At 36.4% G+C, this 72,089-nt stretch overlaps 2 protein-coding genes, 2 long non-coding RNA genes and 2 other non-coding genes across 7 annotated transcripts; all 6 read right to left on the reverse strand.

Annotated features, from left to right (window-relative positions):
• Window positions 1–22,520: 22,520 nt before the first annotated feature.
• On the reverse strand, window positions 22,521–27,539 carry LOC146141478 (P-selectin-like). Its single transcript, XM_083390046.1, has 6 exons — window positions 27,389–27,539; window positions 26,460–26,639; window positions 25,276–25,452; window positions 24,904–25,080; window positions 24,553–24,765; window positions 22,521–22,959 (listed from the first exon to the last, which is right to left on the reverse strand). Exons 1-6 carry the CDS (start codon window positions 27,537–27,539, stop codon window positions 22,877–22,879), a joined length of 981 nt encoding a protein of 326 aa, XP_083246172.1. The 3' UTR covers window positions 22,521–22,876.
• Window positions 27,540–27,879: 340 nt separating this feature from the next.
• Trnaa-ggc (transfer RNA alanine (anticodon GGC)) lies at window positions 27,880–27,954 on the reverse strand. Its single transcript has one exon. It is a non-coding gene; the product is annotated as a tRNA-Ala (tRNA).
• Window positions 27,955–33,828: 5,874 nt separating this feature from the next.
• Window positions 33,829–35,123, reverse strand: LOC146141480 (uncharacterized). 2 transcript variants are annotated; one of them, XR_014498737.1, is made up of 3 exons: window positions 34,986–35,123; window positions 34,637–34,813; window positions 33,829–34,033 (listed from the first exon to the last, which is right to left on the reverse strand). It is a non-coding gene; the product is annotated as an uncharacterized LOC146141480 (long non-coding RNA). The 2 variants fall into 2 exon arrangements; XR_014498736.1 differs by lacking the exon at window positions 33,829–34,033 and adding an exon at window positions 34,179–34,349.
• Window positions 35,124–35,173: 50 nt separating this feature from the next.
• LOC146141481 (uncharacterized) lies at window positions 35,174–36,574 on the reverse strand. The gene is made up of 4 exons (XR_014498716.1): window positions 36,541–36,574; window positions 36,372–36,450; window positions 36,076–36,240; window positions 35,174–35,235 (listed from the first exon to the last, which is right to left on the reverse strand). It is a non-coding gene; the product is annotated as an uncharacterized LOC146141481 (long non-coding RNA).
• A 6,653-nt stretch (window positions 36,575–43,227) lies between these two features.
• LOC146141482 (uncharacterized) lies at window positions 43,228–50,330 on the reverse strand. Its single transcript, XM_083389998.1, has 9 exons — window positions 50,238–50,330; window positions 50,072–50,153; window positions 47,240–47,413; window positions 46,345–46,530; window positions 45,984–46,163; window positions 45,314–45,496; window positions 44,653–44,829; window positions 44,272–44,478; window positions 43,228–43,880 (listed from the first exon to the last, which is right to left on the reverse strand). Exons 2-9 carry the CDS (start codon window positions 50,124–50,126, stop codon window positions 43,798–43,800), a joined length of 1,245 nt encoding a protein of 414 aa, XP_083246124.1. The 5' UTR covers window positions 50,127–50,153; window positions 50,238–50,330; the 3' UTR covers window positions 43,228–43,797.
• Window positions 50,331–58,312: 7,982 nt separating this feature from the next.
• On the reverse strand, window positions 58,313–58,387 carry Trnaa-ggc (transfer RNA alanine (anticodon GGC)). The gene has a single exon. It is a non-coding gene; the product is annotated as a tRNA-Ala (tRNA).
• Between the last annotated feature and the right edge of the window lie 13,702 nt (window positions 58,388–72,089).

Consider the following 72,089-nt stretch of genomic DNA (forward strand, 5'->3'; position numbering starts at 1 on the left):
TGCCCAAAACCTTTATCTGGAATCTTAGTTTAAATACAAGAACATGCCGAACAGATGCTACTTTCTTAGCTGTATTGTGAATTACGATTTTTGTCTTTATTTAGTGAATATTGGGATCGTAATGGTTTAAGACGTAATAAGAATAGCAAAGCCCATACTGAAGTAGTAAGCTATTTGTGGAGGTTTCGAATAGATCCTATGATAATAACTGGGGACGTAGTTAGACGTAGAATAAACAGCAAAGCCCATACAGAAGTAGTGTAGAAGTTTTGAAAAACTCTTTATTCATTTTCAACATACTCACTAAGAAAGTTTCAATTTTTTTTTACACGTCAAAGCGATGCTGATTGATTTATTTGTGGAAATTGTCAAATTATTACCAGGTGAAAAAGAAAAATAGCCTAGTAAAAAATAAACCTACGATCTACTATATTGATATACTTTTCTTCGACCCAACAACGATCTACAATTTTTATCTGACTGTATTAAAACAACTTACCAACACATGTGGGGAGATCAGCCGACCAGTTGTTGGATTCTGTTCCGTCGCATGTCAAGACAGCTGTTCCTGATATTTCATATCCAGTGTTGCAAGAAAATGTATGAGCTACGTTGTAAGCTGTTGCCCCAGTTGTTCCGACTCCGTTTGTAATAGTGGTTGCCGCACAGGTTATAGCTGAAAATAAATATAGGATCCATTGTGCAAGAGAGACTATTACCTTCATACTCGCCAACTGTTGCTGCACGCGAACAGATTGGCGACACTGTTTTTCACGCCACCGCTTGGATACATTTTTCCACCCAAGACGTGGCACGGAAAAGCATGCCGGATGCGGCGCAAGCGGCGGCTGTTCGAAATAGAAAATAGATTGAACACACCCAAGCTAATCAAAGTTGCTGAATAGTTTGCCAGTGTTTGTTTTTTAACCTTCCCCTTCTGCTAACGGCTTCCTTTTTAGTAACCAAATATATTTCACTGAACAAAATATAAAAACAATAATATTTAACGGTCAAGATCGTGTTACAAATGTACGAAAACTTGTATGAAAATGAACGATGTACATAAATGCCCGTGCTTCCAGAATTATAATTCTTTTATAATCAAATTAACATATGTATTCTGAGGACTCACTACCATTTTTATATAATTGCAGAATTCACAAACTTTCCAGAATTGCAAGTTGAATGGCATTATGATAGTGTTTATAGTATTTGACCAATATTTGACCTATTTGACGAGTATTTGACCGGTCAATTGACCGGATTTTATTTGACTGGTCAAATGTCCACCCCTACATTAAAGTAAATAGCCGTGTTTTTATTTCTAGCTTTTTCGAATGTAGCAATTCCTATTCTGATATGATAAAGGAGCTCAAAAATTAATTATAACTCAAAATTTAAAAGTTTAAATCTCGTATGCGTTGAAAAGCTGTGAGGCTTAAAGAGCCAGAAATATTTCTTAAAAGCAGTTTACGATTAAAGTGAGAACGTATAATTTGCACCAATCAACTGCAAACAAAAGCTTTAAAACTGATTTTTTTCTGTTTAGGTCACTTAAATTGTTCGCTTTTGTTTTTAAAGACCAACCTGAGTTTTTCTAAAATATTGCGCAACGTTCATATTATTTAAAAATAAAATAAACTGATGTAGCATTTAGCCTACTTTGACGTCACTATACACGTGACCGTTGTTCACTGACGCGTGACCTAACGCCGAATTGTGCGTTTTCAACGTTCGTTTATCGTTGCGTTTCTGAGATTTGTGAATATACTCGACGGGCAACTTCTACTGAGTGAAGTTTCTTTGTCTAGAGGGTACAAGAAGTTAAGGACAGGTATTCTAGCGGCCTGCTCCTTTGGAGTCGGATTAAGAACTTGTAAGAGACTAGGCAGCCGTCGGCTCTCGTCTTCAGAGCCAGCAGCCTTCTTACCCCTAACTAAACACCCCCGATTCGCCACAACTGATGTCAGGTGTTGTTACACGTTAAACGCAAATTTTTGTTTTTTGCCACTTTTTAGTCGCAGCTAAGGCGTCCAAGCCAAAAACAATTAACAAAATTAAAAAAAAACTATTGTCAGCTTTTAATTGACGTTATGTTAAAATGTGATTAAAAAAAGTGTTTCTTTAGTTATATTCAACGACATTTCAACTGTGTTATATATACGCGAGCTTCCAGAAGTAACCACCCTGTCCAACAAGTTTATCGCATTAGGCTCAGCTTCGTTTTTGCATTGTACAGTTGTTTATTTCTGATTTGGACAAATGTATTGAACAGTATTTGCTGTCTATCTAAAAACACAAAGAAAACAAAGAGCCAAATAATAACTAGCAATCTATATAAATTGACGTACTAAGCAAGTAGTGGGGATTGTGGCAGAATGTGGCCGCGGGCCACATTGCCATATAACACCAGAAGGTGTTTGCGGGCCGCTCAAAATCTCGGGTTCGGCCCGCGGGCCGTATGTTGCCCGCCCCTGCTGCAGAGTCTAAGCCTGGCTCGGGACTCGACAAAATTGCACAGTTGGCTGTAGTGTCTGAGTTGGACTCGGACTCGGGTTTGTCGTTTATGTTTTCAATATTTACCTGTGCAAGTCACTGAGGCTGGTGTCAGGGTGGATCCGGAGCACGACAATGAGGAAGCAGATGCATCGAACCCGGCTGTGCACGAGAAAGCTGTTGACGAACCGTCAGGGAGGGGAGAAGATACGACATAAGTTCCTTCGTCCACAGCCGCAAGATCACATTGAGCTGCAAACAAATCCGCAAAATGTCAAATTGATACATGACATCAGAGCAGGACTACGACTTATATCGCTTTACACAAACATAGATCACTTTCGATTAAGTTTCAGACTGAAACTGTTTTGAATAAGCTTCACCTTCAGCGCGATAAGCGACTGCGAGCAGACAAAGTGCGAACAACTGGAAGTTCATTCTGATTGGAAAATGGCGTTAGCTCTGTAATTGTTGAAAATGAAGTTTAAATTCTAATAAGAATAACCAATAAAATTAAATGTAATAATTAAAATGCATTTCCAACGAGCTTACCTTTTCGAAATCAAACAGATGTTTCTGGCTGAAGGTTCTTCAGAAGTGAAGTTACAGCAAAGGCGAATCCATTTATAAGATTGGGGAACAAAAAAACAACGTTCGATTTCAACAGAAACAACTTTACTTAAAGAGAGGCACGGTGAAGTTTTATAAGCAGAAGACTGAATGCACGTCGTGATTGGGATATCAAATTGCAGGGTGCGCTGTTCCATTAGGTTTGACGATGTTGCAACATTTCTTCAAGCTAGTAATTTGTTCCTCAAGCAACGACGACTATATACACTTTACACATTGCCAGCCTTTTGTATTTTAAATACAAAAAACGAACTCCGGCAGTAGTTTCGCTTACCGACGCCAGGTGTTAGTTAAAATGTTGTTGTGGCCTGATTCTAACCATTTAGGTCGTATTCCGAAGTGTGTATTCCGATGTTAATGTTGTTCTTTTTCGGTTTTATAGCGGGAGTCCATACAGGATTACTAAAGTTGACTCTATTGTCTGGTTAATAGTAGATCTACTATAAAAAAATTTTAGGTTTCAAATAATATTAATATTTTAACGAGTTTAAGAGTTATTTGTTTTTTTTTATCGTTTTTAATTGTTTTAAATCTCTCTTAAAAATAATGGCAGTTATATACTAACTTAGAAAAAATAATAAAAATATACGTTTATATAGTAAAAGTTGAGAAAAAATATAGTTTGAAGGGCATGCAGTAAAACTGTTTTTAAAAATCAAGCTATTTTTTAAAGCTTTACAAGCATCACAAACAGTAAATCCAATATGTCCACTATTTAGTCTCTTTTAAATGGTTGCAACACGTTATGCGTACAAAAGTATAGAAGGATATTGAATGCAGTATAGACGCCGCAGCAAAACTGGAAGGCTGGTCGGCTATAGTAGAAAACATAAAAATATTATTTGTCTAATTCTAAATAGTGTAATCAAGTGGCATTATGGTGTCCATATATATTGAGGAAAACCTGAGCCACTTTTTCATCTTACAACTGTAACTTTTGCGTTTGTAGACCGTTGTGATCAATAATAATTGGACAAATGATGCCCAACAGCTTTAGGTTTAATGGGTTGACATTTTAAATGGTTTACATTGAAAGTCTTTAACTGAGAACCTGATAAGTAATGGTCTTTGAAATGGCCCAAGAGACCGTCACAGTCGGGTCGGTTGAACCACGAAGGGACCCTTGAGACACGTTATTTTGACGCTAATTTTTCTTGAAAAACAAAGTCAAACAGCACATTGCTTTAAAATCGTATATTTAAAAAACGAAAAACAGCATTTTAAATACCAGTATTTTCATTTGAAAGCAGCATCGGTATTACGACTTCAGAAATAGACACACAAGAATTATCCTCAATTGAGGACTCAACAAATCCGTTTTTATTATCCTTACTTTAGATAAAAATTTGTGATATCCGTGCACATTTGTCGTTAACAAATGAACCTACACTGGTAAAAAATTTTACAGTAAAAAACACTGGCAGCAGTTTTTACGGACCCTAACGTATTTTTTACATCAGTTTACCGTAAATGTTTTTACTGTTTTATTCAGTAAAATAACAGGTGAAAGCACTGTACATTTACTGGATTTAATCAGTTAATATTTACGTGTTTTTTACCTGTTACTATTTACGGTAAAAACCCTAGTTAATTTACGTAAGCCACTGGCAGCAGTTTTTACGATTCAAACCTATTTTTATTATACTGCGCAATAGACAGTAAAAGTCATACACCGTGAAAGTTGTACACAGTAACAAATGCGAAATACACAACACAACTGTCCACATAATGCTGCTGTGGTTACACAGTTTGATCACTTGTCTTGCATCTTGCGACCCAAAGTTAAAACTTTAGGATGTACTGCCATGGTTCTTCTCTTTTTACTTTCACCTTTTGTTTCCGGTATGTTGATTTAAGTATCTGAAAAAGATTAGATGCCTATCAATCGAAGCAAAGATTTTTCTGAGTTTTTTAGAAAAAAATCGTTTTACCTAGGTAGTGTTTTTTATTTTTTTTGACCTGGAGAACACCCTTTTCGAACTTTTTTAACATACCTTTGAATGAAATCCGTTTTAATTGCCTTTGGAGGATACTCCATATTAAAAGTGCAAAAAAGAAATCAGCCCATGAGGCAATGTAGACCTTTTCCACTGTAACTTTATACTGTTTGGTAGCAGCTGATGTATCCCCTGAAAACAGATACAATTGTCATACTTAAAAAAAAAAAACAGATAAAAAACTCTAAACTATTGGTGAGCTATTATCTAAAACAACATATTTTTGCAGCAAAAAGTACAAAACCTCTAGTGGTTTGCAAAATTCGTTAATGGTGACAATTAATTCACAGTACAAAAAAACCTTTAATCATCTATTAAAATATATATATTACAGTGTGCTTACCTACCAATGATTATAATGCATGGATTCAAGAAGCTGCGATCACCCTTTAAATACAAAAACAGGCAGCTCTTATGTTTATTTTTTTAATTTTTTACAGTGGGCTTTAAATATGGTACTGTTCTCATCCTTTTTGTCTTTGTGGTCACACTATGTCTTAATGATCATTTTAATTATATAAGCAAGCAGGCTAAAAAGGACAATAATTGGCACAAAAAACACCCCCTTATATTAAATAATAAGTTGTCTGGCCACTGTATGGTCATCTTTGCTCTATTTTGGGTCTGTGTAAACCTCTTTAAACAAGGGTCACATTGGCATGGGGGGAAAATGTTAAGAGAGTCAATTGTTAAAAAATATTGTTCCATGGAGTCTTTAAACAAACTTATGTATTATATATTAAAACTTATGTATTATATATTAAACTGTGACCCATTTTAGTTGTTTTTTTTTTGGCAAAGTTTGTTGCACACAATTAACCTTTTTTGAAAATAATTGTGTGTGGATGGACAGAATTACTTGGTTGGCCACACACTGTACAACCAATAAATCAAGTGTACTGTGGGTAATGTCAATAACACAATTTTGAGATTGGTATTTTTTCAGCATTCTGTCTGTCATGTATTTTCTATTGTTAAATCTTGCACGACAACAATCATACATAATTATTTTAGTCCTCACCTCATTTGAAAAAGCGTCCAGTATATTGGTGAATTGGTGTTTTGATGACATCGAGATAAGTGCGAAGAAAATGAAGAAAGGACTGTATATTGCTTGGTACAGTTTTGCATAGGACAGCGAATTTTATATCCTTTTCGAAGATGCTGCTTTAAGTGCTGAATAACTTGTTTCATTGAACCAAACTTTGCTTTACAAATTTCTAATGAACATTTAAAACTACCAATATCTGACATTTTTATATAAGACTGCATATTGAAAAAACAAACAGCATTAACATATTAGTACTATAGTAAATATCCTATTGTAATTTGAACTTAAATACTTACATTGTACTCTTTCAGTTCTAATTACTTAACCCAATACCTTGCTGTCAACACAAACCACCATGTTATGAATGTCTGTTGGTCAGCGGCGTACTTATGTCACAGCCACACCTACCTTATGTTGAATGGCAGTCATAATGTAATTAGTAGATATAAATGTTAACTTTATTTTCATACGATAACAGCGCTATTAAATTAGACGCAATTAAGCCTTTCCTAAACAAATGTAAAAACGGTCGCAGTCGCAGTTGACACCCTCTAAGTCGCACAAATCGTTAAGAGAAAAGAAAAAAATGATTTCGAGGCTTGTGATTGGTTGCCTGTCGAAATCGAGAAAAACATGCTCGATTAACGGGTAATATTAACGTAAATTGTGCTAACGGTTGAGAACCGTAAATAAATACGGCGATTTTTAAGTAAAATTTACGATTTTTTTTTAGAGTGTACATAATAATTCACACTTATATTTTTAAATTACACACAGCTGCACAACTATCAATTTTTGCAGTGGGAGAAACTGCTGATATTCTTAACTTTGCCTCAAGGCAGCGTGGTCCAACTTCTTTTCATCGCTGGCCAAAAACAATTTTTTTTTATCTTACGGGCCAATGTTTTTAAATAGCGATTCTTAGGCTTATTGCTGGCAAACTACACATAGTCTATGGCAGTGGTTTTTAACCTTTTTTCAGCGGCACCTTCTTTGGTAATTTTCCAATGCCTTTCGCTCCCCCTACGGAAAGCAATTCGAAATTTTCAATTAAATATCACTTATAGACAATTTGAAAATACTAAAGCGTGTTGATGGTCGTGCAAAGCACGAAAATTTTTTAGTTTAATTGGCGCTAAACTGTAAACTCAGGAGGCTTTTCACATTGACCACACAACAAATTGCTCGTGCTTGACACAATGATTTAAACAGTACGTTATCTTGTTTCAAAAGATCAGCAGGTTAAGAACCAATGGCCTATGGAATATATACTAACTTTATGAAATGTACACCTTTGTTCAGCCACGGTAGTTATGAAATCACAAAGGATCATTTACGAAGTTTTTTTAGTTAATTACAATAACAAAAATTGAAGTGATATTGCTAGATTGAAGCAAAGCTAACTATCAGTTCGCGGGCCAAAAAAACGAAGCTGGCGGGCCAACTTTGGCCCGCGGGCCTGCAGTTGGACCACACTGCCTTAAGGTATCCTGTCAGACTTGTGTTTCTAAAAGGCATTGAAGTAGGAAAATATAGCCTTTAAACACATTTTGTCATCCAAGAGGGTTAGATTTTAATCTTGTCTGAAACTGCAAACTAAAAACCAGGCTTTTGAAATTCAACTTTCAGAATTAGACACTTAAAAAAAACTTATTGTGCAAAAAGTTGTTAGTTGTAAGAGGTTCCTTGTCAATGTTTGTAAATGCTTCAAAAAGAAATTAATGGGTAAAACTCATTGTCAGACCAATAAATAAACTGAAAAGCTAAATTTATTCAAACAGCCATTTGGAACAAATTACTATGGTAATAATACACGTCATAATTCCCTATTGTAACATTATCTTATTCGTTTAGGCTTGTGTTTTTAACCTATATTCAAATTATATATACTTGGGCCAACAGAATAAGCTTCTGGTAAAAATCCTAATGATTTAAATTTATTATAGCATCGTCGATGGCGAGCAGCATAAAACCTGCTGAAAAGGTTCCACATCGTTTTTCGGGGCTCTTTCGTACTTTTCGTACGTAAAAAACAGAAAAATAAATAAATAAAAGGTACCGTCTACAAATTATGCTCATTAGAATCATCATTTGGGTTAAGGTGCTAAGTAGCGTTTGTGTTTGGGTGGATCAAGAAATATTGTGTAAAATAAATATAATAATGCTTGGCCCACACACTATCAAACGCTAAACCTAACCCCAATATTGTGCGTAAGGCAGAATTTCTACCTTTTTTTTATAAATATTTTTTTTTGCTTTTTTGACGTACCAAATTGAAGGTGCTCCCGTTTTTCTGCAATATTTTTTCCTATATACCTTTGTATTATGTTATTTCAGCTGTCAGATATTAAGTAAAGTATGGACCAGTTAAAGATCCCTGTTTTGCATTGTCTCATCAGTCCCGCACCACCAATGTTGACTGGTTTAACAAAAAAAGAAACGTTTATAAAACTTTAAGTTTGTAAAATACTGGCTAATCTGTAAAAGAACTGGGCGCTGGTCTAGAATCTTACCACATTTCTTGGTAGCAAAAGGTATAGTAACGATTTGTTTTGTTGAAGTTGAAATTCCACAGGACACAGTAAAGCGGGTTATATTTTTGCACAAGTTCAAAGCATTCTTTCTATAAATTTACACACGGGGGTTGTATTGCAAGTGGCGACAACTGGCATTTTTATCGCAGGTTAATGATCGTTAGCTTAATGCTTGACTTTAAATTTATGTAGTTGCACTTGTGCTACGTTTACCCCAATGATGAAACATCGCCAGAAAGAGCCATCCCTCTTCTTTACAGCGAGAGAACAAATAACCCCCTATATGCATGGTGCGACGCCTAGCGGATCTCTTTACGTACCCTATATTATAAAATCCTTGAAACTGATATATGCATGATGCGCCGTCTAGCGGAACTTTAAGCGTACCCTATATTATAAAATATTTGCGAATAGGTAAAAACTCCGGTCGAGTCTTACGGTAGCCTTACTCTATTGCAAAAATGTAAGTATGATTGTTTAGTGCATTATCCCTTCTTTATTGAGTCGGTCGTTTTTAAAAACGACTTGATTACAACACTGTCATAAGGTGATAATTTAACGCCCTTGTTTCTGGCTGGAGCGATGACAAAACAACGCGGGCGTATCGCTTCTTTTTTGTGTGTTTATTCGCATCCTACAAGTTGAACAAAGAATAAGATAAAATAAAAAGAGCATAAAACGTTAGCAAGACGTAATAAAAATCTAATATACGAGTAAACAATTGGAAACAACCTAAATATGCAAATTGTTGTGTATATGAACGTTTCAATCTCAAATATCGTTTGTTTTTCATGCCATTAAGAAAGGAAAACAGTTGAAGTGTGCTGCAAGTCTGTCATCCTAAATGGGAACTTTCTTCGCGATAACATCCCAAACCTGATGAACAGTGTTATGGGAATTTTGCAGAAGGAGTAGAGCTTTTGCTTCACCGGTTTCCATAGGCGGGCTGCGTCACACGCTTCACACAGTCGGTAAATTCGGTCGCAGCCGTCACGTTGTTGTGTCTGTCTCGCGCGTCGTCCTTTTGAAGCGAGACGTAACCTAAGCACAGAGCGTGACTCGGCAGAGTTCCGGTCGGCGAAAGAAGGGACAAGGGAAAAAAAGGAAAAAGGGAAATAGGCGGGCCAGCAATTGAGTGTTGTTGTAGTTTTCTTCAATTAGATTAGAATTAGCATTAACGAATTCTTTTAAAAACGATTCTAACTGTTATGCTACTATTAATTATTTACAATCAATTTAATTTAAATCGAAATTGGTTGTAAAAAGAATGTAACCGTACAAAAATATACGTGTCCCATTTTTTATGTCTTTTAGCATATCATTTGCTTTTCAGACTGTAAAAATTACATAAGTCGTTCCACCCAGATTCTTCATTAAGATCTTTGTTTTGACTGATAGACTAAAAATACCGTTTGACAAAGTAGCATTTTTGGTAAAATCCGAATTGATTAAAACTAGAATTGAAGCGCACAAGCAATTCATAAACTAGATTAGAATTTCACACAAGCAATTCACTAATAATTAGATCCGCATTTTGCTTTAATTAACGAGAAGTATCTAGTTGTCGTGCTCTTATCACAAAAATACTCAACAATTTTAACATCCAAATTTCATTTGGTTCAAAGGTAATTCGGATTTGTTTGAAACTATTTACTTCAGTAGAGCCCTTTAATTTGGCAATCTGTGTGGAGAGTTTCATCTTGGTGTTTGCCTATTTGCTTAACTGAAAAGGCCGTTGGACAAAAGTAGCATTTTTAAAGTCCGAATTAGATTAGAACTAGAATTAGAGCACAAAAGCAATTCGCAAACTAGATTAGAATTTCACACTAGCATTTTACTAATAATAAAATCCGCATTTCGCTCTAATTAATTCAATTATAAATCAGAATCTAGTTGACCAAGTTTTCTTTTACTCTTTTTTGTCTAACTAAAAGAAAATAAAGAAAGTTAAGTGTAAAGTAAAGGGTAACAAGCCTCTTTGCGTCTCTACCTATTGCGTCATGCCCTTTTTTCGAGCAAAGCGTAACCACAGCATAGTGGCGCAACGTCGCGAAAAAAGGGGCCTAGGGAAAATAAAGAAAAAGGCGGTCCAGTCTAGTGGGATGGCGATTTGGCGAGTACACTTTATACACTGCCATGCTTTGTATTTTACAAACGATAAACAATCAGTAACTTCAAGTCCTGAATTACGCCAGGTATATTGGGAATTGTATTTGTCCGATATGCTTCGACATTTTTTTTGAAAAACCAAACAAATTCGTTTTAAACGTGTTTTGTGTATTTTAAACAAACACACTGATCTAATATTATGGAAAATGTCTTTTTTTGTCGAATGACCACAACAAAACCAACTGACTGAAACAATAAGTGCAACAATATAGATATTTAGGCAAACTAATAAAAAGTAGCATTTATGCGTAAATTCGACTTTTCTTTCAAAATTCTTTTCATTTTGCAATGATCAGTTTTTGATTCACGAAGAAGAATTCAGCTAACGCCATTTTTCAAAGACAAAAATTTAAAATTTATAATAAAAAAATCTACGTTTCTACAACACACGGTGTCAGTCTAAAGAGCCTTGATGAAAGCGAACGCGGAGAGAAGCATCGCCATCAGTGCAGTGTGCAGGTGGAACAAGCTAGCACTGCCGGCTGCGAAACAAGTCGATAGAAATTGGTTGGCAAATATCACATCATACAAAGTTCTCAGTGATTACAAAAAAACACGCACTTCTTAAATTTAAAATCACTTTTATTTATAAAGTAAATTGCCTTTACATCGCAGGCTGGCAGTCAACCATATTTCATGCCCCTAAATTTTAAATTTCAAGTTACCTGTAGTAGTGGTGGCAGTGGTGCTGCTTGCAACGCATGTGGGGGTAGCCATGTTGTAGTTGTTGGCCAGAGTTCCGTCGCATTTGATGGTCGCAGTAGTGGACGACAGTGTGTAGCCGCTATTGCAAGTCACAGTGACCTCTATGTTATAAGCGACAGTGCCGGTCGGAGCCACTGCGCCATTGGTCACAGTCAATGCCGAGCAGGTAATTGCTGGTTGAACAAATAAAAAAGATTTTAAAAAATCATAAAAACAAAAAAAACAAAAAACACAATATTTTTCGCGCAAGCATTTTTGTAAAGTCCCATAATTGTCTAAATTTTCTTGGTTGTTTCATTTCCACCAACAATCAATTGGCAGCGTATCCAATTTTTATGTTTTTATCACATTTATCTATTTGTAAAAATGATGGATAACATTTCGGTATTTCGGAGAGAAAAGTGGGCCATTAAAAATCTGTAGAGGGTTACTTTGTGACCCGCGGGTCAGTGGTTCGCCATCCCTGTTCTAAAGCGATTAAAAAATTAAAATGTTATCCGTCCGTTAGACTTAGCAACTACAAGTAATTCCTTGTTAAATTTAAAACTAAATGTTTTACCAGTGCATGTCACTGCGGTCGGGTTCCAGGTGTTTGTGGTCGTGCAAAGTGACGAGTTGGTAGATCCCGCCTTATACCCGGAGTTGCATGTGATTGCCACTGCGCCGGTGTAGCCAGCAGTGGGCATAGTTGGGAAAGTTCCTTGGGTGAGAGTCGGTGAAGCGGCGCATGTGGCGGCTGAAAGGTGGAGCACAAAACCGATTTCGAGGTTACGAAGTAATTGATTAAATTATATGTGCGTTAATAAAGCAAAAAACAAAGTGAAAGAAAATCTTCTCGCAACGATGAAATCATTTTCTCTTGGTTTTATATATTATTTTATTTTTATTTAGCGGGCTTCGGCCTGTTAAAAATGGGTTTTGGCCTAGTACAAAAGACCAACTACGATCCCATTATTTTAATTTATTATTGTGCGACCAAACAACGATTTACAATTTTTATCTGACTGTATTAAAACAACTTACGTTCACATGTTGGCAGAGCAGCCGACCAGTTGTTGGTTTCTGTTCCGTCGCATGTCAAGACTGCTGTTCCAGAAATAATAAATCCAGCGTTGCAAGTGAAGGTATGTTGTCCGTTGTAAGCTGTAACCTCACTTGTTCCGACTCCGTTGGTTATTGAGGTTGCCGCACAGGTTAAGGCTAAAAATACGTTACATAGGCTATATCCCAGAAGCGTGCAATATACCGCCCGCGAGCCACAGCACGACCCGCGAGACCTATTTACGTGGCCCGCACAGACTACGTCAAGTAGCCCATTGTTTTTTTTTTAATTTTTAATTGTTTAAGAAGTTATTTGTAACGGAATTTTGGCATTTATCAATTTGTATTACGTCACACTGTCCGAACCTCCATTATTGCGTCATAGTGTGCATTGTAGTAAAACTGCCTTGTTTTGCTGGCAAAAAAGAAAGGTTGATTATTAAAGGTGGAAATTCAAGCAAGATGTAGTTTGCCTGCTTTGTTATATCAGTAATAAAAGAGAATAATTTATAAGGGACACCATAGTTAAAAACACTCTACTAATTATGATAGCGTTGTAGGTCAATTACGGGTTCATAAAATGCTGCAATTGAAAAAGTCTTTGAGCAAACAACAAGAGGTATTCATTGTTATAAGAAAGACGTTGAGCTTGTTACAAAACTGGGCTATAAGTTATCGAAAGCAATTGCCGAAAAAGGAAAGCCTGTTCAAGACAAAATTCAGGAATCAGCTCACAGATGAGCACTTGTTAAGTGAACTTCGAGTTGGCACTTTTGCCAAAACTAACAAGATCTCTGGTGAGAGAAGATATCACACATCTCATTAATCGCTTAATGATTAACTTGATTCTACGCAGTTTTCCAATAAAAATTTGTTTAAAAAAATATATCTGTTGTTCGATTGTCCGGCCCGCACCACCATCATAGTTATACATTATAGCCCGCTGCGATAAACAGTTGCACGCCCCTGCTATATCCCCATTGTTTTCATAATAAAATATATCTCCATTGTGCGCGAGAATATCAATTTCTTATTACCCATCTGTTGCTAAGCACGTGGGACGAAAAGTGAACGTTTGCCGGATTGAAAATCAAAACAATATTTTAAATGCTGAAAGTAATATTTACCTGTGCACGTCAGATAGTTTGGATTCCAGGTGTTTGCTGAGGTGCAAAGCGAAGATGAAGCGGCACCAGTAGCTAGTTCATATCCAGGGTTGCACGTGATTGACACTGTGCCGGTGTAGCCAGTAGTGGGCATAGTTGGGAAAGTTCCTTGGGTGAGGGTCGGTGCAGCGGCGCAAGTGGCTGTTTGAAACAATAAAATATAAGACACATGAGAGTATGTGTTGTGATGCGGATTTCCTTGACGGCTGACACTGTTTACGAGTGTTGCCGACAGTAAAAACTAACACGACTGCAATTGATCCTAATTTGTGAAACAGTGGCTTGATTTTTATAATTCAAAGCCCGCTTTAATAAGCTCAACATCATATCGGCTGGTGTTTTTATTGAAACAAATTTTCAGCTATACGGGCGGACTTCCCTTTTTGCAATGTTATTAAACGAAATTCGACCACATCAAAATTAATTTAAAAAACTTTAATTTTAATAGCTGTGCGTTGTAGTTTGGGTTTTTTTTTCTCACGGATGTGGCAATTTCCATTCTAATATAATAAAGAAGCTCAAAAATTAACTAACTTGTAGTTTCATATTGTTTAAAGAATAAAAAACGCACCATTCACATTATTTAAGAATAAAATTAACTGATTTCAGTTGCTCCCACACGTCAAACAACAATTTGCCACTGTTAGTCGCAGGTAAGGAAGGCGCCTCGTCGTTGAAATTTTCACTGTGCTATTTGCGACTAAGGAGGATTTTGCTATTTGCGACTAAGGAGGATAACAGCCTTATCAAGAAGAGTTGGGATGCGGAATCGAAGCCAGGCTCGGAAATAGTTACTCGAGCAAGCCATAAGTTTTCAACCACCATCTACCTCAATACAAATGGTTTATTACTGTCGTTTATGTTTTTCATTATTTACCTGTGCAAGTCACTGAGGCTGGTGTCAGGGTGGTTCCAGTGCACGTCAGCGACAAAGCAGATGCAACATACCCGGCTGTGCAGGATAAAATTGTTGTCGCACCGTCTGCGAGGGGACTAGAATCAGCATACGTTCCATGGTCCACAGCCGCAAGATTACATTGAGCTGCAAACAAATCCGCAAACTGTTAAATTGTTACATGATATCTGAGCAGGACTATGACATAATTCACTTTCGGTTAAGTTTCAGGCTGAGCGTAGAATAAGTATAGGATACTTAAATTGGCTGCAACAATTGTGCTTAGAGTAAACTGTTTTGAATAAGCCTCACCTTGAGCGCGGTAGGCCACTGCAAGCAGACAAAATGCCAACAACTGGAAGTTCATTCTAATTGGAAAATAGAGTTTCCTCTGTAATTGTTAAATACGAAGTTTAAATTCTAATAAGAATAATCAATAAAATAAATGTACTAATTAAAATGCAACTCCAACGAGCTTAGCTTTTCGAAATCAAAGAGATGTTTCTGTATGACGGTTCTTCAGAAGTGAAGTTGCAGCACTGGAGAATCGACTTATAAGATTGGGGAACAAAAAAAAACGTTCGATTTCAACAGAAACAACTTTACTTAAAGAGAGACACGGTGAAGTTATATAAGCAGAAGACTGAATGCTCGTCGTGATTAGGATATCAAATTGCGAGCTGCTCTATTCAATTAAGTTTGATGATGTTGCAACATTTCGTCAATCTATTATATTGTTCCTCAAGCAACGGCGACTATATACACTTTACACATTGGCGCGTTTTTGTATTTGAAAAACAAAATACGAACTTCTGCAGTAACTTCCCTTCTCAAGTGACGCCAGGCAGGCTTGGAATTGTGCTTTTTCGATAAGTCTTCTTTAGTTTTCAGAAAACAAAACAAAATTGTTTGAAATGCATTGCGAGTAAACAAGTATATAAGATGGAATAAAAATCAAAACACACAATATTGATAAAGGGTAAATGTTTGGATTTTTTAAGACTGCCTTTTCAGAAATGTTTATTTTGGTATTTGTTGAATGGCCGCAATAAAAAGCAACAGTCTACAATGAAAAGTGCAAAACTATGGATATTTAAGCAAATCAATGAATAGTAGCATTTATATATGTATGTCTTAAAAATTAAGTTCTCAAATTGACAAGAAATATAGAGAGGACACACAATAAGACCGACAAAACTACAATTTTTAAAGGTTTCAAATAATATTAATATTTTAGCGCTATTTGTTTTTTATCGCTTTTAATTGTTTTAAATCTCTCTTAAAAATAAGGCCAGTTATACAATAACTTAGAAATAAAATAAAAATTTACGTATATATAGTAAAAGTTGATAAAAATTATAGTTTAAGGGGCATGCAGAGAAACTGTTTTTGAAAATCAAGCTATTTTTTAAAGCTTTACAAGCATCACAAACAGTAAATCCAATATGTCCACTATTTAGTCTCTTTTAAATGGTTGCAACACGAAATGTGTACAAAAGTATAGAAGGATATTAAATGCAGTATAGACGCCGCAGCAAAACTGGAAGGTTGGTCGGCTATAGTAGAAAACATAAATATTTGTAAATAACCGTTTATGTCTAATTCTAAATAGTGTATTCAAGTGGCATTATGGTGTCCTTATGTAGTGGGGAAAACCTGAGCCACTTTTTCTCTTACAACCGAAACTTTTGCGTTTGTAGACCGTTATGGCCAATACTAATTGGACAAATAATGCCCAACAGTTTTAGGTTTAATGGGTTGAAGTTTTAAATGGTTACATTGAAACCCTTTCAACTAAGAACTTGAGCAGTCTGGGTGTTTAAAATAGCTCAAGGGACCCTCATAGAGACAACGTTATTTTGAGAACACGGTATTTAAACGTTCATTTTTCTCAAAAAACAAAGTCAAACAGCACATTGCTTTAAATATTTTACTTAATAGACGAAAAAACAACATTCCAAGAACAATACAAGTTTCGTAAACGGATATATTTTACAGCAGCAGATGTGGTGGGGCTGTACCCAAACCTACCAAGAGCAACCGTCAAGAAAGCTGTTTCTGATAAGATCGGGGAACAAAAAAACACCGTTTGATTTCAACAGAAACAACTTTACTTAAAGAGAAGCACGGTGAAGTTTTATAAGCAGAAGACTGAATGCACGTCGTGATTGGGATATCAAATTGCAAGCTGCGCTGTTCAATTAGGTTTGAAGATGTTGCAACATTTCGTCAATCTATTATATTGTTCCTCAAGCAACGGCGACTATATACACTTTACACGTTATTTTAAAAACAAAATACGAAGGTCCCGTGACTTAAAATAAAGTCACTAGCTAATGCTAGCGATGGAATCGGTTAAAACAAAAGGCTTTCATTCACGTCCTGAATTACGCCAGTCATATTGAGAATTGTATTTTCCGATATGCTTTGACATGTTTTAACAAAACAAAAATCACTTCAAATGTTAATTGTGTATTTTCAAACAAGCAAGCACACTGTATTGGATATAAGTATAGCACACGATAATTAACAACGGTAAACGTTTAGACTGATTTTATCAGAAATGGTTTTGGCTAGATGATAAATGGCCGCAATAAAACACAGTAGTCTGAAATAATAAGTGCAAAACTATAGATGTTTAAGCAAAACAATGAAAAGCAGCATTTATGCGTAAATTCGACTTTTCTTTCAAAAACTTTTCATTTTGCAATGATGAGTTTTTGATTCATGAAGAAGAATTCAGCTAACGCCGTTTTTCAAAGACAAAATGTGAACTTTTAAAATGAAAATCTACGTTTCTACAACACACGATGTCAGTCTAAAGAGCTTTGATGGAAGCGAACGCGGAGAGAAGCATCGCCATCAGTGCAGTGTGCAGGTGGAACAAGCTAGCGCTGCCGCCTGGAAAATAAGTCAAATTTTAAAGTCAAATATCACACAAAGCTTTTAAATGTTACAAAGTAAATGCACTGTAAGGTTCATGTTATAAAAACTGTATAGAATTCGGTGAGTAAAGCACGATTTTCAAATCGTTACCAATCACTATTATTTATAAAGAAAATGCTTTTGCATAGCGTGGTTTTCAGTCGACCATTTGTCATGAGTAGGGCAATTATTTATGACATATAAAATAAATAATTTTCACCTAAACAATTGAAATTTTGACAAATTTTGACCTGAAAATATATGTTTGTGACAAAATGTTGGCCTATTAGAAATACATTGATTTAAACAAGATTTTGTACTGCTGTAGTTTCTTGGCGTCTTTAACCACACATTTGAGATGCTTACTGATTGGTGGTTCACAAATTAAATATTTTTTTAAGATTGTGCACAACTCTTTAAAGACACTAATTATTTAAAAAAAATGATGTATAAAAAGTTGTAAAAAATACTTCCTGAAAATGCAAAAACCTAGTTATCGAAATGGGAAATGGGATAATTGCAAATCAAAAGCGACAAAAAATGACAGCAATAGGCCTACTGTTTAACACAGAGGTGGGCAATTATTTTTAGCCGCGGGCCGCATGAGACACCGAAAATGTTGTGGCGGGCCGGGTAAAAAAAAAAAAATTGAAATGCACGTAATATGACGTCATACTCTGTCGTATAAAACTAACAAGCTAACGAACTTCTTATTACGTTTGTAGTGCGAAAATGTGCAGTTTAAGTCGAATTTGAAAAAAAAAATGCTTTTAAAAGCTTCAAATTGCCCATGTGTTACTTGCGGCACAACGGCCATATTGTAAAGACGATATAAATCAGATGAAACACACAACATGATTAACTAAATTAGGTTTAGAAAATGTGAATCGGTATGTTTCAAAGTTCAGAAACGGTCGGTATTTTGTTCATATTTTAAAGACAACACTTTCGACGCGCAAAAAATATATTAATATTAGGCTAAGTTTGCTAAATTTTCGTTGGAAAGAGGGCTGCGGCTTCTATTTCTATGTAAATTTGCCATAAAATCGCGTAAAAGACACGAGAAAGCGCGAAAATGTTTCCGTTTTAGTTTTTAAAACGGGCTAAAAATCGAATTGGCGATGTCATGACCATATCAGTCCCTAAAAAGAGTGTTTACGATACAACTAAACATGCAAAAAAAAATCCTAGCCTATGTATTTTAAGGAAAATAAGCTGCGGGCCGGATGCGGCCCAGGTCTGGTTTAACACATACGTCCAAATCAGAGATACGAAACTATATAATGTGCCAAAACGAAGTTCTAGCTAAACATTATGCGACAAATACGGTTTGGGTGGTTAATTCTGCCAGCAATGCCATATATTCCTCTAATGAAGATATAATACAGGAAAAATGTCGTTAAATATAACCCAAAACTTTTTTTTTTATACAACTATAACTAAACGACAATTTTATGAAAGATGGCTATATTTTTATTCAATTTTGTAAACGATTTATGTGCATTTTTATTAGATTTTGGCTTGAAATAATTTTGACCAAATTTTGACTGTTTTTGACAAGTTAAGAAATAATCGCCCTAGTCATGACTCTAATTATAAATTTCAATTTACATGTAGTAGTGGTTGCAGTGGTGCTGCTTGCGTCACAGGTGGGAGTGGCTACGTTGTAGTTGTTGGCCAGAGTTCCGTCGCATTTGAGGGTCGCAGTAGTGGACGACAGTGTGTAGCCGCTGTCGCAAGTCACAGTGACCTCTCCGTTATAAGCGACAGTGCCGGTTGGAGCCACTGCGCCGTTGGTCACAGTCAATGCCAAGCAGGTAATTGCTGGTTGAACAAATAAAAAAGATTAAAAAAAAATATAAATGAAAAAAATTAACTGCATTTTTTTTAGCGCAAGCATTTTCGTAAGACCTATCGGAACAAAAAAAAACCGTTCGATTTCAACGGAAACGACTTTGCTTAAAGCGAGACACGGTGAAGTTTTATAAGCAGAAGACTGAATGCACGTCGTGATTAGGATATCAAATTGCAAGCTGCGCTGTTCAATTAGGTTTGATGATGTTGCAACATTTCTTCAAGCTAGTATATTGTTCCTGAAGCAACGGCGACTATATATACTTTACACATTGCCATGCTGTGTCTTTTAACAACAAAAAACGAAGTCCGGCAGGAACTCCCCTTCCCGAGTTACGCCAGGCAGACTTGGAATTGTGCTTTTTCGATAAGTCTTCTTTAGTTTTGAGAAAACAAAACAAAATTGTTTGAAATGCATTGCGAGTAAACAAGTATATAAGATGGAATGAAAATCAAAACACACAATAATTGATAAAGGGTAAATGTTTGGATTTTTTAAGACTGCCTTTTCAGAAATGTTTATTTTGATATTTGTTGAATGGCCGCAATAAAAAGCAACAGTCTATAATAAAAAGTGCAAAACTATGGATATTTAAGCAAATCAATGAATAGTAGCATTTATATATGTATTTCTTTTATAAAAATTAAGTTCTCAAATTGAGAAGAAATATAGAGAGGACACACAATAAGACCGACAAAACAATAATTTTTAAAGGTTTCAAATAATATTAATATTTTAACGCTATTTGTTTTTTATCGTTTTTAATTGTTTTAAATCTCTCTTAAAAATAAGGCCAGTTATACAATAACTTAGAAATAAAATAAAAATTTACGTATATATAGTAAAAGTTGATAAAAATTTAGTTTAAGGGGCATGCAGAGAAACTGTTTTTGAAAATCAAGCTATTTTTTAAAGCTTTACAAGCATCACAAACAGTAAATCCAGCAATATGTCCACTATTTAGTCTCTTTTAAATGGTTGCAAAACGGAATGCGTATAAAAGTATAGAAGGATATTGAATGCAGTTTAGACGCCGCAGCAAAACTGGAAGGTTGGTCGGCTATAGTAGAAAACATAAATATTTGTATATGGCTGTTTATGTCTAATTCTAAATAAGATAATCAAGTGGCATTATGGTGTCCTTATGTAGTGGGGAAAACCTGAGCCACTTTTTCATCTTACAACTGTAACTTTTGCCTTGGTAGACCGTTATGGCCAATACTAATTGGACAAATGATGCCCAACAGCTTTAGGTTTAATGGGTTGAAGTTTTAAATGGTTACATTGAAACCCTTTCAACTAAGAACTTGAACAGTCTGGGTGTTTAAAATAGCTCAAGGGACCCTCATAGAGACAACGCTATTTTGAGAACACGCTATTTAAACGTTCATTTTTTTCTCAAAAAACAAAGTCAAACAGCACATTGCTTTAAATATTTTACTTAATAGACGAAAAAACAACATTCCAAGAACAATACAAGTTTCGTAAAATCTAAAAACGGATATATTTTACAGCAGCAGATGTGGTAGGGCTGTACCCAAACCTACCAAGAGCAACCGTCAAAAAAGCTGTTTCTGATAAGATCGGGGAACAAAAAAACACCGTTCGATTTCAACAGAAACAACTTTGCTTAAAGAGAGGCACGGTGAAGTTTTATAAGCAGAAGACTGAATGCTCGTCGTGATTGGGATATCAAATTGCAAGCTGCGCTGTTCAATTAGGTTTGACGATGTTGCAACATTCCTTCAATATATTATATTGTTCCTCAAGCAACGGCGACTATATACACTTTATACATTGGCGCGCTTTTGTATTTTAAAAACAAAATACGAACTCCGGGCATATATTTTACATATAACACACAATAATTGTTAAAGGGTAAATGTTTGGATTTTAAGGCTGCCTTTTCAGAATTTTTTTTTACCATTTGTTGAGAGCCGAAACAAAGAAACAGTCTGAAATAATAAGTGTCACACTATAGATATTCAAGCAAATCAATGAAAAGTAGCATTTATATGTTTATTTCGTTTAAAAAAATAAAGTCGATAAATTGAGAAGGGACATTGGGTTAAACACATAATAATGTCTTCAAACCAAACTAAACAGAATAAATCTACGACAGAATAATATCTAAATAGTCTAAACCAGTCGGAATAAGTCCAAAATTGGAATAAAGCCTAAAAGTGTAAAATAACGCCTGAAACTGTAGGGAGAGGCTATGGGGCGATCGGTGGCCATCGGTCTGGCATCGGCCGTTTTGGTGTCAAATTTAGGGAGCCCTACTTTAAATGACACCGTGAGGCGCCGCTTTTTTAGCACCGGCTTGTTTGTCACTGTTTGGGGTTAGAGGTAATGGTAGAAGGGAGAAAATAGGTTTCGTTCAAATTGTTAGGGGCGTTAGTGATGTATACTTGTGGGTGAGGGTTGGTGTTAGATAAAAAAAAGTATGACACAGAACGCACGTTGTTATTAGAATATCAAATTGCTGGCTGCGCTGTTTCATTATGTTTGATGATGTTGCAGCATTTCGTCAATCTATTATTATTATTCCTCAAGCAACGGCGACTATATACACTGCCATGCTTTGTATTTTAAAAGCAAAAACAAACTCCGGCAGGAGTTTCCCTTACCGAGTTACGCCAGTGGAAAATTTTGAAGCGCACTATTGTTAGGTGTTAGTATGGCCCACTACCAAAGGGGTCATGACCACTGTACTATCTAAACTCTAATTTAAAAACTAAACAAACTGTTATTAGTTTCGTATGGCATTTTGTCAGGATTCTTATAGATTTATTGTCTACAACTTAACTTGGTTACGTCCATAAATATGTCCATGGCTCGCAGCACCTTTGTTTTACATGTTGGTTATGGTTAATATGACATCATATCAGATGTAGGTCCCGTGACTTAACATAAAGTCATACAAGCTAATGCTAGCGATGGAATCGGTGAACACAAAAGGCTTTCATTCACGTCCTGAATTACGCCAGACGTATTGAGAATTGCGTTTTTCCGATATGCTTTGACATGTTTTAACAAAAAAAAAACGCTTCAAATGTTAATTTTGTATTTTCAAACAAGCAAACACACTGTATTGGATATAAGTATAGCACACGATAATTAACAACGGTAAACGTTTAGACTGATTTTATCAGAAATGGTTTTGGCTAGATGATAAATGGCCGCAATAAAACACAGTAGTCTGAAATAATAAGTGCAAAACTATAGATGTTTAAGCAAAACAATGAAAAGTAGCATTTATGCGTAAATTCGACTTTTCTTTCAAAAACCTTCTCATTTTGCAATGGTCAGATTTTGATTCATGAAGAAGAATTCAGCTAACGCCGTTTTTCAAAGACAAAATGGGACTTTTAAAATAAAAATCTACGTTTCTTCAACACACGATGTCAGTCTAAAGAGCCTTGATGAAAGCGAATGCGGAGAGAAGCATTGCCATCAGTGCAGTGTGCAGGTGGAACAAGCTAGCGCTGCCACCTGGAAATAAAGTCAAATTTTAAAGTCAAATATCACACAAAGCTTTTAAATGTTACAAAGTAAATGCACTGTAAGGTTCATGTTATAAAAACTGTATAGAATTCGGTGAGTAAAGCACGATTTTCAAATCGTTACCAATCACTATTATTTATAAAGAAAATGCTTTTGCATAGCATGGTTTTCAGTCGACAATTTGTCATGAGTAGGGCAATTATTTTTGACCTATAAAATACATAATTTTCACCTGAACAATTGAAATTTTGACAAATTTTGACCTGAAAATAAATGTTTGTGACAAAATTTTGGCCTATTAGAAACACATTGATTTAAACAAGATTTTGTTGTTCTGAGTACTGCTGTAGTTTCTTGGCGTCTTTAACCACACATTTTAGATGCTTGCTGATTGGTGGTTCACAAATTAAATATTTTTTTCAAATTGTGCACAACTCTTTAAAGACACTACTTATTTAAAAAAAAGGATGTATAAACAGTTGAAATACAAGGTAAAAATACTTCAAAATAAACAAAAACCTAGTTTTTGAAATTGGAAATGGGATAATTGCAAATCCGAAGCGACAAAAACGCAATAGGCCTACTGTTTAACACAGAGGTGGGCAATTATTTACAGCCGCGGGCCGCATGAGACACCGAAAATGTTGTGGCGGGCCGGGTAAAAAAAAAAGAATTTCAAATACACGTAATATGACGTCATACTCTGTCGGTATAAAACTAACAAGCTAACGAACTTCTTATTACGTTTGTAGTGCTAAAATGTGCAGTTTAAGTCGAATTTGAAAAAAAAATGCTTTTAAAAGCTTTAAGTTGCCCATGTGTTACTTGCGGCACAACGGCCATATTGTAAAGACGATATAAATCAGGTGAAACACATAACAACATTAACTAAATTAGGTTTACAAAATGTGAATCGGTATATTTCAGAGTTCAGAAACGGTCGGTATTTTGTTCATATTTTAAAGACAACACTTTCGACGCTCAAAAAATAAATTGATATTAGGCTAAGTTTGTTAAATTTTCGTTGGAGAGAGTGCTACGGCTTCAATTTCTCTGTAAATTTGGCAGGGTCATGACTAGATCCGTCCCTAAAAAGAGTGTTTACGATACAACTAAACATGTAAAAAAAAATCCTAGCCTATGTATTTTAAGGAAAATAAGCCGCGGGCCGGATGAAACTGCTTGGCGGGCCGGATGCGGCCCAGGTCTGGTTTAACACATACGTCCAAATCAGAGATACGAAACTATATAATGTGCCAAAACGAAGTTCTAGCTAAACACTATGCGACAAACACGGTCTGGGTGGTTAATTCTGCCAACAATACCATATATTTCTCTAATGAACATATAATACAGGAAAAATGTCGTTAAATATTACCCAAAACTTTTTTTTTTTTATACAACTATAACTAAACAACAATTTTATAAAAGATGGCTATATTTTTATTCAATTTTGGAAACGATTTATGTGCATTTTTATTAGATGTTGGCTTGAAATAATTTTGACCAAATTTTGACTGTTTTTGACAAGTTAAGAAATAATCGCCCTAGTCATGACTCTAATTATAAATTTCAATTTACATGTAGTAGTGGTTGCAGTGGTGCTGCTTGCATCACAGGTGGGAGTGGCTACGTTGTAGTTGTTGGACAGAGTTCCGTCGCATTTGAGGGTCGCAGTAGTGGACGACAGTGTGTAGCCGCTGTCGCAAGTCACAGTGACCTCTCCGTTATAAGCGACAGTGCCGGTTGGAGCCACTGCGCCGTTGGTCACAGTTAATGCCGAGCAGGTAATTGCTGGTTTAACAAATAAAAATGATTAAAAAAAAATATAAATGGAAAAAATTAACTGCACTTTTTTTAGCGCAAGCATTTTCGTAAGACCCATCTTAAATTGTCTTGCAGGGCATTAACAGGTCATTGAACGAGATTTACCAGCGCATGTCACTGTGGTCGGGTTCCAGGTGTTTGTGGTCGTGCAAAGTGACGAGTTGGTAGATCCCGCCTTATACCCGGAGTTGCATGTGATTGACACTGCGCCGGTGTAGCCAGCAGTGGGCATAGTTGGGAAAGTTCCTTGGGTGAGGGTCGGTGAAGCGTTGCATGTGGCGGCTGAAAGGTGGAGCACAAAACCGATTTCGAGGTTACGCAGGAATTTTTTAAATTATATGTGCGTTAATAAAGCAAAAATGAAAGTAAAAGACAATGTTCTCGCAACGAAGAAAGCATTTTCTCTTCGTTTTATTTATTATTTTTCGACCAAACAACGAACAATTAATTTTATCTGACTGTATTGAAACAACTTACCAGCACATGTGGGCAGAGCAGCCGACCAGTTGTCCGATTCTGTTCCGTCGCATGTCAAGGCCGCTGTTCCCGATAAGACATATCCGGCGTTGCATGTGAAGATATGTTGTACGTTGTAAGCTGTAACCTCACTTGTTCCGACTCCGTTGGTTATTGAGGTTGCCGCACAGGTTATAGCTGAAAATACGTTACATAGGCTATATCCCAGAGGCGTGCAACATACGGCCCGCGGGCCACAGCACGGCCCGCGAGACCTATTTACGTGGCCCGCACAGACTACGTCAAGTAGCCCATTGTTTTTTTTTTAATTTTTCACTGTTTAAGAAGTTATTTGTAACGTGTAACGGAATATTTTGTAACGTTGTAACGGAATTTTGGCATTTATCAATTTGTATTACGTCACACTGTCCGAACCTCCATTATTGCGCCATAGTGTGCATTGTAGTAAAACTGCCTTGTTTTGCTGGCAAAAAAAAAGGTTGATTATTAAAGGTGGAAATTCAAGCAAGATGTAGTTTGCCTGCTTTGTCAAAACGTTATATCAGTAATAAAAGAGTATAATTTATAAGGGACAGCGTAGTTAAAAACACTCTGCTAATTATGACAGCGTTGTAAGCCAATTGCGGGTTGATAAAATGCTGCAATTGAAAAAGTCTTTGAGCATACAACAAGAGGTATTTCATTGTTATAAGAAAGACGTTGAGCTTGTTACAAAACTGGGCTATAAGTTATCGAAAGCAATTGCCGAAAAAGGAAAGCCTGTTCAAGACAAAATTCAGGAATCAGCTCACAGATGAGCACTTGTTAAGTAATCTTCGAGTTGGCACTTCTGCCAAAACTAACAAGATCTCTGGTGAGAGAAGATATCACACATCTCATTAATCGCTTAATGAGTAACTTGATTCTACGCAGTTTTCCAATAAAAAATTTGTTTAAAAAAATATATCTGCTGTTCGATTGTCCGGCCCGCACCACCATCATAGTTATACATTATAGCCCGCTGCGATAAACAGTTGCACGCCCCTGCTATATCCCCATTGTTTTCATAATAAAATATATCTCCGTTGTGCGCGAGAATATTAATTTCTTATTACCCATCTGTTGCTAAGCACGTGGGACGAAAAGTGAACGTTTGCCGGATTGAAAATCAAAACAATATTTTAAATGCTAAAAGTAATATTTACCTGTGCACGTCAGATAGTTTGGGTTCCAGGTGTTTGCTGAGGTGCAAAGCGAAGATGAAGCGGCACCAGCAGTTAGTTCATATCCAGGGTGGCACGTGATTGACACTGTGCCGGTGTAGCCAGTAGTGGGCATAGTTGGGAAAGTTCCTTGGGTGAGGGTCGGTGCAGCGGCGCAAGTGGCTGTTTGAAACAATAAAATATAAGACACATGAGAGTATGTGTTGTGGTGCGGATTTACTTGACGGCTGACACTGTTTACGAGTGTTGCCGACAGTAAAAACTAACACGACTGCAATTGATCCTAATTTGTGAAACAGTGGCTTGATTTTTATAATTCAAAGCCCGCTTTAATAAGCTCAACATCATATCGGCTGGTGTTTTTATTGAAACAAATTTTCAGCTATACGGGCGGACTTCCCTTTTTGCAATGTTATTAAACGAAATTCGACCACATCAAAATTAATTTAAAAAACTTTAATTTTAATAGCTGTGCGTTGTAGTTTGGGTTTAAACTTTTTTTCTCATGGATGTGGCAATTTCCATTCTAATATAATAATGAAGCTCGAAAAAATTAACTTGTACTTTCATATTGTTTAAAGAATAAAAAACGCACCATTCCCAATATTTAAGAATAAAATGAACTGATTTCAGGTGCTCCACCACGTCAACCCCACGTCGAACAACAATTTGCCACTGTTAGTCGCAGGTAAGGAAGGCGCCTCGTCGTTGAAATTTTCACTGTGCTATTTGCGACTAAGGAGGATTTTGCTATTTGCGACTAAGGAGGATAACAGCCTTATTAAGAAGAATTGGGGTGCGGAATCGAAGCCAGGCTCGGAAATAGTTACTCGAGCAAGCCATAAGTTTCAACCACCATCTACCTCAATACAAATGGTTTATTACTGTCGTTTATGTTTTTCATTATTTACCTGTGCAAGTCACTGAGGCTGGTGTCAGGGTAGATCCGGAGCACGACAATGAGAAAGCAGATGCATCGAATCCGGCTGTGCAAGCGAAAGTTGTTGACGAACCGTCAGCGAGGGGAGTAGATTCGGAATACGTTCCTTCGTCCACAGCCATCACATTGAGCTGCAAACAAATCCGCAAAATATCAAATTGATATATGACATCATAGCAGGGTTATGACTTCTGTAGCTTTACACAAACATAGATCACTTTCGATTAAGTTTCAGACTGAAACTGTTTTGAATAAGACTCACCTTCAGCGCGGTAAGCGACAGCGAGCAGACAAAATGCGAACAACTGGAAGTTCATTCTGATTGGAAAATGGCGTTAGCTCTGTAATTGTTAAAAATGAAGTTTAAATTATAATAAGAATAACCAATACACCGAAAAGCCATTGCAGACTCACCGAATCTGTCGATCAATGATGCAAGCAGAGCAGACTAGAAAAACAACTAGCCTGCAGTGAGGTTCGAACTCACGACCTCCGGTCAAGCCGGGACCGTCGCTCTACCAACTGAGCTATGCAGGCTCAGAAGGGAACGAGTCGAGAAACAACCATACGCCAATGCTTGCTCAATCTGTTAGTACAAGCAGCTTCATAACGAAGGGGATCGCCAGTATCATATCATAATACAATGAAACATATGTACACACATATATGTGTGCTTACAACTGAGATCTAGCCCTTCTGAAGCTGCAATAATACGTAAGCCGTTATCGTTGGTCAAAAAGCAGCTTCAGAAGGGCTAGATCTCAGTTGTAAGCACACATATATGTGTGTACATATGTTTCAAGAATAACCAATGTAATAATTAAAATGCATTTCCAACAATCTAACCTTTTCGAAATCAAACAGATGTTTCTGGATGAAGGTTCTTCAAAAGTGAAGTTACAGGACTGGAGAATCGACTTATAAGATTGGGGAACAAAAAACAACGTTCGATTTCAACCGAAACGACTTTACTTAAAGAGAGACTCGGTGAAGTTTTATAAGCAGAAGACTGAATGCTCGTCGTGATTGGGATATCAAATTGCAAGCTGCGCTGTTACATTAGGTTTGACGATGTTGCAACATTTCTTCAATCTATTATATTGTTGCTCAAGCAACGGCGACTATATACACTTTACACATTGGCGCGCTTTTGTAATTTAAAAACAAAAAACAAACTCCGGCAGTAGTTTCGCTAACCGAGTTACGCCAGGTGTTAGTTAAAATGTTGTTGTGGCCTGATTCTAACCATTTAGGTCGTATTCCGAACTGTGTATTCCGATGTTATTGTTGTTCTTTTTCGGTTTTATAGCGGGAGAACATGCAGGATTACTAAAGTTACTCTATTGTCTGGTTAATAGTAGATCTACTATAAAAAAAATTATAGGTTTCAAATAATATTAATATTTTAACGAGTTTAAGAGTTATTTGTTTTTTTTATCGTTTTTAATTGTTTTAAATCTCTCTTAAAAATAATGGCAGTTATACTAACTTAGAAACAAAATAATAAAAATATACGTTTATATAGTAAAAGTTGATAAAAATTATAGTTTAAGGGGCATGCAGAGAAACTGTTTTTGAAAATCAAGCTATTTTTTAAAGCTTTACAAGCATCACAAACAGTAAATCCAAAATGTCCACCATTTAGTTTCTTTTAAATGGAACACGTTATGCGTATAAAAGTATAGAAGGATATTGAATGTAGTATAGACGCCGCAGCAAAACTGGAAGGTTGGTCGGCTATAGCAGAAAACATAAATGTTTGTAAATGGCCGTTTATGTCTAATTCTAAATAGGTTAATCAAGTGGCATTATGGTGTCCTTATGTAGTGGGGAAAACCTGAGCCACTTTTTCATCTTACAACCGTAACTTTTGCGTTTGTAGACCGTTATGGCCAATACTAATTGGACAAATGATGCCCAACAGCTTTAGGTTTAATGGGTTTTAAATGGTTTACATTTGAAACCCTTTTAACTAAGGACTTCAAAAGTCTGGGTATTTGAAGTGGCTCAAGGGACCCTCATTGTCTGGTCTATAGAACCGCGATGAAGGGACCCTTGAGACACGTTATTTAAACGTTCATTTTTCTCAAAAAACAAAGTCAACAGCACATTGCTTTAAAACGTTTACTTAATAGACGAAAAAACAACATTCCAAGAACAATACAAGTTTCGTAAAATCGGAAAGAGTATATATGTTACTGCAGCCGAAGCGGTGCGGCTTTATTAAAACTTACCAAGAGCAACCGTCAAAAAAGCTCTGTCTGATAAGATCGGGGAACAAAAAAACAACGTTCGATTTCAACAGAAACAACTTTGCTTAAAGAGAGGCACGGTGAAGTTTTATAAGCAGAAGACTGAATGCACGTCGTGATTGGGATATCAAATTGCGAGCTGCGCTGTTCCATTATGGTTTGACGATGTTGCAACATTTCGTCTATCTATTATATTGTTGCTCTAGCAACGGCGACTATATACACTTTATACATTGGCGCGCTTTTTATTTTAAAAACAAAATACGAATTCAGGCAGGAACTTCCCTTCCCGAGTTACTCCAGGCAGACTTGTGTTTTTCCTATATGTCTTCTTCAGTTTTGAGAAAACAAAACAAATTGTTTGAAATGCTTTTTGGAGTAGACAAGTATATTGAATGGCATATAAACCAAACACACAATAATTGTTAAAGGGTTAATGTTTGGATTTTAAGGCTGCCTTTTCAGAATTTTTTTTTACCATTTGTTGAGTGGCCGAAACAAAGAAACAGTCTGAAATAATAAGTGTCACACTATAGATATTCAAGCAAATCAATGAAAAGTAGCATTTGTATGTTTATTTCGTTCAAAAAAATAAAGTCGATAAATTGAGAAGGGACATTGGGTTAAACACGTAATAATATCTACAAACCAAACTAAACAGAATATATCTACGACAGAACAATATCTAAATAGTCTAAACCAGTCGGAATAAGTCCAAAATTGGAATAAAGCCTAAAAGTCTAAAATAACGCCTGAAATTGTAGGGAGAGGGTATGGGGCGATCGGTGGCCATCGGTCTGGCATCGGCCGTTTTGGTGTCAAATTTAGGGAGCCCTACTTTAAATGACACCGCGAGGACGCCGCTTTTTTAGCACCGGCTTGTTTGTCACTGTTTGGGGTTAGAGGTAATGGTAGAAGGGAGAAAATAGGTTTCGTTAAAATTGTTAGGGGAGTTAGTGATGTATACTTGTGGGTGAGGGTTGGTGTTAGATAAAAAAAAAAGTATGACACAGAACGCACGTTGTTATTAGGATATCAAATTGCGGGCTGCGCTGTTTCATTATGTTTGATGATGTTGCAACATTTCGTCAATCTATTATTATTGTTCCTCAGGCAACGGCGACTATATACACTTTATACATTGCCATGCTTTGTATTTTAAAAACAAAAACAAACTCCGGCAGGAGTTTCCCTTACCGAGTTACGCCAGTGGAAAATTTTGGCTACCAAATTACCACAGAAACCCAATAGTTATATCCCAGCTGGGAGACCGGAAAGGTAACATCGGCCCAAGTTAGATTTTCGTTAATTGATTTCCCATACACGGAATCCAATATATGGGTCAAACGTGAAATTAGACTTTTGGCCAAACATACCCCTGCGTTGCACCAATTTAAAAATAGCAAGCAATCAGCATTTATTGTCATTGATTTTTACGCGTGCACAATAACAGCGTCATGTAAAGAAAAGTATATACAAACAAATGGCTTAAAAGCATAACTTAGCAATGTTTAAATACGACAAACATACACAAAAAAAAGTAAAAAATAAAAAAAGAAATGCTTTAAAGTAAGTTGCTAATAGTTTGGCACTAATGTAGTTGATGGAAATCTTACGATTTTAAAAAGGTTGTAAACTCCATTCGTATTGACAAATATACAGGTGATGATTTTCTTAGGGGTATTTGGTTTTAAATAGCGGTTAAACCTAAAAGGACTCATGGGATAAAAAAGGAATTAGAACCACTGCAGTGTCATAAGCGTTCGTTTGGTTCCGCGCCAAGTTTTTATTTTATATTTTATTTTTATTATTTATTTTTTTTAAATATTTTTTGTTATTTATTTATTTTTATTTTTTATTGTTTTTTTTTAATTTTTATTTTTTTTTATTTTTTTTATTGTTTTTTAATAAGATTGAAAGCACTGGATTAAGGGATAGACTCGTGTATATTTTAACAAGGGGTCATGACCACCGTACTATATGATCTCTAAATTAAAAACTAAACAAACTGTCATTATAGTTTCAAAGGGCATTTTTGTCAGGTCGATAATAGATTTATTGTCTACAACGTAACTTGGTTACGTCCATGAATATGTCCATGGCTCGCAGCACCTTTGTTTTACATGTTGGTTATGATTAATTTGACATCACATCAAATGTACGTCCGTGACTTAACATAAAGTCATACAAGCTAATGCTAGCGATGGAATCGGTGAAAACAAAAGGCTTTCATTCCCGGTTTGAATTACGCCAGTCAGATTGAGAATTGCATTTTCCGATATGCTTTGACATGTTTTAACAAAAAAAAAAACGCTTCAAATGTTAATTTTGTATTTTCAAACAAGCAAACACACTGTATTTGATATAAGTATAGCACACGATAATTAACAACGGTAAACGTTTAGACTGATTTTATCAGAAATGGTTTTGGCTAGATGATAAATGGCCGCAATAAAACACACAGGCTGAAAATAATAAGTGCAACACTATAGATATTTAAGAAAATCAACGAAAAGTAGCATTTATGCGTAAATTCGACTTTTCTTTCAAAAACCTTATCATTTTGCAATGGTCAGATTTTGATTCACGAAGAAAAATTTAGCTAACGACGTTTTTCAAAAACAAAAATTTAACATTTAAAATAAAATTCTACGTTTCTACAACACACGATGTCAGTCTAAAGAGCCTTGATGAAAGCGAAGGCGGAGAGAAGCATCGCCATCAGTGCAGTGTGCAGGTGGAACAAACTAGCGCTGCCACCTGGAAATAAAGTCAAATATCACACAAAGCTTTTAAATGTTACAAAGTAAATGCACTGTAAGGTTCATGTTATAAAAACTGTATAGAATTCGGTAAAGCACGATTTTCAAATCGTTACCCATCACGATTATTTATAAAGAAAATGCTTTTGCATAGCATGGTTTTCAGTCGACCATTTGCCATGAGTAGGGCAATTATTTTTGACCTATAAAATAAATAATTTTCACCTAAACAATTGAAATTTTGACAAATTTTGACCTGAAAATATATGTTTGTGACAAAATTTTGGCCTATTAGAAATACATTGATTTAAACAAGATTTTGTTGTTCTAAGTACTGCTGTAGTTTCTTGCCGTCTTTAACCACACATTTTAGATGCTCACTGATTGGTGGTTCACAAATTAAATATTTTTTTAAGATTGTGCACAACTCTTTAAAGACACTACCTATTTAAAAAAAATGATGTATAACAAGCTAACGAACTTCTTATTACGTTTGTAGTGCGAAAATGTGCAGTTTAAGTCGAATTTGAAAAAAAAATGCTTTTAAAAGCTTTAAGTTGCCCATGTGTTACTTGCGGCACAACGGCCATATTGTAAAGACGATATAAATCAGGTGAAACACACAACATGATTAACTAAATTAGGTTTACAAAATGTTAATCGGTATATTTCAGAGTTCAGAAACGGTCGGTATTTTGTTCATTTTTTAAAGACAGATTACTTTCGACGCGCAAAAAATATATTAATATTAGGCTAAGTTCGTTAAATTTTCGTTGGAGAGAGTGCTGCGGCTTCTATTTCTCTGTAAATTTGCCATAAAATCGCGTGAAAGACACGAGAAAGCGCGAAAATGTTTTCCGTTTTAGTTTTTGAAACGGGCTAAAAATCGAATTTGGCAGGGTCATGACTAGATCCGTCCCTAAAAAGAGTGTTTACGATACAAACAAACATGTAAAAAAAAAATCCTAGCCTATGTATTTTAAGGAAAATAAGCTGCGGGCCGGATGCGGCCCAGGTCTGGTTTAACACATACGTCCAAATCAGAGATACGAAACTATATAATGTGCCAAAACGAAGTTCTAGCTAAACATTATGCGACAAACACGGTCTGGGTGGTTAATTCTGCCAGCATTACCATATATTTCTCTAATGAAGATATAATACAGGAAAAATGTCGTTAAATATTACCCAAAACTTTTTTTTTTTTATACAACTATAACTAAACAACAATTTTATAAAAGATGGCTATATTTATTCAATTTTGTAAACGATTTATGTGCATTTTTATTAGATTTTGGCTTGAAATAATTTCGACCAAATTTTGACTGTTTTTGACAAGTTAAGAAATAATCGCCCTAGTCGTGACTCTAATTATAAATTTAAATTTACATGTAGTAGTGGTTGCAGTGGTGCTGCTTGCATCACAGGTGAGGGTGGCCACGTTGTAGTTGTTGGCCAGAGTTCCGTCGCATTTGAGGGTCGCAGTAGTGGACGAGAGTATGTAGCCGCTGTCGCAAGTGACAGTGACCTCTCCGTTATAAGCGACAGTGCCGGTTGGAGCCACTGCGCCGTTGGTCACAGTCAATGTCGAGCAGGTAATTGCTGGTTGAACAAATAAAAACGATTAAAAAAAATATAAATGGAAAAAGTTCTAACTGCATTTTTTTTAGCGCAAGCATTTTCGTAAGACCTATCTTAAATTGTCTTGCAGGGCATTAACAGGTCATTGAACGAGATTTACCAGCGCATGTCACTGTGGTCGGGTTCCAGGTGTTTGTGGTCGTGCAAAGTGACGAGTTGGTAGATCCCGCCTTATACCCGGAGTTGCATGTGATTGACACTGCGCCGGTGTAGCCAGCAGTGGGCATAGTTGGGAAAGTTCCTTGGGTGAGGGTCGGTGAAGCGCTGCATGTGGCGGCTGTAAGGTGGATCATAAAACCGATTTCGAGGTTACGAAGTAATTTATTAAATTATATGTGCGTTAATTAATCAAAAAACAAAGTGAAAGAAAATCTTCTCGCAACGATGAAATCATTTTCTCTTGGTTTTATATATTATTTTATTTTTATTTAGCGGGCTTCGGCCTGTTAAAAATGGGTTATGGCCTAGTACAAAAGACCAACTACGATCCCATTATTTTAATTTATTATTGTGCGAACAAACAACGATTTACAATTTTTATCTGACTGTATTAAAACAACTTACGTTAACATGTTGGTACAGCAGCAGACCAGTTGTTGGTTTCTGTTCCGTCGCATGTCAAGGCTAATGTTCCGACTAAAACATATCCGGCGTTGCAGGTGAAGGTATGAGGTACGTTGTAAGCTGTAACTACAGTTGTTCCGACTCCGTTGGTTATTGAGGTTGCCGCACAGGTTATAGCTGAAAATACATAATATATGTCTCAATTGTTTTTATAATAATATATCTCCATTGTGCGCGAGAATATCAATTTCTTATTACCCATCTGTTGCTAAGCACGTGGGACGAAAAAGTGAACGTATGCCGGATTAGAAATCAAAACAATATTTGAAATGCTTAAAGTAATATTTACCTGTGCATGTCAAGGAGTTTTGATTCCAGGTGTCTGTCGTGGTACAAAGCGAAGATGAAGGGTCACAATCAGCCACCTTATACCCGTCGTTGCAGATGATTGGCACTGTGCCGGTGTAGCCGCCAGAAGGCACAGTTGTCCGGTGAGGGTCGCCGGTGCAGCGGCGCATGTGGCGGCTGTTTCAAACATCAAAATAGAAGATAGATGAGAGTGTGTGTTGTGATGCACGAGTTTTCCTTGACGGCTGACACTGTTTACGAGTGTTGCCGACAGTAACAAGTAACAACACGGCTGCAATTGATTGGTGAAACAGTGGTCTGCTTTTCATAATTCGAAACCCGCTTTAACAAACACAACTTTTTTATCGGCTGGTTTTGATTAAAACAAATGTTTAGTGCTACGAGTGGACTTCCCTTTTTGCAATGTGATTAAACAAAATTCGATAACATTGAAATTCATTTAGAAAACTTTGATTTGAATAGCTGTGGGTTGTAGTTTGGGTTTAAATTCTAGGTTTTGCAAATGTGGCAATTCCCATTTTAATATGATGAAGAAGCTAGAAAATTAATTAAAATTCAAAATGTAAAAGTTTAAGCCTCGTATTTGAGGTGCGTGAAAAAAACTGTGAGGCAATTTGGACCAATCAACTGCCAACAAAAGCTTTAAAACTGATTTTTTGGGTCTTTGTTTCCATTCTATTAAGGTCGCTTAAACTGTTCTTTTGTTTCTACGCTTTTGTTTCTTCAGACCAACCTGAGTTTTTTGAAAAATTTGTATTTTGTTGTAATTTACGCACCGTTCGTATTATTTAGGAATACAGCGAATTGATTTCAGGTGCTCTCACAAACGCTAATTTTTGTTTTTTTTACCACTGTTAGTCGCAGGTAAGGTGCCCAGTCGTTAAAATTTTTACTGTGCTATTTACGACCAAGAAGTACTTTGCGCGATTTAAATAAAAGGCTTAATAAGGAAAGTTGGGCTGCGGAATCGAAGATAAACTCGGGACTAGATACTCGAGTGAGCCAAACGTTTACCAAACTATTTCAACGCAAATAGGTTATCACTGTGGCTCATGTTTTTCAATATTTACCTGTGCACGTCACTGAGGCTGGGTCCAGAGTGGTTCCGGAGCACGACAATGAGGTAGCAGACGCATCAAACCCGGCTGTGCATGAGAAAGTTGTTGTCGAACCGTCTGCAAGCGGAGTAGCTACGCCATACGTTCCTTCGGTCACAGCCACAAGATCACATTGAGCTGCAAACAAATCGGCAAAATATCAAATTAATACATGATATCAGAGCAGGGTTATGACTTCTGTAGCTTTACACAAACATAGATCACTTTCGGTTAAGTTCCAGACTGAAACTGTTTTGAATGAGCCTCACCTTGAGCGCGGTTGGCCACTGCGAGCAGACAAAATGCGAACAACTGGAAGTTCATTTTGATTGGAAAATGGCGTTAGCTCTGTAATTGTTAAAAATGAAGTTTAAATTCTAATAAGAATAACCAATAAAATTAATTGTAATAAATAAAATGCATTTCCAACGAGCTTACCTTTTCGAAATCAAACAGATGTTTCTGGCTGAAAGTTCTTCAAAACTGAAGTTACAGGACTGGAGAATCGACTTATAAGATCGGTGAACAAAAAAAAACCGTTCGATTTCAACAGAAACAACTTTACTTAAAGAGTAACACGGTGAAGTTATATAAGCAGAAGACTGAATGCACGTCGTGATTGGGATATCAAATTGCGAGCTACGCTGTTCAATTTGGTTTGATGATGTTGCAACATTTCTTCAAGCTAGTATATTGTTCCTCAAGCAACGGCGACTATATACACTTTACACATTACCAGCCTTTTGTATTTGCAAAACAAAAAACGAACTCCGGCAGTAACTTCCCTTCTCAAGTGACGCCAGGCAGACTTGGAATTGTGCTTTTTCGATAAGTCTTCTTTAGTTTTCAGAAAACAAAACAAAATTGTTTGAAATGCATTGCGAGTAAACAAGTATATAAGGTGGAATAAAAATCAAAACACACAATAATTGATAAAGGGTAAATGTTTGGATTTTAAGACTGCCTTTTCAGAAATGTTTATTTTGGTATTTGTTGAATGGCCGCAATAAAAGGCAACAGTCTATAATAAAAAGTGCAAAACTATGGATATTTAAGCAAATCAATGAATAGTAGCATTTATATATGTATGTCTTAGATAAAAATTAAGTTCTCAAATTGAGAAGAAATATAGAGAGGACACACAATAAGACCGACAAAACTACAATTTTTAAAGGTTTCAAATAATATTAATATTTTAACGTTATTTGTTTTTTTATCGTTTTTAATTGTTTTAAATCTCTCTTAAAAATAAGGCCAGTTATACTATAACTTAGAAATAAAATAAAAATTTAGGTATATATAGTAAAAGTTGATAAAAATTATAGTTTAAGGGGCATGCAGAGAAACTGTTTTTGAAAATCAAGCTATTTTTTAAAGCTTTACAAGCATCACAAACAGTAAATCCAGCAATATGTCCACTATTTAGTCTCTTTTAAATGGTTGCGGAATGCGTATAAAAGTGTAGAAGGATACTGAATGCAGTATAGACGCCGCAGCAAAACTGGAAGGTTGGTCGGCTATAGTAGAAAACATAAATATTTGTAAATGGCCGTTTATGTTTAATTCTAAATAAGATAATCAAGTGGCATTATGGTGTCCTTATGTAGTGGGGAAAACCTGAGCCACTTTTTCATCTTACAACTGTAACTTTTGCGTTTGTAGACCGTTATGGCCAATACTAATTGGACAAATGATGCCCAACAGCTTTAGGTTTAATGGGTTGAAGTTTTAAATGGTTACATTGAAACCCTTTCAACTAAGAACTTGAATTGTCTGGGTCAGTGATTCTCAACCGCGGCTCTCAACTGTACATTTTGCGGCTCTCTAACCGAGTGAAAAATTAGTTAGAAGTGGCAGAATTGCAACAAAATAAGTAAGAGAAATCAAGAATTAATGAATTGTATCAGCAAGGATCCCGAGTACGAAGTACTAATGTTACCGGGTACTTCCATCCGGCTCTTTAAAATAATTTTGTGGTTTATTACGTCACAATATATTTAGTCCTGATCGACAAGTTATGGCAAACAGTGTTAATTAGTTAGCCTAGGCTAGCGTAATGTATATTTGATGTTTTCTTGTTGCTTTCTTAATATTTTTTAATTATATGCCTACTGTTGTTTTTTATGCGGCTCCTTGCAAACATTAGGTTTGAAATGCGGCTCTTGCTCTAAAAAAGGTTGAGAATCACTGGTCTAGAGTACTTCAAAAAATCCTTGTTAATAGGTTAATCAAGTGGCATTATGGTGTTCTTATGTAGTGGGAAAAACCTGAGCCACTTTTTCTCTTACAACCGTAACTTTTGCGTTTGTAGACCGTTATGGCCAATACTAATTGGACAAATGATGCCCAACAGCTTTAGGTTTAATGGGTTGAAGTTTTAAATGGTTACATTAAAACCCTTTCAACTAAGAACTTGAACAGTCTGGGTGTTTAAAATAGCTCAAGGGACCCTCATAGAGACAACGCTATTTTGAGAACACGCTATTTAAACGTTCATTTTCTCAAAAAACAAGGTCAAACAGCACATTGCTTTAAATATTTTACTTAATAGACGAAAAAACAACATTCCAAGAACAATACAAGTTTCGTAAAATCTAAAAACGGATATATTTTACAGCAGCAGATGTGGTAGGGTTGTACCCAAACCTACCAAGAGCAACCGTCAAGAAAGCTGTTTCTGATAAGATCGGGGAACAAAAAAACACCGTTCGATTTCAACAGAAACAACTTTGCTTAAAGAGAGGCACGGTGAAGTTTTATAAGCAGAAGACTGAATGCTCGTCGTGATTGGGATATCAAATTTCAAGCTGCGCTGTTCAATTAGGTTTGACGATGTTGCAACATTCCTTCAATATATTATATTGTTCCTCAAGCAACGGCGACTATATACACTTTATACATTGGCGCGCTTTTGTATTTTAAAAACAAAATACGAACTCCGGGCATATATTTTACATATAACACACAATAATTGTTAAAGGGTAAATGTTTGGATTTTAAGGCTGCCTTTTCAGAATTTTTTTTACCATTTGTTGAGTGGCCGAAACAAAGAAACAGTCTGAAATAATAAGTGTCACACTATAGATATTCAAGCAAATCAATGAAAAGTAGCATTTATATGTTTATTTCGTTCAAAAAAATAAAGTCGATAAATTGAGAAGGGACATTGGGTTAAACACATAATAATATCTACAAACCAAACTAAACCGAATATATCTACGACAGAACAATATCTAAATAGTCTAAACCAGTCGGAATAAGTCCAAAATTGGAATAAAGCCTAAAAGTCTAAAATAACGCCTGAAACTGTAGGAAGAGGGTATGGGGCGATCGATGGCCATCGGTCTGGCATCGGCCGTTTTGGTGTCAAATTTAGGGAGCCCTACTTTAAATGACACCGTGAGGACGCCGCTTTTTTAGCACCGACTTGTTTGTCACTGTTTGGGGTTAGAGGTAATGGTAGAAGGGAGAAAATAGGTTTCGTTAAAAATGTTAGGAGAGTTAGTGATTTATACTTCTGGGTGAGGGTTGGTGTTAGATAAAAAAAAAAGTATGACACAGAACGCACGTTGTGATTGGGATATCAAATTGCGGGCTGCGCTGTTCAATTAGGTTTGATGATGTTGCAGCATTTCGTCAATCTATTATTATTGTTCCTCAAGCAACGGCGACTATATACACTTTATACATTGCCATGCTTTGTTAATACGAACTCCGGCAGGAGTTTCCCTTACCGAGTTACGCCAGTGGAAAATTTTGAAGCGCACTATTGTTAGGTGTTAGTATGATCAACTACCAACTTACCACAGAAACCCAATAGTTGTATCCCAGCTGGGAGACCGGAAAGGTAACATCGGCGCAAGTTAGATTTTCGTTAATTGATTTCCCATACACGGAATCCAATATATGGGTCAAACGTGAAACTAGACTTTTGGCCAAACATACCCCTGCGTTGCACCAAATTAAAAATAGCAAGCAATCAGCATTTATTGTCATTGATTTTACGCGTGCACAATAACAGCGTCATGTAAAGAAAAATATATACAAAAAAATGGCTTAAAAGCATAACTTAGCAATGTTTAAATACAACACACATACACAAAAAAAAGTAAAAAAGAAAAAAGAACTGCTTTAAAGTAAGTTACTAAGAGTTTGGCACTAATGTAGTAGATGGAAATCTTACGATTTTAAAAAGGTTGTATACTCTATTCGTATTGACAAATATACAGGTGATGATTTTCTTAGGGGTATTTGGTTTTAAATAGCGGTTAAACCTAAAGGACCCATGGGATAAAATAAGGAATTAGAACCACTGCAGTGTCATAAGCGTTCGTTTGGTTCCGCGCCAAGTTTTTATTTTATATTTTATTTTTATTATTATTTATTTATTTTTTTTTTTTGTTATTTATTTTTTTTTTTTTTTTATTGTTTTTTTTTCATTTTTATTTTTTTTATTTTTTTTATTGTTTTTTAATAAGGTTAAAAAGCACTGGACGGCCAAGATCACCTGTGGGTGACAAGTAGGGTTAGGGGGTTGTTGGGGCAGAAACCCCAGGAAAGTAGAACGGCCAAGACCACCTGTGGGTGACAAGTGGGGTTAGGGGGTTGTTGGGGCAGAAACCCCAGGAAAGTAGAACGGCCAAGATCACCTGTGGGTGACAAGTGGGGTTAGGGGGTTGTTGGGGTAGAAACCCCAGGAAAGTAGAACGGCCAAGATCACTTGTGGGTGACAAGTGGGGTTAGGGGGTTGTTGGGTAGAAACCCTAGGAAAGTAGAACGGCCAAGATCACCTGTGGGTGACAAGTGGGGTTAGGGGGTTGTTGGGGTAGAAACCCCAGGAAAGTAGAACGGCCAAGATCACTTGTGGGTGACAAGTGGGGTTAGGGGGTTGTTGGGTAGAAACCCTAGGAAAGTAGAACGGCCAAGATCACCTGTGGGTGACAAGTGGGGTTAGGGGGTTGTTGGGGTAGAAACCCCAGGAAAGTAGAACGGCCAAGATCACCTGTGGGTGACAAGTGGGGTTAGGGGGTTGTTGGGGTAGAAACCCTAGGAAAGTAGAACGGCCCAGATCACTTGTGGGTGACAAGTGGGGTTAGGGGGTTGTTGGGGCAGAAACCCCAGGAAAGTAGAACGGCCAAGACCACCTGTGGGTGACAAGTGGGGTTAGGGGGTTGTTGGGGTAGAAACCCTAGGAAAGTAGAACGGCCAAGATCACTTGTGGGTGACAAGTGGGGTTAGGGGGTTGTTGGGGCAGAAACCCCAGGAAAGTAAAACGGCCAAGATCACCTGTGGGTGACAAGTGGGGTTAGGGGGTTGTTGGGGCAGAAACCCCAGGAAAGTAGAACGGCCAAGATCACCTGTGGGTGACAAGTGGGGTTAGGGGGTTGTTGGGGCAGAAACCCCAGGAAAGTTGAACGGCCAAGATAACCTGTGGGTGACAAGTGGGGTTAGGGGGTTGTTGGGGCAGAAACCCCAGGAAAGTAGAACGGCCAAGATCACCTGTGGGTGACAAGTGGGGTTAGGGGGTTGTTGGGGCAGAAACCCCAGGAAAGTTGAACGGCCAAGATAACCTGTGGGTGACAAGTGGGGTTAGGGGGTTGTTGGGGCAGAAACCCCAGGAAAGTAGAACGGCCAAGATCACCTGTGGGTGACAAGTGGGGTTAGGGGGTTGTTGGGGCAGAAACCCCAGGAAAGTAGAACGGCCAAGATCACCTGTGGGTGACAAGTGGGGTTAGGGGGTTGTTGGGGCAGAAACCCCAGGAAAATAGAACGGCCAAGATCACTTGTGGGTGACCACTACGAAAAAAGCGTATGCAAGGGTCGCCATCGAACTTATACAAAGACTAAAAAAACGAATATCTATTGCTGACAAAGCGATTTCTCTCCAACATATATACTCGCGCTTTTTGTTGCAAAAGGGGTGCGAGTTTCGGTAAATTGCGTACAAAGGTCGCGACTCCAAAAAAGTTTAAGAACCGCTAATCTGGATATGTGCACATTTTTCATTTTGTTCAACTTTAAAACAGAGGACTCTTGGTGTTCCGCTGCTTAATCCCGAACACCCAAACAAACCGTGGTTGGGTGTTCGCTTGCGTTTGTTCGTAGGCTGAAGCTTCGCATTAAAATAAACAAAAATGCATCTGGGGTTTCTGCTAAAGTTGTAACAATGCGTGGTTTAATATTGGCTAGCATCAGGTGTTAATTCAGAGGTGACATGACAACTCCCAAAAACTATATTTTTCGCATCTTTTTTAATTGTTTTCGCGTTTGGCGAAAACTTCTTTACATTGTTAAGATGCGAACACGTGCGACGTGCGTCGTTGACACTCCTGCCAGGCGCCAGCTGCGAAACCGCTTAGTGTGCAATCGTTAAAACAAGACCGATGTGTGATTAATTTTGAATGTGTGACTAATTTTGGTAGACTAATTTTTCGACCATCAGCGGCGTAGTTACCTAAGTTCCATGTACGGGACTGCGCTAATTTACAAGCACGTCTCTCGCCACCTGCAATACTAAACGAAGATCGTATTTTGCCGGGTGTTATTATGCCGCGATTATTCTGCGCCGAAAACACGGATCTTACAATGTGCTTTATAGTGAACAATATTGCGGTAAGCACGACAGTCACAGTTAGATCACCTTTTGCGAAAAACTTGAGAAAAATTTCATTGCATCTAAGATTAGGGCATACAGCGAACATAAAGGAACATTAGCTGAGCCTAACTCGACGTTTTTAGCGACAAACAAAGAAGACTTGTCAATTGTCGAATACAAACTGCTAATCAGCCAACCTGAACAAATAAGGAAAAAGAAAAAATCCTGCGCGTACGGTCGACCTTTCTGAACACGAGAGACGTAAAACGGCGTTTTGCGTTTGGGTTTGGTTTCGCATTACCTTAAGACGCGTGACCTAATTACATTAAAAACATTGCCGCTTAGGACGGTGAGTAAAACCCTGATGAAAACGAACAAAAAGCGATAAAATAACCTAATATGAAAGGAGTCCAACAACATCATTTTTTTTAAAGAATTAAGTGTTTTACGACGTGGCGTTTTAACTTAACGTGGTGATACCCATCAAAGTGTCCATACAAAATTCTGCAAACCAAATCTGTCTCGCTGAACAAATTTTAAAAATGTTGACTATGGTTAATTTGGCAACGCATTAGATGTAGATCCCGTGGCTTAACATATAACCTGGTAATGCTTGGGACCAATTCAAAACGAATGAGAAACTCCGGCATTAATTTTCTTTCCTGAATTGCGACAGGCAGTTGGAGAACTGCATTTTTCCGATATGTCTCCAACATGTTTTATGTAAACAAAACAAAATCGTTTCAAATGCATTATTTCGATTTTCAAACAAGCACACTGTAATGGATATAGGTAAAGCACACAATAATTAACAAGGGTAAAGGTTTAGACTGATTTTATCAGAAATGGTTTTGGCTAGATGATAAATGGCCGCAATAAAACACACAGCCTGAGAACAATAAGTGCAACACTATAGATATATAAGAAAATCAACGAAAAGTAGCATTTATGCGTAAATTCGACTTTTCTTTCAAATACTTTTTATTTTGCAATGATCAGTTTTTGATTCACAAAGAAGAATTCAGCTAACGCCGTTTATAAAAAAAACATATTTAACTTTTAAAATAAAAATCTACGTTTCTACAACACACAATGTCAGTCTAAAGAGCCTTGATGAAAGCGAACGCGGAGAGAAGCATCGCCATCAGTGCAGTGTGCAGGTGGAACAAGCTAGCGCTGTCACCTGGAAATAAGTTGATAGAAATTGGTTGGAAAATGTCACATCACACAAAGTTCTCAGCGAATGCAAATAACATGCCCTTCAAAAATATGGCTGGTAAGGCGCGATTTGTTAACATAAAAAAGCGTTACCAGAATAACCTCCACTTTTACCCACAATCTCCCCACTGTATTTATAAATTTACATCACAATTTCCCTGTTTGTGAGAGCCCTTGTGACGGTTGTTCAGCAACATACATAGGGGAAACTAAACGTTTTCTCGTTAAAATTATTAACCCTGATAAGGTCAGCTGGTATCTGCTGCCAAAAGGTCTGGTTGTACTTTTTCTATCTATTGATATGTTGCCTGGTGGAATTAATTCTATTTTAGCTAGAATTCTATATTTCAAGTTACCTGTGGTGGAAACGGTTGTGGTTGCAGTGCAAGTGGGGGTGGTCGCATTATAGTTATTGGCCAGAGTTCCGTCGCATTTGAGGTCTCCAGTAGTGGACGAGAGTGTGTAGCCGCTGTTGCAAGTCACAGTGACCTCTCCGTTATAAGCGACAGTGCAGGTTGGAGCCACTGCGCCGTTGGTCACAGTCAATGCCGAGCAGGTAATTGCTGGATAAACAAAGAAACAAACAATACAAAAGTTAAAAAGGTAAACGTAAGTCTAAAATAATTCTAGTTTTCCTACAATTTTACCTAACAAACCATTGGCAACGTAATACGATGTTTAAAGGGAAATCCATACATAACTTTTAGCGAAAATTAATTTGACACTAAATGGTTTACCAGTGCATGTCACTGCGGTCGGGTTCCAGGTGTTTGTGGCCGAGCAAATTGACGAGTTGGTAGATCCCGCCTTATACCCGCTGTTGCATGTGATTGCCACTGTGCCGGTGTAGCCAGTAGTGGGCATAGTTGGGAAAGTTCCTTGGGTGAGGGTCGGTGAAGCGTTACACGTGGCGGCTGTATTATATAGATGACTTTATAGAAAGGAAAAAACTTAACTTAAGGAAACTATGTACAGACACGATTAACCTCTATAAATTTCGTTCATTTCGCCCTCAGTATGAAGTTGCAAAAGGAGGAAAATTTAAGCCAACAACCCCGAGGATGGAACATTTGTTTTCAACAAATGCTTGTTTCTGTTTAAGACAGTAGAGGTTCTTGCTTTGATTTCCATCCTTATAGTATAGTTACTGATATTATTTCGTTTTTATACAAACTAATGAACTTGAACTTTTGACTAACCAGTCGTTACAGTAAACAGTCTCACAAAAATCTTACTCTAAAAATGCAGTATGGTCTTCATACAGTTTACTTTTTTAGCTTGGTTTATTCAATTTATCCAACAAATAAGTTTCTCTAATTATTTATTTCTGCATATTTTGCATATTTAAATTAGCGGAACCGTTCTAATCACTTTTGAACAGTTACTTTTCCCACCAACCGGTGCAAGTGAGTGAGGTCGGGTTCCAGGTGTTAGTTGTATCGCACGATGCAGAGGTTGCTGCCCCAGATGCAGAAATGTACCCGGCGTTGCAGGTGATTGACACAGAGCCACTGTAACCACCACTGGGCATAGTTGGGAAGGTTCCTTGGATGAGGGTGGGCGCAGCGTTGCATGTGGCGGCTGTAATATATGGATGAATTTGTAGAAACGAAACTTAAGGAAACTATATAAGAACAGACAAGATTTATCTTTATAAAGTTCGTTTCATTTAACCCTCAGTATTAAGTTGCAAAAGGGCGGAAAGTCACGCTAAATCTCCCTGAGGATTAAACATCACTTGTTCTCAACAAATGCTTATTTCGGTGCAAATTTAAGGCAGTAGAGCTTCTTGTTTTGATTTTTGTCCTTAAATTTTAGTTACTGATACTATGGCGATTTTATACAAACTGATGAACAAGAACTTTTCACTAACCAGTCGTTACAGTAAACAGTATCTTTCTTACTTGCAAACATGCTGAATAGTCTTAAAACAGTTTGCTTTTTCAGCATAGTTTATTCAATTTATCTAACAAATAAGTTACTCTAATCGTTTATTTATGTTTAATTTGTGTAGTTTAATTAGCGGAACCGTTCAAATCACTTTTCAACAGTTACTTTTCATACAAACCGGTGCATGTGAGTGAGGTCGGGGTCCAGGTGTTGGTTGCACTGCATGATGCAGAGGTTGCTGCCCCAGATGCAGAAGTGTACCCGGCGTTGCAGGTGATTGACACTGAGCCACTGTAACCACCACTGGGAATAGTTGGAAAAGCGCCTTGGGTGAGGGTCGGTGCAGCGTTGCATGCGGCTGTTTGAAACATTTGACATTTTTTGCAAATGAAAAAAACAACAACTCAATTTTGCTTGTTTTGCTTTACCTAATCCAGTAGTTTCCTTTTTATTATCATTGGATTTCGCTGGATTGTTGTACGAATCAGAGTATTAATGTTAAATTGTCGTATGTTTTAAGACAATCTAAGATTTCCTACCAACACAAGTAAGTGATGCTGGATTCCAGGTGTCTGTATCGGTACAAAGCGAAGATGAAGCTGCACCAGAAGCCAGAGTATACCCAGTGTCGCATATGATTGGCACTGTACCGGTGTAGCCGTCTTCAGGGACAGCTGGAAAAGTTCCATAGGTGAGGGTCGCCGGTTCAGCGGCGCAAGTGGCGACTGTTTGAAATAGAAAATAGATTGAACACACATATGCTAATCAAAGTTACTTAATAATTTGCCAGAGTTTGTAAACTCCCCTTCTGCCAGCGGTGATCTTTCTACTGACTAAATATATTACACTTAACAAAAAACAAAAACAATAATATTTAACGGTCAAGATCGTGTTACAAATGTACGAAACTTTTATAAAAATGAACGATGTACATAAATGCGCGTGTTTCCAAAATTAAAATTCTTTCAAAGTCGAACTTACACACGCATTCTGTGGACTCACTACCATTTTGCAAGTTACGTTTTTTAATATAAAGGAATATAGAATTTAATCCGATTAGAAAGTCTTAACGCTTGTTCCATCTAATAGAAAAAAAAATAACAGACCAAACCTCAGCATTTTTTCTACGGTTCTTAATATATGTTTTACCGCCTTAAAAGATAGTGGCCACGTGCAAAACGTAAAACTATACATTTGTAATTGACGGACTAATGCAAATCCAGCAAACTCTGCTTTGAGTTTCTCTTGCAGTTTAACGTAGGACGAACTCGCATATAAACCTTGGGTCTGATTCAATGCAGTAAAAGTTTTACGGTTGCGCGTGTTTACGACTAAATTTACAAACGTTTACAAACTCACTTGGCGTAAATAAACTAATGCTAAAAAACGTCGAAGAACAGTTGGTATTCAAGTCAACAATTATGAACATTTTACCATCGCATGTCAGTGTTGCGACAAAGGTGGTGCCGCTTGAAGCACATACAGTCGATGCAGCTGACGCAGCGTAACCCGCGTCGCAAACGAGGTTGAGTGTAGCACCGTTATTAATATTTGTACCAGCGGCCGGTGAGGTAGTCCCGTTTGCGATGGTGGGAGAAATGCACTGAGCTGTAAATAGGTAAAGTCATTACTGAACGATTGTAAAGAATATAATTGTACCATACTGAAATACAGGGAATTAAAATGGTTGATGTACCTAATGTTTTAGCCTATTTCGATTAAATCATTTAAGTCCAAAAGCATGGTGCGTCCCATCGCATCATCGAAAATGTTAAACAATTTTTTGAAGGCATTTTTCGCTTTGCGTTAATCGATTGGATATGTTGTTTTATCTCCTCGATTGCTAGCAAGTTTTTATTTCATAGGCCCTCTAATTTTATTATCTATAAAAGTGTGCTCTATAAGATTACTCAAAAGATAAATAAATAAAAAAACTATAGGCCTTTCATATGGAAAATTATGAAAACACACAGTATGTTAGTTAGAGCTGGATGGAAACGCACAATAAGACCCACAAAGCAACAAAATTTAAATCAGAATAATCTATACAACCTAAATAAAGCAGGGATTCCCAAACTGTGTGCCGCAGGACTTTCGTCCGCAAAATACAACACAATAAAAGGATAAAAGGGCAATGATGCTCCCCTACCCCGGGAGGTGTCTAATTTGCACCACAAAAGCCCCGAAGGTCATGCCCCCCCCCCCAAAAAAAATGTATCAAAATTTTACTCTTAATAATTTGTTTTTTAGCATTTATTGGCAGTACAGAACATTCGATCACAGATATACTAAACCTTTAATTGTCATTCACTGTTACGTCACAAACGATTTAGTTAATATAACGTTTGGTATACAATAATGTAGTTTTACTACTTTTAGACAGTTTTTGCTCTAGGACTGTGTTTTGAGTATTGCGTTAACACTCAGTCAGTTGCTGCTCAAAACGGTTTGCTAGCATTGTTACTTGTGTTCGTTACGGCATTTAAAACAATGACAAAAGCTAAATAAAAAAGTTAAAACTTTTTGCCCCCCCCAAAAAAAATGCTCGGCTAGCTACGCCACTGCGCGGCACACTACCGTGCCTCCAAATATTTTCATGTGTGCCGCGAAACTTTCATTTTGGAAATTAAGTTATTTGTGTTACCAATAGGCATACACCCAAGTATTTTAGACTTAAATACGCACTATTCATTACAAATTAATATATTGGGATATTACAAATAGTTTGTCATATGTTAAGGGCGATTGTAAAATTACTCTACTGTTGTTCTTTTAACAGTGTGCCGCAAACTATTTAACAATTTAGAATTTTTTAGTGTGACGCGAGCTAAAAAAGTTTGGGAACCACTGTAATAAAGTAAAATGTGCAGTAATAACCAGGACAGAATAAGATCTAGAATCGTCTGAATGCGAACTAAATCTGTCGAAATAAGTCCTAATTTAACAAAATAAGACAGCAATGAACAACAAACGTCCCAAAACTGTAGAGCAGGAAATAGGGCGGTTGCGGCACACCTTTTTGCCATCGGCCGTTTTGGTGTCGACGTTTGGGCGCTGTAATTTAAGAGGCGCCATTGGGGCGCCGCTGTTTTGGCACCAGATTGTTTGCCGCAATTTGTGAGTAGGCGCGGGTATAGAATTAGAATTTGACTTAGGGTTGAAATTACAAAGGGGAGTTAAGGGTGAACTTAGGGGTGGGGTTTTTTGGGAAGTAAAAGGGCTGTAAAGGCCTTATTCTTTCCATTTAGGTCTCATTTCGACGAATTTAAGTTTAATTTCGATTTAAACGTTGTTACGACTATTAGGTATTAGTCCTATTTAGGTGTTCTATGCCGAAAGTCTAGTCCTTTTTGGTGTTTTACCTAACTGTAATTTATGACGTAGTTGATGTTGTTCTGATTTAGGTCCAATTATGGCGGGAGTCCCGCTAAATATGTTGGCTATTTGTCTTGCTTCGTTAGCAAAGAGACTACATCATCCTTAGAGTTTATTTTGAAAGGGCTACAAATGCAGTCATATTGTCCAATGTCTAGTGTTTATTGATAGAAATCGCGACTTAAGTTTCTTTCCAGCAGTGTTTTTTTTTTTATTAAAAAATAAAAATCTAAATGAAACTTTCTTTGGCGAATTCTTATTTTTTAAGAAAAGCGTTAATTTTATCTGTGAATGAAAAAACTTTTTTATTTTTATTCTGCATTTGACAACTTTAAACTATGAAGTGTTCGAATATATATTTAAATATTTCAATTTTGAATTCCAAAATTTACCTTTAAAATGTTCCTAAGGTTACATCATACCGTATTAATAAGACCAACGGCAGGATTAAATCCAAAACATTTTTGGTATAAGACCTAAGTGGCTTAAATGCCTTAAATAATATCCAGATCCGCAGGAAATGAATGTGGAACGATTACTGCCGCCGCCGTGACATCGTGTCGACGTGTAGGCTCCATGTTTTAAATGGCGGCGTTTGGGGACTCTTTTTTTATTTTTTTTTTATTTGTTTATTTTGTGTTGAAGCTAAGTGGGCTTTGTGATTAAAAGTCTTATTTTGGCTGTTTAGTTCTTATTCCGACATTTAGCTAGTAGTCCTGTTTTGAACTGAGTTTTATTCCAACCTGGACGTTATTCGTATTTTAATCTTATGGCTAGAATCCACTTTCAGTCGCTAATTTTAAAAATAATACAGAATTTGTTTAATATTTTTTATTTCCCTGCGGCGCACCTTTAAAATCGCTTCTGTAAAGTATTATTAACAAGACTCACCTTGAACGCGGTACGCGAATGCGAGCAGACAAAATGCCAACAACTGGAAGTTCATTCTTCTGCTTGAAAAATGGCGTTAGCTCTGTAGTTGTTAAGAACAATGTTTAAATTATAATATCCAATAAAAAAAAATGTAATAATTAAAATGCATTTCCAACGAGCTTACCTTTTCGAAATCAAACAGATGTTTCTGGCTGAAGGTTCTTCAAAAGTGAAGTTACAGCACTGGAGAATCCATTTATAAGATTGGGGAACAAAAAAAAACGTTCGATTTCAACGGAAACGACTTTGCTTAAAGCGAGACACGGTGAAGTTTTATAAGCAGAAGACTGAATGTACGTCGTGATTGGGATATCAAATTGCGAGCTGCGCTGTTCAATTTGGTTTGATGATGTTTCAACATTTCTTCAAGCTAGTATATTGTTCCTCAATCAACGGCGACTATATACACTATATACATTGCCAGCCTTTGTATTTAAAACACAAAAAACGAACTTCTGCAGTAACTTCCCTTCTCAAGTGACGCCAGGCAGACTTGGAATTGTGCTTTTTCGATAAGTCTTCTTTAGTTTTCAGAAAACAAAACAAAATTGTTTGAAATGCATTGCGAGTAAACAAGTATATAAGATGGAATGAAAATCAAAACACACAATAATTGATAAAGGGTAAATGTTTGGATTTTAAGACTGCCTTTTCAGAAATATTTATTTTGGTATTTGTTGAATGGCCGCAATAAAAAGCAACAGTCTATAATAAAAAGTGCAAAACTATGGATATTTAAGCAAATCAATGAATAGTAGCATTTATATATGTATTTCTTTTATAAAAATTAAGTTCTCAAATTGAGAAGAAATATAGAGAGGACACACAATAAGACCGACAAAACTACAATTTTTAAAGGTTTCAAATAATATTAATATTTTAACGCTATTTGTTTTTTTTATCGTTTTTAATTGTTTTAAATCTCTCTTAAAAATAAGGCCAGTTATACTATAACTTAGAAATAAAATAAAAATTTAGGTATATATAGTAAAAGTTGATAAAAATTATAGTTTAAGGGGCATGCAGAGAAACTGTTTTTGAAAATCAAGCTATTTTTTAAAGCTTTACAAGCATCACAAACAGTAAATCCAGCAATATGTCCACTATTTAGTCTCTTTTAAATGGTTGCAAAACGGAATGCGTATAAAAGTTTAGAAGGATACTGAATGCAGTATAGACGCCGCAGCAAAACTGGAAGGTTGGTCGGCTATAGTAGAAAACATAAATATTTGTAAATGGCCGTTTATGTCTAATTCTAAATAAGATAATCAAGTGGCATTATGGTGTCCTTATGTAGTGGGGAAAACCTGAGCCACTTTTTCTCTTACAACCGTAACTTTTGCGTTTGTAGACCGTTATGGCCAATACTAATTGGACAAATGATGCCCAACAGCTTTAGGTTTAATGGGTTGAAGTTTTAAATGGTTACATTGAAACCCTTTCAACTAAGAACTTGAACAGTCTGGGTCAGTGATTCTCAACCGCGGCTCTCAGAGCCGCATGCGGCTCTCAACTGTACATTTTGCGGCTCTCTAACCGAGTGAAAAATTAGTTAGAAGTGGCAGAATTGCAACAAAATAAGTATGAGAAATCAAGAATTAATGAATTGTATCAGCAAGGATCCCGAGTACGAAGTACTAATGTTACCGGGTACTTCCATCCGGCTCTTTAAAATAATTTTGTGGTTTATTACGTCACAATATATTTAGTCCTGATCGACAAGCTATGGCAAACAGTGTTAATTAGTTAGCCTAGGCTAGCGTAATGTATATTTGATGTTTTCTTGTTGCTTTCTTAATAGTTTTTAATTATATGCCTACTGTTGTTTTTTATGCGGCTCCTTGCAAACATTAGGTTTGAAATGCGGCTCTTGCTCTAAAAAAGGTTGAGAATCACTGGTCTGGGTGTTTAAAATAGCTCAAGGGACCCTCATAGAGACAACGCTATTTTGAGAACACGCTATTTAAACGTTCATTTTTCTCAAAAAACAAAGTCAAACAGCACATTGCTTTAAATATTTTACTTAATAGACGAAAAAACAACATTCCAAGAACAATACAAGTTTCGTAAAATCTAAAAACGGATATATTTTACAGCAGCAGATGTGGTAGGGTTGTACCCAAACCTACCAAGAGCAACCGTCAAGAAAGCTGTTTCTGATAAGATCGGGGAACAAAAAAACACCGTTTGATTTCAACAGAAACAACTTTGCTTAAAGAGAGGCACGGTGAAGTTTTATAAGCAGAAGACTGAATGCTCGTCGTGATTGGGATATCAAATTGCAAGCTGCGCTGTTCAATTAGGTTTGACGATGTTGCAACATTCCTTCAATATATTATATTGTTCCTCAAGCAACGGCGACTATATACACTTTATACATTGGCGCGCTTTTGTATTTTAAAAACAAAATACGAACTCCGGGCATATATTTTACATATAACACACAATAATTGTTAAAGGGTAAATGTTTGGATTTTAAGGCTGCCTTTTCAGAATTTTTTTTTACCATTTGTTGAGTGGCCGAAACAAAGAAACAGTCTGAAATAATAAGTGTCACACTATAGATATTCAAGCAAATCAATGAAAAGTAGCATTTATATGTTTATTTCGTTCAAAAAAATAAAGTCGATAAATTGAGAAGGGACATTGGGTTAAACACATAATAAAAAAATATTTTGTATTTTAAAAACAAAATACGAACTCCGGCAGGAGTTTCCCTTACCGAGTTACGCCAGTGGAAAATTTTGAAGCGCACTATTGTTAGGTGTTAGTATGATCAACTACCAACTTACCACAGAAACCCAATAGTTGTATCCCAGCTGGGAGACCGGAAAGGTAACATCGGCGGATGTTAGATTTTCGTTGATTGATTTCCCATACACGGAATCCAATATATGGGTCAAACGTGAAACTAGACTTTTGGCCAAACATACCCCTGCGTTGCACCAAATTAAAAATAGCAAGCAATCAGCATTTATTGTCATTGATTTTACGCGTGCACAATAACAGCGTCAAGTAAAGAAAAATATATACAAAAAAATGGCTTAAAAGCATAACTAAGCAATGTTTAAATACGAGAAACATACACAAAAAAAGAAAAAAAAGAAAAAAAGAACTGCTTTAAAGTAAGTTACTAATAGTTTGGCACTAATGTAGTTGATGGAAATATTACGATTTTAAAAAGGTTGTAAACTCTATTCGTATTGACAAATATTCAGGTGATGATTTTCTTAGGGGTGTTTGGTTTTAAATAGCGGTTAGACCTAAAAGGACCTATGGGATAAAAAAGGAATAAGAACCACTGCAGTGTCATAAGCGTTCGTTTGGTTCCGCACCAAGTTTTTATTTTTTATTGTTTATTTTTATTCGTTATTTATTCATTTATTTATTTATTTTTTGTAAGATTTTTAATTTATTTTATATATATATATATATATATATATATATATATATATATAAATTTTTTTTTTTTAATAAGGTTAAAAAGTTTCAACAACGGGTCATGACCAGCGTACTATCTCAACTTAAAATTAAAAATTAAAAAACTTTTATTAGTTTCAAAAGGCATTTTGTCAGGTCGATTATAGATTTATTGTCTCAAACTTAACTTGGTTACGTCCATAAATATGTCCATGGCTCGCAGTACCTTTGTTTTACATGTTGGTTATGGTTAATATAACATCACATTAGATGTAGGTCCCGTGACTTAACATAAAGTCATACAAGCTAATGCTAGCGACGGAATCGGTTAACACAAAAGGCTTTCATTCCCGTCCTGAATTACGCCAGTCAGATTGAGAATTGTATTTTCCGATATGCTTTGACATGTTTTAACAAAAAAAATCGTTTCAAATGTTAATTTTGTATTTTCAAACAAGCAAACACGCTGTAATAGATATAAGTATAGCACACCATAATTAACAACGGTAAACGTTTAGACTGATTTTATCAGAAATGGTTTTGGCTAGATGATAAATGGCCGCAATAAAACACACAGGCTGAAAATAATAAGTGCAAAACTATAGATGTTTAAGCAAAACAATGAAAAGTAGCATTTATGCGTAAATTCGACTTTTCTTTCAAAAACTTTTTATTTTGCAATGATGAGTTTTTGATTCACGAAGAAGAATTCAGCTAACGCCGTTTTTCAAAGACAAAAATTCAACATTTAAAATGAAAATCTACGTTTCTACAACACACGATGTCGGTCTAAAGAGCCTTGATGAAAGCGAATGCGGAGAGAAGCATCGCCATCAGTGCAGTGTGCAGGTGGAACAAGCTAGCGCTGCTGGCTGGAAAACAAGACAATAGAAATAGGTTGGCAAATGTCACATCACACAAAGTTCTCAGTGATTACAAAAAAACACGCACTTCTTAAATTTAAAATCACTTTTATTGATAAAATAAATTGCCTTTACATCGCAGGCTGGCAGTCAACCATTTTTCATGACCCTAAATTTTAAATTTCAAGTTACCTGTAGTAGTGGTCGCAGTTGTGCTGCTTGCAACGCAGGTGGGAGTAGCCACGTTGTAGTTGTTGGCAAGAGTTCCGTCGCATTTGAGGGTGGCAGTAGTGGACGACAGTGTGCAGCCGCTATCGCAAGTCACAGTGACCTCTCCGTTGTAAGCGACAGTGCCGGTTGGAGCCACTGCGCCGTTGGTCACAGTCAATGCCGAACAGGTAATTGCTGGTTAAACAAAGAAACAAACAATACAAAAGTTAAAAGATTAAATTTTTAATCTCAAATAATTCAAGTTTTCGTGCAATTTTAACTAACAAACCATTAGCAACGTAATAAGTTGTTTAAATGGAAATCCGTACATTATTTTAGCGGAAATGAATTTAAAACTAAATGTTTTACCAGTGCATGTCACTGAGGTCGGGTTCTAGGTGTTTGTGGCCGTGCAAAGTGACGAGTTGGTAGATCCCGCCTTATACCCGCTGTTGCATGTGATTGCCACCGTGCCGGTATAGCCAGCAGTGGGCATAGTTGAAAAAGTTCCTTGGTTGAGGGTCGGTGCAGCGTTGCATGTGGCGGCTGTAATATATGGATAACTTTGTAAAAAAATAAACTTAAAAAAAACTCAGTACCACCAAGATTCATCTCTATAAGTTCGTTTCATTTTACCCTTAGTATTGGGTTACAAAAGGCGGAAAGTCCAGGCTAAACACCCTGAGGATTAAACATCACTTGTTTTCAAAAAATGCCTATTTCGGTGCAAATTTATGGCAGATGAGGTTCTTGTTTTGATTTTTATCCTTAAAGTTTAATTACTGATTTATGGCGATTTGATACAAACCCACCAAAATGATGCCCAATAGTTTTAGGATTAATGTGTTGACGTTTTAAATGGTTTACATTGAAAGCCTTTAACTGAGAACCTGATAAGTTCTGGTCTTTGAAATGGCCCAAGAGACCGTCACAGTCGGGTCGGTTGAACCACGAAGGGACCCTTGAGACACGTTATTTTGACGCTAATTTTTCTTGAAAAACAAAGTCAAACAGCACATTGCTTTAAAATCGTATATTTAACAAACGAAAAACAGCATTTTAAATACCAGTATTTTCATTTGAAAGCAGCATCGGTATTACGACTTCAGATATAGACACATAAGAATTATCCTCAATTGAGGACTCAACAAATCCGTTTTTATTATCCTTACTTTAGATAAAAATTTGTGATATCGGTGCACATTTGTCGTTAACAAATGAACCTACACTGGTAAAAAATTTTACAGTAAAAAACACTGGCAGCAGTTTTTACGGACCCTAACGTATTTTTTACATCACTTTACCGTAAATGTTTTTACTGTTTTATTCAGTAAAATAACAGGTTAAAGCACTGTACATTTACTGGATTTAATCAGTTAATATTTACGTGTTTTTTACCTGTTACTATTTACGGTAAAAACCCTAGTTAATTTACGTAAGCCACTGGCAACAGTTTTTACGATTCAAACGTATTTTTATTATACTGCGCAATAGACAGTAAAAGTCATACACCGTGAAAGTTGTACACAGTAACAAATGCGAAATACACAACACAACTGTCCACATAATGCTGCTGTGGTTACACAGTTTGATCACTTGTCTTGCATCTTGCGACCCAAAGTTAAAACTTTAGGATGTACTGCCATGGTTCTTCTCTTTTTACTTTCACCTTTTGTTTCCGGTATGTTGATTTTTGCAAAGTATTTGAAAAAGATTAGATGCCTATCAATCGAAGCAAAGATTTTTCTGAGTTTTTTAGAAAAAAATCGTTTTACCTAGGTAGTGTTTTTTATTTTTTTTCACCTGGAGAACACCCCTTTATGAACTTTTATAACATACCCTTGAATGAAATCCGTTTTAATTGCCTTTGGAGGATACTCCATATTAAAAGTGCAAAAAAGAAATCAGCCCATGAGGCAATGTAGACCTTTTTCACTGTAACTTTATACTGTTTGGTAGCAGCTGATGTATCCCCTGAAAACAGATACAATTGTCATACTTAAAAAAAAAACAACAGATAAAAAACTCTAAACTATTGGTGAGCTATTATCTAAAACAACATATTTTTGCAGCAAAAAGTACAAAACCTCTAGTGGTTTGCAAAATTCGTTAATGGTGACAATTAATTCACAGTACAAAAAAACCTTTAATCATCTATTAAAATATATATATTACAGTGTGCTTACCTACCAATGATTATAATGCATGGATTCAAGAAGCTGCGATCACCCTTTAAATACAAAAACAGGTAGCTCTTATGTTTCTTTTTTTTATTTTTTACAGTGGGCTTTAAATATGGTACTGTTCTCATCCTTTTTGTCTTTGTGGTCACACTATGTCTTAATGATCATTTTAATTATATAAGCAAGCAGGCTAAAAAGGACAATAATTGGCACAAAAAACACCCCCTTATATTAAATAATAAGTTGTCTGGCCACTGTATGGTCATCTTTGCTCTATTTTGGGTCTGTGCAAACCTCTTCAAACAAGGGTCACATTGGCATGGGGGGAAATGTTAAGGGAGTCAATTGTTAGAAAATATTGTTCCATGGAGTCTTTAAACAAACTTATGTATTATATATTAAAACTTATGTATTATATATTAAACTGTGACCCATTTTAGTTGTTTTTTTTTTGGCAAAGTTTGTTGCACACAATTAACCTTTTTTGAAAATAATTGTGTGTGGATGGACAGAATTACTTGGTTGGCCACACACTGTACAACCAATAAATCAAGTCTACTGTGGGTAATGTCAATAACACAATTTTGAGATTGGTATTTTTTCAGCATTCTGTCTGTCATGTATTTTCTATTGTTAAATCTTGCACGACAACAATCATACATAATTATTTTAGTCTTCACCTCATTTGTAAAAGCGTCCAGTATATTGGTGAATTGGTGTTTTGATGACATCGAGATAAGTGCGAAAAAAATGAAGAAAGGACTGTATATTGCTTGGTACAGTTTTGCATAGGACAGCGAATTTTATATCCTTTTCGAAGATGCTGCTTTAAGTGCTGAATAACTTGTTTCATTGAACCAAACTTTGCTTTACAAATTTCTAATGAACATTTAAAACTACCAATATCTGACATTTTTATATAAGACTGCATATTGAAAAAACAAACAGCATTAACATATTAGTACTATAGTAAATATCCTATTGTAATTTGAACTTAAATACTTACATTGTACTCTTTCAGTTCAAATTACCTAACCCAATACCTTGCTGTCAACACAAACCACCATGTTATGAATGTCTGTTGGTCAGCAGCGTACTTATGTCACAGCCACACCTACCTTATGTTGAATGGCAGTCATAATGTAATTAGTAGATATAAATGTTAACTTTATTTTCATACGATAACAGCGCTATTAAATTAGACGCAATTAAGCCTTTCCTAAACAAATGTAAAAACGGTCGCAGTTGACAGTTGACACTCTCTAAGTCGCACAAATCGTTAAGAGAAAAGAAAAAAATGATTTCGAGGCTTGTGATTGGTTGCCTGTCGGGATCGAGAATAACATGCTCGATTAACGGGTAATATTAACGTAAATTGTGCTAACGGTTGAGAACCGTAAATAAATACGGCGATTTTTAAGTAAAATTGTACATAATAATAATAATAATACACCGAAAAGCCATTGCAGACTCACCGAATCTGTCGATCAACGATGCAAGCAGAGCAGACTAGAAAAACAACTAGCCTGCAGTGAGGTTCGAACTCACGACCTCCGGTCAAGCCGGGACCGTCGCTCTACCAACTGAGCTATGCAGGCTCAGAAGGGAACGAGTCGAGAAACAACCATACGCCAATGCTTGCTCAATCTGTTAGTACAAGCAGCTTCATAACGAAGGGGATCGCCAGTATCATATCATAATACAATGAAACATATGTACACACATATATGTGTGTGTAGCGTATCAGCGTCTGTATTTGTTATTTACAGTACTGTGTTTATTGTGCGTGTGCTAAAGTCTTTCTGGCGTGTTTCCTGTGCGCTGCATCCTGCTAGTTAACTGGCCAGTTTTAATCCTCAACGCATTCGCTTTGAATGCAACGTTAGTCAAAGTGTCCTTTCTACTGCACTACAGTCAACAGATGCATGCCTTACTTGTGAGACGTGTTTGCGAACTATGCTGAATTATGTGAATGTACAATAAATCTATAAGCGACCTGACAGTATGCTCCTTAAATTACAATGGCAGTTTGTTTTAGTTTCGATTTAGTGGAGTCAGATAGCACGGTGGTCATGTCTCACCTGTTGAAATATACATTGGTGACCCCGACGTGATATGAACACGCAATTAAACCCTTCTGATTTAAATTTTATGCATACTGTCAGGTTGCATAGAAAGTATGTATTCATTTGGTTTGCTAGCGCAGTTTTTCGCTTGTAAGTATTTTTAAGCTACGCCGATCAGTTATGATTTGTTAAAACGTTTGTTAACAAGTGTATGCCAGCGTTATTGCTTGTTAAATTGATATTTCATTAGCCGTAATGCAGAGAAAAATCGTTTGACGCTTTAAATTAGTGGTTACGCAAGACTGTTATAGTTATTGTTGCGAAATTATGGCCCTTTTTTGGTAAAGTTTTAAAGGTGAAAATATTACGATCGAGGTTGAACACCTCTCGTGATATCTAATCTCAAAACCAATAAACGGATAGATTCTATCTCAACCAGCACTTACAGAAGTCGTTACTTCGAAAGTGTCAAGGCCACTGCGGCTACTGTCTCTGATCACGTGTTATGGTGATTGATCTTTTATATCTCACCCAAAATAACCTGATCACTTTGTCTGAAATTCCTGCGTCACTTAACCGTTATGATTTATAAGAAGGAAAACAGAGCAGAAGGCCAAACCTTGTTGCCAATTCCCAACATAACGCGAGATTTATCTCATTTTGTGACTGCAAGCGAAAATGCTCTGGGTATTATAAACCCATGATTGCTAAGGCCTTTGATGCCTCATTTACCTTTCAGACGGTGTGAGATAACCGTCATATAGCCCACATGAAGTTACTAGCATGCAGAGAGTAACTTTCTAGAATAACCTTTTGCGCCAAGGTTATTATGTCTGCTTTAGGGAACCCATCTAATGTGGACTAGGCGATGTAATTTGTTTTCGCGTTTTTGAGATTAGCACCTTGCCCCTTTTAATTGGTATTCTAGAGCAAAAGACTCTAAGCAACTAACTTCAGTTTTGCGATTTGAAATTAGAATTGCGTTTTAAGACGATCATTTTCTGCATTATAGGCTATTCAAAAGTGTTTTGCATTGTTGTTTATTGTGCCTTTCAAGTACCATTTCAGACGTTACATCGTGTCGTACAACCAGCTACCCCTGGAGTTGTTCGTGGGCCGCCAAGACAAGGAATTCATGAACCCTCTTCGCTCTATTGAACACCACGGTTCCCAACACGTGCTGTTTCCATATTGCACAAATGTCCGACGTTCTGCGTTTGTTGGTCGACTTCTGATCGGATCCTGGGAAGATTTTAAAGAAGAAGCGCGGCTCAACGAACTGCTAGGAACTTTTTTTGTGTTCCTGGGGGAAGGCGGATGGTGTAGCGTATCAGCGTCTGTATTTGTTATTTACAGTACTGTGTTTATTGTGCGTGTGCTAAAGTCTTTCTGGCGTGTTTCCTGTGCGCTGCATCCTGCTAGTTAACTGGCCAGTTTTAATCCTCAACGCATTCGCTTTGAATGCAACGTTAGTCAAAGTGTCCTTTCTACTGCACTACAGTCAACAGATGCATGCCTTACTTGTGAGACGTGTTTGCGAACTATGCTGAATTATGTGAATGTACAATAAATCTATAAGCGACCTGACAGTATGCTCCTTAAATTACAATGGCAGTTTGTTTTAGTTTCGATTTAGTGGAGTCAGATAGCACGGTGGTCATGTCTCACCTGTTGAAATATACATGTGCTTACAACTGAGATCTAGCCCTTCTGAAGCTGCTTTTTGACCAACGATAACGGCTTACGTATTATTAGTACACCGAAAAGCGTAAGCCGTTATCGTTGGTCAAAAAGCAGCTTCAGAAGGGCTAGATCTCAGTTGTAAGCACACATATATGTGTGTACATATGTTTCATTGTATAATAATAATAATTCACACTTATACATAATAATTCACACTTATATTTTTAAATTACACACAGCTGCACAACTATCAATTTTTGCAGTGGGAGAAACTGCTATTATTCTTAACTTTGCCTCAAGGCAGCGTGGTCCAACTTCTTTTCATCGCTGGCCAAAAACAATTTTTTTTTATCTTACGGGCCAATGTTTTTAAATAGCGATTCTTAGGCTTATTGCTGGCAAACTACACATAGTCTATGGCAGTGGTTTTTAACCTTTTTTCAGCGGCACCTTCTTTGGTAATTTTCCAATGCCTTTCGCTCCCCTACGGAAAGCAATTCGAAATTTTCAATTAAATATCACTTATAGACAATTTGAAAATACTAAAGCGTGTTGATGGTCGTGCAAAGCACGAAAACTTTTTTAGTTTAATTGGCGCTAAACTGTAAACTCAGGAGGCTTTTCACATTGACCATACAACAAATTGCTCGTCCTTGACACAATGATTTAAACAGTACGTTATCTTGTTTCAAAAGATCAGCAGGTTAAGAACCAATGGCCTATGGAATATATACTAACTTTATGAAATGTACACCTTTGTTCAGCCACGGTAGTTATGAAATCACAAAGGATCATTTACTAAGTTTTTTTAGTAAATTACAATAACAAAAATTGAAGTGATTTGCTTCTTCTAGATTGAAGCAAAGCTAACTATCAGTTCGCGGGCCAAAAAAACGAAGCTGGCGGGCCAACTTTGGCCCGCGGGCCTGCAGTTGGACCACACTGCCTTAAGGAATCCTGTCAGACTTGTGATTCTAAAAGGCATTGAAGTAGGGAAATATAGCCTTTAAACACATTTTGTCATCCAAGAGGGTTAGATTTTAATCTTGTCTGAAACTGCAAACTAAAAACCAGGCTTTTGAAATTCAACTTTCAGAATTAGACACTTAAAAAAAACTTATGGTGCAAAAAGTTGTTAGTTGTAAGAGGTTCCTTGTCAATGTTTGTAAATGCTTCAAAAAGAAATTAATGGGTAAAACTCATTGTCAGACCAATAAATAAACTGAAAAGCTAAATTTATTCAAACAGCCATTTGGAACAAATTACTATGGTAATAATCACGTCATAATTCCCTATTGTAACATTATCTTATTCGTTTAGGCTTGTGTTTTTAACCTATATTCAAATCATATATACTTGGGCCAACAGAATAAGCTTCTGGTAAAAATCTTAATGATTTAAATTTATTATAGTATCGTCGATAGCAAGCAGCATAAAACCTGCTGAAAAGGTTCCACATCGTTTTTCGGGGCTCTTTCGTACTTTTCGTACGTAAAAAACAAAAATAAATAAATAAAAGGTACCGTCTACAAATTATGCTCATTAGAATCATCATTTGGGTTAAGGTGCTAAGTAGCGTTTGTGTTTGGGTGGATCAAGAAATATTGTGTAAAATAAATATAATAATGCTTGGCCCACACACTATCAAACGCTAAACCTAACCCCAATATTGTGCGTAAGGCAGAATTTCTACCTTTTTTTTATAAATATTTTTTTTTGCTTTTTTGACGTACCAAATTGAAGGTGCTCCCGTTTTTCTGCAATATTTTTTCCTATATACCTTTGTATTATGTTATTTCAGCTGTCAGATATTAATTAAAGTATGGACCAGTTAAAGATCCCTGTTTTGCATTGTCTCATCAGTCCCGCACCACCAATGTTGACTGGTTTAACAAAAAAAGAAACGTTTATAAAACTTTAAGTTTGTAAAATACTGGCTAATCTGTAAAAGAACTGGGCGCTGGTCTAGAATCTTACCACATTTCTTGGTAGCAAAAGGTATAGTAGCGATTTGTTTTGTTGAAGTTGAAATTTCACAGGACACAGTAAAGCGGGTTATATTTTTGCACAAGTTCAAAGCATTCTTTCTATAAATTTACACACGGGGGTTATATTGCAAGTGGCGACAACTGGCATTTTTATCGCAGGTTAATGATCGTTAGCTTAATGCTTGACTTTAAATTTATGTAGTTTCACTTGTGCTACGTCTACCCCAATGATGAAACATCGCCTGAAAGAGCCATCCCTCTTCTTTACAGCGAGAGAACAAATAACCCCCTATATTATATATATGTATGATGCGCCGTCTAGCGGAACTTTAAGCGTACCCTATACTATAAAATATTTTCGAATAGGTGCCAACACAAAAACTCCGGTCGAGTCTTTGGGTAGCCTTACTCTATTGCAAAAATGTAAGTATGATTGTTTAGCGCATTATCCCTTCCTTATTGAGTCGGTCGTTTTTAAAAACGACTTGATTACAACACTGTCATAAGGTGATAATTTCCTGAACAACGCAACGCCCTTGTTTCTGGCTGGAGCGATGACAAAACAACGCGGGCGTATCGCTTCTTTTTTGTGTGTTTATTCGCATCCTACAAGTTGAACAAAGAATAAGATAAAATAAAAAGAGCATAAAACGTAAGACGTAGTAAAAATCTAATATACGAGTAAACAATTGGAAACAACCTAAATATGCAAATTGTTGTGTATATGAACGTTTCAATCTCAAATATTGTTTGTTTTTCATGCCATTAAGAAAGGAAACAGTTGAAGTGTGCTGCAAGTCTGTCATCCTAAATGAGAACTTTCTTCTCGATAACGTCCCAAACCTGATGAAAAGTGTTATGGGAATTTTGCAGAAGGAGTAGAGCTTTTGCTTCACCGGTTTCCATAGGCGGGCTGCGTCACACGCTTCACACAGTCGGTAAATTCGGTCGCAGCCGTCACGTTGTTGTGTCTGTCTCGCGCGTCGTCCTTTTGAAGCGAGACGTAACCTAAGCACAGAGCGTGACTCGGCAGAGTTCCGGTCGGCGAAAAAAGGGACAAGGGAAAAAAGGAAAAGGGGAAATAGGCGGGCCAGCAATTGAGTGTTGTTGTAGTTTTCTTCAATTAGATTAGAATTGGCATTAACGAATTCTTTTAAAAACGATTCTAACTGTTATGCTACTATTAATTATTTACAATCAATTTAATTTAAATCGAAATTGGTTGTAAAAAGAATGTAACGGTACAAAAATATACGTGTCCCATTTTTTATGTCTTTTAGCATAGCATTTGCTTTTCAGACTGTAAAAATTACATAAGTCGTTCCAACCAGATTCTTCATTAAGATCTTTGTTTTGACTGATAGACTAAAAATACCGTTTGACAAAGTAGCATTTTTGGTAAAATCCGAATTGATTAAAACTAGAATTGAAGCGCACAAGCAATTCATAAACTAGATTAGAATTTCACACAAGAAATTTACTAATAATTAGATCCGCATTTTGCTTTAATTAACGAGAAGTATCTAGTTGTCGTGCTCTTATCACAAAAATACTCAACAATTTTAACATCCGACTTTCGTTTGGTTCAAAGGTAATTCGGATTTGTTTGAAACTATTTACTTCAGTAGAGCCCTTTAATTTGGCAATCTGTGTGGAGAGTTTCATCTTGGTGTTTGCCTGTTTGCTTAACTGAAAAGGCCGTTGGACAAAAGTAGCATTTTTCAAAGTCCGAGTTCGATTAGAACTAGAATTAGAGCACAAAAGCAATTCACAAACTAGATTAGAATTTTACACAAGCAATTCACTAATAATAAAATCCGCATTTCGCTCTAATTAATTCAATTATAAAACTAGAATCTAGTTGACCAAGTTTTTTTTTACTCTTTTTTTTGTCTAACTAAAAGAAAATAAAGAAAGTAAGTGTAAAGTAAAGGGTAACAAGTCTCTTTGCGTCTCTACCTATTGCGTCATGCCCTTTTTTCGAGCAAAGCGTAACCACAGCATAGTGGCGCAACGTCGCGAAAAAAGGGGCCTAGGGAAAATAAAGAAAAAGGCGGTCCAGTCTAGTGGGATGGCGATTTGGCGAGTACACTTTATACACTGTCATGCTTTGTATTTTACAAACGATAAACAATCAGTAACTTCAAGTCCTGAATTACGCCAGGTATATTGGGAATTGTATTTGTCCGATATGCTTCGACATTTTTTTTGAAAAACCAAACAAATTCGTTTTAAACGTGTTTTGTGTATTTTAAACAAACACACTGATCTAATATTATGAAAAATGTCTTTTTTTGTCGAATGACCACAATAAAACCAACTGACTGAAACAATAAGTGCAACAATATAGATATTTAGGCAAACTAATAAAAAGTAGCATTTATGCGTAGATTCGACTTTTCTTTCAAAAACTTTTCATTTTGCAATGATGAGTTTTTGATTCACGAAGAAGAATTCAGCTAACGCCGTTTTTCAAAGACAAACATTTAACATTTAAAATAAAAATCTACGTTTCTACAACACACGATGTTAGTCTAAAGAGCCTTGATGAAAGCGAACGCGGAGAGAAGCATCGCCATCAGTGCAGTGTGCAGGTGGAACAAGCTAGCGCTGCCACCTGGAAAATAAGTCAAATATCACACAAAGCTTCCAAATGTTATAAAGTAAATGCACTGTAAGGTTCATGTTATAAAAACTGTATAGAATTCGGTGAGTAAAGCACGATTTTCAAATCGTTACCAATCACTATTATTTATAAAGAAAATGCTTTTTCATAGCATGGTTTTCAGTCGACCATTTGTCATGAGTAGGGCAATTATTTTTGACCTATAAAATAAATAATTTTCACCTAAACAATTGAAATTTTGACAAATTTTGACCTGAAAATATATGTTTGTGACAAAATTTTGGCTTATTAGAAATACATTGATTTAAACAAGATTTTGTTGTTCTGAGTACTGCTGTAGTTTCTTGGCGTCTTTAACCACACATTTTAGATGCTCACTGATTTGTGGTTCACAAATTAAATATTCTTTTAAGATTGTGCACAACTCTTTAAAGACACTAATTATTCAAAAAAAATAATGTATAAAAAGTTGTAACAAATACTTCCTGAAAATGCAAAAACCTAGTTATCGAAATGGGAAATGGGATAATTGCAAATCAGAAGCGACAAAAAGACACATTAGGCCTACTGTTTAACACATATGTCCAAATCAGAGATACGAAACTATATAATGCTAAAACGAAGTTCTAGCTAAACACTATGCGACAAACACGGAATGGGTGGTTAATTCTGCCAACAATGCCATATATATATATATTTTGACTGTTTTTGACAAGTTAAGCAATAATCGCCCTAGTCATAACTCTAATTATAAATTTCAATTTACATGTAGTGGTGGTGGTTGCAGTGGTGCTGCTTGCATCACAGGTGGGGGTGGCCACATTGTAGTTGTTGGACAGAGTTCCGTCGCATTTGAGGGTCGCAGTAGTGGACGAGAGTGTGTAGCCGCTGTCGCAAGTGACGGTGACCTCTCCGTTATAAGCGACAGTGCCGGTTGGAGCCACTGCGCCGTTGGTCACAATCAATGCCGAGCAGGTAATTGCTGGTTAAACAAAGAAACAAACAATACAAAAGTTAAAAGGTTAAATTTTTTATCTCAAATAATCCAAGTTTTCGTAACTGTGCCGGTATAGCCGCCGGTAGGAATAGTTGGGAAAGTTCCTTGGGTGAGGGTGGGTGAAGCGAGGCATGTGGCGGCTGAAAGGTGGAGCACAAAAGCGATTTCGAAGTTATCTTATAGTTTGCGCTGCCTGCTGGTTTCTTCAATTCAAATTACTTTTTGTGTAAATGGGTAAGAATGCCTAAATGCTAAACCGCTCCTTGTGTAGGTGCAGCGCTACATGTGACTGTTCTGCAGGTTTTAATATTCGTTCTACAAAATAAATCAATTTAACTGTATGTTTTTGTGCGTTTATTTCAGTAGCAATTTGCTTAGAGTCAATCAAGACCAAAAATAAAGGGTAAATAAATATTTTTTATGTGTCTGATAAGTTCGACACAAACAGCAAAACATTTTTATGAGTTTACCAGTGCATGTTGGCAGAGCAGCCGACCAGTTGTTGGTTTCTGTTCCGTCGCATGTCAAGGCCGCTGTTCCAGATATCACATATCCAGCGTTGCAAGTAAAAGTGTGTGCTACGTTGTAAGCTGTAACTGCAGTTGTTCCGACTCCGTTGGCGATGGAGGTGATCGCACAAGTTATAGCTGAAAATGCATATACTATCCATTGTGCGACGAGAATATTAATTTCGTTATATCTGTTGCTGAGCACGTGGCACGAAAAAGTTGGCGACTTCCGGGTTAAAAATCGACACAAGGTTTTAAATCCTAAATGTAAGCTAAAGCTCAAGCTAACGAATGCATGTTACGTTCGGTTTTATATCACAAAAACTGACATCAGGGTTTTATATCACATTTTTATTCTGATTTGTTAGTTCTTTAATCTGAATTATGCGGTAAACTAAACACTAACGTTATGCGATGCAACCAATACATGATTGGGTGCGTGATTCAGTTAAAAGAAAATGATCAAAATCTAAACATGAACAGTAAACACCTAGCCATCTTGAAAATCACTAATAACTTCAAATTGAAATCGCCATAGGGACGTTTAAAACAAATAACTGGTTGTTATCGTTAATAGGACATCGCCTAATAAAAAAGACCGATTATACGATCTATTATTTGTATCTGCTTGTAGTAAAACAACTTACCAACACATGTTGGCAGAGCGGCCGACCAGTTGTCGGATTGTGTTCCGTCGCATGTCAAGGTCGCTGTTCCTGATATTTCATATCCAGCGTTGCATGTGAAGGTATGAGCTACGTTGTAAGCTGTAACTGCAGTTGTATCGACTCCGTTGGTGATGGAGGTTATCGCACAGGTTATAGCTGAAAATACATACAATATCCATTGTGCGACGAGAATATTTATTTCTTACTCGCCAACTGTTGCTGAGCACGTGGCACGACAAAGTATGCCGGATGCGGCGCAAGTGGCGGCTGTTCGAAATAGAAAATAGATTGAACACACGCAAGCTAATCAAAGTTGCTGAATAGTTTGCCAGTGTTTGTTTTTTAACTTTTCCTTCTGCCAGCGGCTTCCTTTGAAGTAACCAAATATATTTGACTGGCAAAATTATAAACACAATAATATTTAACGCCTACGATCGTGTTACAAATGTACGAAAACTTGTATGAAAATGAACGATGTGCATAAATGCCCGTGCTTCCAGAATTAGAATTCTTTTATATTCGAATTAACATATGTATTCTGAGGACTCACTACCATTTTATATAATTGCAGAATTCACAAACTTTCCAGAATTGCAAGTTGAATGGCATTTTGATAGTGTGTATAGTATTTGACGAATATTTCACCTATTTGACGAGTATTTGACCGCTCAATTGACCGGATTTTATTTGACTGGTCAAATGCCCACCCCTGCATTAACATAAATAGCCGTGTTTTTATTTCTAGCTTTTTCGAATGTAGCAATTCCTATTCTGATATGATGAAGGAGCTCAAAAATTAATTATAACTCAAAATTTAAAAGTTTAAATCTCGTATGCGTTGAAAAGCTGTGAGGCTTCAAGAGCCAGAAATATTTCTTGGAAGCAGTTTACGATTAAAGTGAGAACGTATAATTTGGACCAATCAACTGCGAACAAAAGCTTTAAAACTGATTTTTTCTGTTTAGGTCACTTAAATTGTTTGCTTTTGTTTTTAAAGACCAACCTGAGTTTTTCTAAAATATTGCGCATCGTTCATATTATTTAAAAATAAAATAAACTGATGTCAGGTGTTCTTACACGTTAAACGCAAATTTTTGTTTTTGTCACTGTTAGTCGCAGGTAAGGCGTCCCGTCGTTGAAATATTTGCGCCAAGGTAGGATTTTGTACGAATTAAATCAAAGTCTTAATAGCAAATTCGGGCTGCGGAATCGGAGATGGGCTCGGGACTAGAGACTCGATTAGACTAAACGTTTTCCACCACTAATATATGTCAACGCAAATAGTTTATCACTGTGGCTTATGTTTTTCAATATTTACCTGTGCAAGTCACTGAGGTTGGTGTCAGGGTGGTTCCGGTGCACGACAATGAGGCAGCAGACGCATCGAACCCGGCTGTGCAGGTGAAAGCTGTTGTCGCACCGGCACCGCGGAGTAGCTACGCCATACGTTCCTTCGGTCACAGCCACAAGATCACATTGAGCTGCAAACAAATCCGCAAAATGTCAAATTGATACATGATATCAGAGCAGGGTTATGACTTCGGTCGCTTTACACAAACATAGATCACTTTCGATTAAGTTTCAGCATGAAATTGTTTTGAATAAGACTCACCTTCAGCGCGGTAAGCGACAGCGAGCAGACAAAATGCCAACAACTGGAAGTTCATTCTGATTGGAAAATGGCGTTAGCTCTGTAATTGTTAAAAATGAAGTTTAAATTCTAATAAGAATAACCAATAAAATTAATTGTAATAATTACAATGCATTTCCAACGAGCTTACCTTTTCGAAATCAAACAGATGTTTCTGTATGAAAGTTCTTCAAAAGTGAAGTTACAGCAATGGCGAATCGACTTATAAGATCGGGGAACAAAAAAACAACGTTCGATTTCAACGGAAACGACTTTGCTTAAAGAGAGACACGGTGAAGTTTTATAAGCAGAAGACTGAATGCACGTCGTGATTGGGATATCAAGTTGCAAGCTGCGCTGTTCCATTAGGTTTGACGATGTTGCAACATTTCTTCAATCTATTATATTGTTCCTCAAGCAACGACGACTATATACACTTAACACATTGCCACCCTTTTGTATTTTAAAAACAAAAAACGAACTCCGGCAGTAGTTTCGCTTACCGAGTTACGCCAGGTGTTAGTTAAAATGTTGTTGTGGCCTGATTCTAACCATTTAGGTCGTATTCCGAAGTGTGTATGCCGATGTTAATGTTGTTCTTTTTCGGTTTTATAGCGGGAGTCCACACAGGATTACTAAAGTTGACTCTATTGTCTGGTTAATAGTAGATCTACTATAAAAAAATTATAGGTTTCAAATAATATTAATATTTTAACGAGTTTAAGAGTTATTTGTTTTTTTTATCGTTTTTAATTGTTTTAAATCTCTCTTAAAAATAATGGCAGTTATATACTAACTTAGAAAAAATAATAAAAATATACGTTTATATAGTAAAAGTTGAGAAAAAATATAGTTTGAAGGGCATGCAGTAAAACTGTTTTTAAAAATCAAGCTATTTTTTAAAGCTTTACAAGCATCACAAACAGTAAATCCAATATGTCCACTATTTAGTCTCTTTTAAATGGTTGCAACACGTTATGCGTATAAAAGTATAGAAGGATATTGAATGCAGTTTAGACGCCGCAGCAAAACTGGAAGGCTGGTCGGCTATAGTAGAAAACATAAAAATATTATTTGTCTAATTCTAAATAGTGTAATCAAGTGGCATTATGGTGTCCATATATATTGGGGAAAACCTGAGCCACTTTTTCATCTTACAACTGTAACTTTTGCGTTTGTAGACCGTTGTGATCGATAATAATTGGACAAATGATGCCCAACAGCTTTAGGTTTAATGGGTTGAAGTTTTAAATGGTTTACATTGAAAGCCTTTAACTGAGAACCTGATAAGTCGGGGTCTTTGAAATGGCCCAAGAGACCGTCGCAGTCGGGTCGGTTGAACCACGAAGGGACCCTTGAGACACGTTATTTTGACGCTAATTTTTCTTGAAAAACAAAGTCAAACAGCACATTGCTTTAAAATCTTATACTTAACAAACGAAAAACAGCATTTCAAATAACAGTATTTTCATTTGAAAGCAGCATCGGTATTACGACTTAGAAAAATAAATAGACAATAATTATCCTCAATTGAGGACTCAACAAATCCGTTTTTATTATCCTTACTTTAGATAAAAATTCGTGATATCGGTGCACATTTGTCGTTAACAAATGAACGTACACAATAATTCACACTTATATTACACACAGCTGCACAACTATAAATTTTGGAAGTGGGAAAAGCTGCTATTATTCTTAACTTTCGGAGTTTTCAATTGCAATTCGGAGTTTTCAATTAAATATCACTTATAGAAAATAGTAAAGCGTGTTGATGGTCGTCCAAAGCACGAAAACTTTTTTAGTTTAATTGGCGCTAAACTGTAAATTCAGGAGGCTTTTCGCATTGACCACACAACAAATTGCTCGTGCTCGACACTTTGATTTAAACACACTAGCTTTATAAAATGTACACCTTTGTTCAGCTACGGTAGGTATGAAATCACAAAGGATCATTTAAGAATTTTTTTTTTAATCACAATAAGGTTCCTTTAGGTTCCTTGTCAAAGTTTGTAAATGCTTCAAAAAGAAAATAATGGATAAAACTCAATGATCAGACCAATAAATAAACTGAACAGCTAAATTTATTCAAACATAGCCATTTGGAACAAATTACTATGGTAATAATACACGTCATAAGTCCCTATTGTGACAGTGTCGGTACTCCTCTATTGTGTTAAATTTTCTTATCCGTTTAGGCTTGTGTCTTTAACGTATATTGTAATGATATAAAATTGGGTCAACAGAGTTTGCTTCTGCTAGGAATCTTATTGATTTATGTTTATTATTAGCATTCTCGATAGCAAGCTTCATAAAACCTGTTGTAGATAGATAGATAGATTTAAATTTATTTCGGAACAACGGTACCATGCATGCAAAATTTGAAATAATAAAGAAGCGTCCGTAGTTCCCAGGGGGCGGCGAAAGACTGTTAAGTCATCTAGTCAGCTGCCCCCTGGCTGTGATTCAATTCAAGTTCATTATTTTTTCATATAAAAGAAAGCAATACGAATTAAGATAGGCTACAACAAAAAGGCTATTCGTAAATACAAAACCAAATACATTATATTAAACACAATTAGCTTTACATTTGAAAACTTGTTAAACATTTTACTGTTACGCAGCGAGCCTACTGTGGAAGGATAGTTAAATAATTTAAATAGATGTGAAACTGTTTCGGCACAACAGTATATAGGCCTATATGCAAAAACTAAAAAACCATCCGTAGATTTCAGGGAACGGCTAAGCATATTTACAAGGAAAAAGAAAAGTAAACGAAACAAGATATATTACAAAAAGAACTGTTCGTAAGTACATGATTAACCGAAAATATAAAACAAAATACATTATATTAGACACAATTAGAGTTACATTTGGAAACTTAATTGACAGTTTACTTCTAAGCCGGCGCCCCCATTGTAAATAAATGCTATGACTTATAATAATCATTGATGCAGAACTGATTGCACGCTGTATTTTTTATCTAAAATTTCAACTCGTGTTTTTTTTCTTATCTAAAATACTTCATTATTACCCCTGTTTCGCAGATTAGCCAATTTTACCTTTTTAATTGCCTAGGGTTTGTTTTGATTTTGTGTTTACGTTCCCTCGTGGTAAAAGTTCAACAACATTAGTT

The sequence above is a fragment of the Ascidiella aspersa genome, chromosome 5, assembly GCF_963924565.1.
Source record: "Ascidiella aspersa chromosome 5, kaAscAspe10.2, whole genome shotgun sequence".
Taxonomy (NCBI): Eukaryota; Metazoa; Chordata; class Ascidiacea; order Phlebobranchia; family Ascidiidae; genus Ascidiella; species Ascidiella aspersa.

Excerpts from the sequence above, each read along its gene's own strand:
- LOC146141478 (XM_083390046.1), bottom strand. The coding sequence starts at position 27,539 with ATGGCTGTGGACGAAGGAACGTATTCCGAATCTACTCCCCTCGCTGAC. Across the intron at positions 25,453-26,459 it reads AAACTATCTGACGTGCACAG|CTATAACCTGTGCGGCAACC; the intron begins GTAAATATTACT and ends ACGTATTTTCAG. Across the intron at positions 22,960-24,552 it reads CACTGCAACCACTACTACAT|GTGGCAGCGCTAGCTTGTTC; the intron begins GTAAATTGAAAT and ends CTTTATTTCCAG.
- LOC146141482 (XM_083389998.1), bottom strand. The coding sequence starts at position 50,126 with ATGAACTTCCAGTTGTTGGCATTTTGTCTGCTCGCATTCGCGTACCGC. Across the intron at positions 47,414-50,071 it reads ATTCGCGTACCGCGTTCAAG|CTCAGTGCATTTCTCCCACC; the intron begins GTGAGTCTTGTT and ends ACCTATTTACAG. Across the intron at positions 46,531-47,239 it reads CGCAACACTGACATGCGATG|TCGCCACTTGCGCCGCTGAA; the intron begins GTAAAATGTTCA and ends TATTTCAAACAG.